Source organism: Barbus barbus (assembly GCF_936440315.1).
Source record: "Barbus barbus genome assembly, chromosome: 3".
Taxonomy (NCBI): domain Eukaryota; kingdom Metazoa; phylum Chordata; class Actinopteri; order Cypriniformes; family Cyprinidae; genus Barbus; species Barbus barbus.
Window position 1 is genome coordinate 28,337,853 of NC_136731.1, and position 72,089 is coordinate 28,409,941.

Sequence of the window (72,089 nt, forward strand, 5' to 3'; positions counted from 1 at the left end):
CTAGCCTTTGTCCGAAGATGTCGTAGTGTCTGGAGAAAGGCTAGGAAGGCCTTGGTCCAGGCCTCCAGACGGACCAAAGCAGCAGCTGATCGTCACCGGATTCCAGCACCCCGCTATGTCTGTGGTCAGAAGGTATGGCTGTCTACCAAGGACCTGCCCCTCAAGGCTGTCTCTCGCAAGTTAGCGCCTAGGTTCATTGGCCCATACCAGATCAACAAGGTCATTAATCCGGTTGCGGTGCGGCTCAAGTTACCTTCTTCTCTTGGTCGGGTAAACCCTGTTTTTCATGTATCCAGGGTTAAGCCTGTTTTCAGATCTGCTCTTAATGCCAACATTTCATCCCCTGCCCCCCCTCCCCCTCGTCTAGTGGATGGTTCTCCTGTCTATTCTGTTAGGAGATTACTAGATGTTCGTCGTCGTGGCAGGGGTTTTCAATACCTGGTGGACTGGGAGGGTTACGGTCCAGAGGAGAGGAGTTGGGTCCCGGCTCGGGACGTTCTGGATCGGTCGTTGATCGAGGACCTCTTCCGGAGACAAGGTAAACCCCCCACTTAGGTCGCCTGGTGGCGTCCCGTGGGGGGAGGGGTACTGTCAGGATCTCGGTGGGGGCTGCCTTGTTTTGTTGTCCTGGAGCACGTGGTCTTTGTTTTGACAGCTTGCCATGTGCTCCGCTGTCACGTTGTGTCGACTCCGCCCCTCTTGTTATCCTGTTTGCTAATTCTCTCTACTCACCTGCACTCTATCTTGTCCTCATTATCTCCCCTTTATCTTGCCCTCGTGTCTGTCGTTCTGTGTCAGTCCGTATGCGTGATTCTGAACGAATGCTTTTCTCGCTGCTGATTATGTATGCTGACCCTATATCGTTTTTGTTTATTTTTCTAGTCCTGTCGGTCTGGCGCTCCTGTTTTTTGCATCCTTCACTTTTTGTACTCGCCTGCATCTCTAGGACTCTGGTTTGCTCTCTGCCTTGGATATTTTCTGCCCGAATGCCCGCCTCGTCACAGTAATTCCTCCCGATTCATCTCGGTTCGCGCCCGGCGCTTACTCTGGATTTCAGCGGCGGCTGGTTGTTGCAGTCTCGCCGCCACTTTGCCCCGCTGCCTCGGCTGAAGCTGGATTGATCTTCACGTTGTGCTAACGGACTGTTTGCTGGCGGAGAACGCCGTCCGGCTGACTTTTTGGACTGAGCTCTTTCTGTTTTCTTTTTTTGCAAATAAATATTTGAGTTTATTCACCTGCTGTTGGATCCCGTTCTCGTTCCTGACAGGTTCTCAGTGGCGTGCGGTGGTGTTTTTTGTTGTAGTTGTTGTATTATTATTATTATACATTTTTATGGATCAGCTGACAGAGTTAGTGCCAAGAGTCACGATCGTTTGTCGCCGTTTATTTTTAAATGAAAGATTTGATTATGCATATTATATACCAGCAAGCAGATGCGATCAGAATATGAACCCAATAAGCTAAATTGCATAAGTATTTTGCCATAAAGAACATACACACAGATAAGGAGTGCCCAGCTGCCGCTAGCCAATACTGTATATGCACACGCGCTCGCACACACAAACATATTTTTTACAAACATATTTGTAACACTAGTTATTAACTAGTAGCTTGCATATTCCTTTATAAGCTGTTTATTAGTACTCATAAAGTACATACTAATGCCGTATTATACGTGACCATATTCTACATCTTACCCTATACCTGAACAGTAGGCTAATTAGGAGTTTGAGGCAAAAGTCAATAGTTAGTTAATAGTGAGAAATGGAGACAAATATATAGGAAGTGTGTATATATTGTTATATATATATAGCTATATATGTATATAGAAATAATCATGAGACCATTGTAATTGAGACACTCAAGTTTTTATTGATTTTGTTATTGATCATTGATTGATTTTTTATGACTTTGATGACTTATTCTTCCTCAAATCTGGAGAAGATTTTGTACTTTGATTTATCAATCATTTCTGTGCAGAACACTTCATAATCTTTTTTTTCCAAAAATACAAAAGTGAAAAATTCCACCGGAGAACTTTCATCATAGTCACCCATCCAGCTCTGCAATTTGCTTTGGCATGCAATTTGTTCCTCCTTTTCCAGTGAAAAGACACTGGGAAATTGTATTTCTCCATTCCAATTTCTGTTACCACACCAGTCAGCTGCAGTCCTGGTGTCTCTCACAAAATGTTTTCCTGCTGTGAAAGAAGAAAGTATGGTCAAAATATTTGGTGTATATACAAATGTTACAAATAATGCCTCAAACTTGTAGGCCTAGAGCATTTACAGTACATGACATAAATGATCTTTTCTAACAATGAATGTTTTCTATAAATATTATAAATACATTACTACCGTTTTCTTTGTAAAATTTAAAATTTCGTTTTCAACAAAACTTATGAAAATTACACATCGTTTTGCAACAAATAAAACGTTTTTCTGCACTCACCATAGTTTAAGCATGCTATTTGTAGTAAAACTGTGGCTATGGCCTACAAATTGTAATAAAAAACATTTCATTTCACGGTGATCCCACATTTGCCCATTTTAATTTTTAGCTTTTCAAAAATTCTATACTTAATTGAACTGCCCAATTTCCATTCATCACTTTATTAATTTGCATGCATGAAATTAGTGTAAAATAACCTGCAAAAATGTACATAACCTCAAAGCCGCAAGGATCATAATTGATACTGAATTTCTGATGTTTGTGTGTTGTACGGCTTCTGTCATCAGTCTTTGCCTGCCATCAGTCAAGGCAAGGGAGGCAGAGACTCTTTAGAGAAAAAAAAAATGGATGAGAAAATTATCGATATTACAAAAAAATCAATGCAAGTATTACAAAATATGACATTAAAAGCGTAAAAGTCACTAGTATGTATAAAGTAATTGTCCAACAGCGACACCCGCTGGTAAAGTTAAAAAGAACAGCTGAACATCAGTTGACAAAAAAAAATGTTTGTATTGTTACTACTTTTGTTATTATTTTGGAATAAATGCAAAAATACGTAAAAACACTAACTTGATGACATTTATTGGTTTTGATAAAAGAATATTACACAGTGTAAAAATACAAAATATAATTGTATTTGGCCTTTTTAGTGTAATGTTTATTTAAGGGAAATTAGATTAGATTAGATTAGATTCAACTTTATTGTCATTGCACATGTAAGGTACAGGGCAACGAAATGCAGTTAGCATCTAACCAGAAGTGCAATAAGCAGAGGTACAGGATATATAGTGTCTACAATAGTTACATATGTACAGAATATACAGATAAGGCAGTAGTACTATGGACATAATTTACAAATTTTAAATACTATCAGTATGATATACAGATGGGTGATATGAACATACTATACAGATGGATTGTACAGTAAATGTATGTACACTATGAGCAAAAACTATGAATATAATTACAAATGGATATGAATAAGCTATACATTAAGATATATAAATACTAGTGCAATGAACATTGAAAGTGCATAGAAATAAAAATTTCCAGTGCATAGTACTCAGTGTGTGGATGTTTTTTTGTTTTTGTTTTTTAACCGATTTTAATGATGGGGAGGGGTGAAGAGTTTGTGGTGGTGTGTGAGGGGGGTATCATTGGGCAGAGTTTAGTAGGGACAACATATACACATACACGAAGCCGGAGGGCTTAGAAAGTGCAAGACAGACTCATATTGAAGTAATAACTTACAAAGTACCAGGAAATCCCTAATATGGACAAAAGCATCCAGCTATCACTGTATGATCTGAATAAAAGGCAGAAACCTTTGGAAACATGAAGGCATTAAACACACGATTGCGACCATATATGGTTTATTTGTACTTTTTTTCAATCATCTCCAGGTGATTTTATGGTAAATTACCAGGTAAGTTTATGAACAATTCAGTGCTACCTGACATAGCATTTATTACAGTACAAAAACTATTGTTTTATATTTGATAAAAATGAATAAAAAAAGTGTTTGTAGTACATTAACAAATCATTTATTGGTTATTGTCCAACAGTGTATCTGATTTCTAAGCCAATTAAAAGAAAGACATAAGAGAAAAAAAATAAAGTTTCCTATATTCTTATAAACAGTATCCTATATATATATATATATATATATATATATATAAAATAAAAATTTTGTCCCACTCACTTCTGAAATGTTGGCTACGCACCTGTGTATAGTAGGTATACACGTGCATATATACTGTCGATACAGCTAAGCACTCCTTATGTGTTCTTTATGGGAAAATGCTGTTTAGCTTATTGGGTTCATATTCTGATCGCATCTGCTTGCTGGTATGTAATATGCATCATCAAATCTTTCATTTAAAAATAAAACTGTGTAGTTTACAGCAGAAACGGCGATAAACGATCGTGACTCCTGATACGAACTCTGGCAGCTGATACATAGAAATGTATTATAATAATAAAAACAATCATAATAAATAACACACCTGTGGGAACTTTGCATTATTAAAACACCATCGATCGCCACTCACACTCCATCCCAGTAGGTGGCGGAAATGCACCTTAAGCTGGTTTGCCAACCGCCATTAAACATAAATGAAGAAGAAGAAAAAGAAGAAGAAGAAGAAGAAGAAAACTCGGCGCTACATATTGAGAGCAGGTATGTGAAAAGCAGTACTTTTACGACAATATGTGTTTAATACAAACCTGTTTCGGCCAGACTACAATGTCGGTCTTTGAATGCTTGGACAAACGCACGCTTGGTTTGATGTAGCATGTCGTATTGAGGATGTTGTGCAATGTTTGTACATTGATCCGGTAACGTACTAGTTTGCATATACACTGGAAAACATTTAGTATGATTTCCTTTAAAGAAGCTAGGAAACAGTTTTCGCGCAGACATTTGTTAGAAAAGTCCTAAAAAACAAACAAACAAACAAAAAAAGCAGCAAAGTGACACATTGAATTAATCGTGAAACGTAGAAGTAAAAAGATCAAAATAGTATTTTCTTGTAAAACGTAATCCAAGAATCTGTTTATTTACAACAAAGACTTTTAATTTTACAGTTTATATGATCACAATCACTTAGTTGGGGGAAGTCGTGGCCTAATGGTTAGAGAGTCGGACTCGTAATCGAAAGGTTGCGGGTTCGAGCCCCCGGCCGGCAGGGATTGTAGGTGGGGGGAGGGAATGTCCAGCGCTCTCTCCACCCTCAATACCACAACTGAGGTGCCCTTGAGCAAGGCACCGAACCCCCAATTGCTCCCCGGGCGCCGCAGCATGGCTGCCCACTGCTCCGGGTGTGTGTGTGTGTGTGTGTGTGTGTGTGTGTGTGTGCATTTGTTCACTACTCACTGCTGTGTGTGTGCACTTGGATGGGTTAAACGCAGAGCACCAATTTCGAGTATGGGTCACCATACTTGACAATACGTCACGACTTTACTTTTTTACTTTTTTTACCCTGGCTGTATAAACCATATAAAGGCCTATCAACGTAAACATCCGGTTAAAGCTACAAGCAGGGTGATGAACCAACTGAGTTAACCAGATCTGTGCTACTATCTGTGTCCCATTCTGGTGGGAACATCATCCCTTGATTAACACCCATTGGTGGAGGATAGCACTTGATGCTAATATAACTATTGTTTAAATTGAACTTGTTAAATATTGTCTTTGTAATGCATAAGTGTTCTCCCTACAATCATTTTCAATCATATCACCATTTGCCTGCTCAGTATTGGCAAATTTGAGAAATTTATATCAAGAAATGTCTTCTCCAGCTCAAGAGGACATTAAGCAGAATGTCCCGAACAATGGGAGACAGTCACAAGCGCTTCTTGCAGAGCATAATGAGCAACGGCATCATCAGTGCATCTCAAGCCGTAGCATTACACAAACACTGCTGTGAGACCCATGGAGGTATGAAGGAAACCCACTGACTGCAATTTAGCCAAATTCTGTTGGATCGTGTGTTTATATAGTATTTATTTTGCATTAAAGATTTATTACCTCTATGTCTCAGACCTGGAAATTGTATATCAGTTGGTGTCTTATTTGAATTATGCGTCTGTCTTGGCTTTCTAGCACACTATACAGAGAGATTGGATGATTTCATTAATGTCATCAATACTCAACTTCAGCCCTTTTTCATGCACATCAGGAAAGGCATGTCTGAAGAGGATGGTCTTGAGTATTACGCCTTGGTTAGTTGAAGTCTGTTTTTATATATTATTAATTTGTTAATAGTAATAGTATTATATTATATTTACATGCTTGGTATGATATTATGTCAAAAAAGAAATGACAAATGCATCTGTTATTCAGGTAAATGTGTCGGAGACATACATAACACGAATGGCATCAGATTATGCAGATAATGAACTGGAATTATTCAGAAAAACGGTAAATGCTTATTCACAGCAAATTATATATATATATATTATACATAATGTCTTTATTGAACACATCCAATTAAACATTCATAGTGCTGTGGAAAAATTCAGTGAACTTTTTGTTTTTGTTACCTGGATGATCCACAATTTTTTTTTTTTTTGTATTATGGTGACTTTCATGAGTCTCTTGTTTGTCCTGAGAATATGAGAATTAAAATGACAATATAATTTTTTGTTTGTTTTTAGGTAAATAATATTTTGTTTTCACAATATCTCTCAACATTTTGTCTCTGCATTCAGATGGATTTGATTGTAGAGTCTGAGAGCGGTACTGCCTCCTCCACCGATATCCTAAATTGTGCCGACAGCCTCCAGACAAAGAAACTGAAGAAAAAAGAAACAGAGCTTGTCTTAAACAAATTTGTCCAGGACAAATGGTTAAAGGAGGTTGGCTATTCATTTTAAAATTGGTCTTTTCCCATATATTGGACAAAGTTATTATAAACCACTCGCTCGCTAGTCACTACCTCCAAAAGCAAATAGGTACTTTTATTTGTTCTTTTGTTTTGCTGTTTTAGAAAGACGGTGAATACACTCTAAGTGTGCGCTGCATTGTGGAGATGGAACCGTATATGCGCACAATCTACCACGACCTCATCAGAGTGTGTCATGTGTGCCACAACATTGCCCTGCAGGTAAAGACATGAACACGTGTAAAGGTTGAGAAGTTTTATTTGTTGAGGAAATCCAGGCTTTTAGATCTCCATGTAATTTGAACCACAAGAAGTAACTTTAAATGAATAACTCGGTGACCAAAAAGTCGTCAGTACTTCAGTAGATGAGTGTTTTTTTTGGCACTTATGTTACATGTATTGACATTTTATTTCTATAGAATTGACTTGGTGATAGGGGTTACCTGATAGCATTTTCAAACAGGAAACTGCAAACAAGAACTTTTATTTTACCTTTAGAGCCAGATGTGTGAAAACCCCGCCTGTGGAATCAAGATACACTTCCCGTGTGTTGCTCGATATTTTAGAGCACGTAATGATCCTCGTTGCCCGGCATGCAATGATTTCTGGCCTCATGAGATTCCAGGTGAACTTTTTCTTTAACATTGCTCCACTGATTTAAGATTTAATTTGAACTATTTGTTTACTTCAAAAGCTTTTTGATTCCAATGTTTGCATATTTATTTTTCTCATTTGCAGAAATGCAGCATTCCCAGTCACAGAGTTCACAAAATCTGCCTTCATCATCCAAAGAGAACACTGCTCCCACGCCGTCACGCCGGTCAAGGAGGTCTTAATCTCAAAGCCTACTGATTCACTGCTGCAGCTGGCCTTTTGACCATTGAGGATTTTTCAAGTGCATTCTCTTAGAAGTTTAAAAGATTTTTTTTTTTTTATACATGTATGTTCTATTAATAAAGAATTGTTATTGAATAGGTTGTTTCTCAATTACACATTATTTTTGTTGGAATTCTGATTCAAGAGCAAACTAAATTTATTTGCTCTCGTATGGAAACATTTGCTCTCTGTGTAGAATTTTAGCATTTTGTACAGCTGCTAAGATAAAAATACAAAATAAAAATTGAGAAGCGCACTGTTGAAGTGTCTTTTCAAATCTTAAAAAAAGATTACTTCAAGTTATTAGCAAAGTTCAAAGTGTTGCAACTAAATGTGGGTAACCATTTAGTTCCCTACATATTGTTCCTGTAGAAGAACTGATAAAAAAATGACGCAGCAAACCAAGACCACGAGTTCAGATCATACAGAAATACCTGTACTGTTCAATATATAGATTGAATACATTGCTGCTTAAGATAAAATATCAGAACAGATGTTAAAAAAAGTCATGCTTTTTGGCATGTTAAGATTTACACTTACATTTATTAATTTAGCAGACAAATTTAACCAAAGTGATATACAAATGATGACAGTAGAAGCAATCAAACCAACGAAAGAGCAACATTATGTAAGTGCTGTGACAAGTCCTGGTTAGTCTAATGCAGTACATGTAGCATTTTTTTTTTTTTTTTAATTAATCTAAAAATTTTAACAAATTAAATGATTTAAATATAATAAATAAGGTAAAATGGGGGATGATGCTCCCCTTTAAGAACTATGTGCATTTACATTTAAATTGTAACAAAAGCAAATATGTCAGAAATGTACATCTAATTCATGGGAATACCGAATAATAACCCCATCATTTACAGTAAGTAATACATTTATATGTGTATAAGAGCCTAAAACTCTCAAATTTGGCATTTGTACAAATAAAGCCAATACAAGACTTGACAACACAAGATGTTTTATTCTGTACAAATCAGGACCACCAAAAACTGACAGAAAAGCTGAGCTCTAGTGAGCGCACATAATGCCAGTGCTGTTGAGGGATGAAGAGGACATCTCTGGGCCGGAGAACACACTCCTGATACCAGGCTTTAGAGAAGTCTGGGAACGTCACCAGGTCTGGATTCTCCACCTCCACCTGGTGGTGGTAAAACAATCTTGTGTGATTATTTCAAAACACTTTAAGAGCAAGAATCTTGCTGTCATAAATTGGGTCTTTACCTGACTGGTGTTGTGCAGTAGCTGCGACTGATGTGTATAGAGATATTTTGTTTCATCTGGGCTGTAGAGCCTGATATATTTCCTTCCAACCACCTGACGTCCAAAAACAAAACCAGAATGCTGGTTGAAAATGAAACAGGGGGAACAAATGCCAAATGAACCATTTGTCTCTTGTTCACCTGTGCCAAAAAATTCTGTTGAGGATCCTGATGGAGAGGAGACACAGTCCCTCCAGGCCCAAACCAGGCATTAATTGTAATGTCATCCTCATCTCCTTCTCCAAGACAACAATAGTCTGGGATGCGAATATCTTCTTTCAGCTCTGGAACCTATCAGGATGAATAACAGCCAAGAGTGAGTGCTATTAGTTTTGCATGATGCTACATCCATTATTAGTATAATTGCAAATCTAAGAAGACTGCTATAGCACAAACTAAAAATTACTGAGTGCACTTTTAACCATAAAGTGAGAGAATTAAAGAAATAGTGCAGCCATAAATAAAAACTTGCTGAAGGCTGGTTTGTTTGTTTCTTCATTGGAACAGATTAGTGGACGTTTTAGCCTTACATTACTTTCTCAGTAGTGGATCCTCTGCTGTGAATGGGTGCCATCAGAATGAGAGTTTAAACAGCTGATAAAAACATCACAGTAATCCTCAAGTCATGTAGGTAATCCAAAGGTTTGTCTTTGTAATAAACTAAGTTTTAAATTAAAACAGACATTTATGGATAAAATTGATCAATCCATTATATTTATCAATGGATAATATTGATTTCTTCAGTGAAAAGTTGACTTGTCTGAATAAGGTGTGAAATATGCACACACCAAGCACTGTTTGCATGTGAAAACCAGTCCAAAAAAAAAAACTAGTGAAAGTGTTATTTTTAAACCAAAAGCAATGGTTACAAAGTTAAAAATGTAATAATTATGGATTTGTTTCTTACAAACATGCAGTTTTTGACGTCATAAGATGTTAATTGATGTACTGGAGTGTTGTGGATTACTGTGATGTTTTTATCAGCTGTTTGGTCTCTCGTTCTGACGGCACCCATTCACTACACAGGATCCATTGGTGAGCAAGTGATTTAATGCTAAATTTCTCCAAATCTTTTCTGATGAAGAAATAAATCATCTATATCTTGGATGGCCTGAGGGTGAGCACATTTTCAGCAAATTTAAATTTTTGGGGAAACTATTCCTTTAAAGATAAAGTATGTAGATTCTGGTCTTCTAGTAGCACCAAAAAGAAATGCACCTGACCTGATCAAACAACTGATGCTGAGCCAGATATCCCACTCCATCCTCTGCCTAGAAGAAAATAACCAAAAATAACAAATATAGACAGTTTACAGCTTCTCTAGACAAAAAAAATAAATAATTGGTTTTTTTTTTAGAAAAACACTGTCTTACAGTGAAATAAATGGAAATAATTCTTACTGTTCCTATAATGTAGCGGTCTATGAAGTCATTCACTGTAATGAGCTTTTGTGACCACTCTTCATCAGTGTACTTGGATCCCACTTCAATAGGTACCGTTCGGCAGCCAGCGATAGTTCGCAAGTAGTCTATGCTTAGAGAGAGTGTACAGTATGGCAGTGTGCTGATGTTTCAGAAGGTAAAATCTAATAATGCATATTTTTCAGTACCTCCATGGACGCTCTGTGAAGGCCGGCCAATGGTCAGTTATTCCCTCTATAATCACAGGCTTCTGAGGATCCAGGAAATCTGATCTGAAGCGATCCAGGGATGGACAATGAATCCTAGGCACTGCTTGTGCAGGGTTTATTACTGGCTCAGACTCACAGTCCACTTTCATTTCCTGTTTTAGAAAAGCTTAAGTGAATAATGCATAGGTGAATAGGCTATTGGAACAAGGTTTTAAAGAGCATGACATGATTTAGTAAAATATGACATGTTTCTGAATCAACAATTGTGACCCTGGACCACAAAACCAGTCATAAAGGTCAATTTTTCGAAATTGAGATTTCTACATCATCTGAAAGATTAATAATTAAGCCTTTCATTGATGTATGGTTTGTTAGGATTGGACAATATTTGTCCGAGATGAAACTATTTGAAAATCTGGAATCTGAGGGTGCAAAAAAATCAAAATACTGAGAAAATTGCCTTTAAAGTTGTCCAAATGAAGTTCTTAGCATATTACTAAAAAATGAAGTTTTAATATATTTACGGTAGGAAATTTACAAAATATCCTCATGGAACATGATCTTTACTTAATAAACTAATGATTTTTGGCATAAAAGAAAAATGGATAATTTTGACCCATACAATGTATTTTTGGCTATTGCTACAAATATACCCCAGCTGGTATATTTTTATTTTTACATACTGGTTTTGTGGTCCAGGGTCACAACTGGTATTTAAATCACAGGCCAAACCTTATTCAAAAATAAAGAAATAAAAATAAATCACATTTCTACTTGCCCTGCCAACATATTCACTCAGGGCTCGCAAAATCGCTAGCCCGACGTCCCGGGGCTATTGTGTTTTCCAGTTGGGCTACCAAAATGTATCAGTGCCCTGCCCGACGGGCTACCTTAAATACAGGGCTCCCACGCAATGCTCCCTCTAAGCTTAAGTTTTGCTTCAGTTTGTATTCTACTCTATCAGTTTAAATAGTTTGTTTTGATAATATATTATGTTAGGGCTATATTATAAACCTGATAAATAATTGACCTTGTTTTTGAGTCTTTGACTTTGAGTCTCTTGCTCATCAAGGCTGTATTCATTTAAAAAATACAGAAAAAACTTATGTAGTGAAATATTATTGCAATTTCTAATATTGGTTTCCTATTTTAATACCTATACTTTAAAATAGCATTTATCCCTGTGATCAAAGCTGAATTTTCAGCTTCATTACTCCAGTCTTCAGTGTCCCATGATCCTTCAGAAATCATTGTAATATGCTGATTTATTATCAGTGTTGAAACTGTTGTGCTGCTTCATATTTTTTTTTTTTTGGAACCTGTGTTACTTTTTTCTTTGATTAATAAAAAGTTTAAAAGAACAGCATTTATTCAAAATAGAAATATTTAATATAAGTCTATATATATAATATATAATAGAAGTCTTTACTATCAATTTGATCCATTTAACACATCCTTGCTGAATAAAGCTTATTTAACTTTCTTTAAACTTTTTAAAAGTATCTTTAAAAAAGAAAGAAAAAAATTATGACCCCAAACTTTTGAATAGTTTATATTGTAACACAAAATCTCTATTTTGACTAAACACTGTTCTTTTTAACTTTTAATTTTTTTAAAAATATCACAGGTCCCAAAAAATACAGTATACAAATAAATAAATAAAATAAAAAAGCAGTACAACTGTTTCCAACATTGATTAAAAATCAGCATATTAGAATAATTTCTAAAGGATCATGTGACTCTGAAAATACTGCTTTGCTTCACAGGAATTAATTACATTTTAAAGTATATTAAAATAGAAAACATTTATTTTAAATTGCAATATTTCACAATATTATTTTGTGAAATAATATTCAGTATTTTTTATCAAATAGATACAGCCTTGATGAACATAAGAAACTTCTTTAAAAAACTTTATTGATCCAAACTTTTGAACTGCAGTGTATTGTACAGTAAAAATGTTTTCTCAGGTAACCTAAAATGTACATCATTTAGTTACATCAAGGGTCAAATCAAATATAAATAGCACATTAAAGTTAAAAGTTACACACTTTTTTGTGTGCGTGCTGTACAGGTCTGGTATAAAGAATGCTTTTGCTCAGGTGCCAGAAATGTCCGCCCAATAGAGAAAAGTTTTGCTCAGCAAGAAAAAAAATTAGAGGGAACATTGCTCCCATGGGTCCTTAAATTTGATACAACTACATTGAAGAGTTTTTAAGGCCTTAGACAGTTTAAATGTTAAATGGTATAAGAAATAATTTTTCAAAATGCCTTAAATAGATTTTTAAGAATTCTGCAGATACCTTGTAAATAGTAAAATAAAACTCTTTCCTTGATATTCGTTGATATTTGTGTATTGAAAATGTTTTTGATTGACATTTATGGTCTTTATTTTATTTGGGCTAGTTAAATAGTTTTCAGGCTATCAAAATCTGAAGAGTACCTGCCCGAAGGGCTACCAGGGATTTAGAAATTTTGCGAGCCCTGTCACTGATTCCAACAAACACAACATTGAAGTTTTATCATTTCAAATAATAATAATATAATTTTAACATTATATTTGTAAATGTATAATTTTGTGTTAATGTGAATTATTAATCTAGTTTAATTACATTCACACATAATTTTATCAAATGTTATGTCTTTCTTTACAATGAAAATTTGCAATAATAGAGGAAAATTATGAAATTATTATAATTATACATACAAGGCAAAAATTACATTGAAGTATTAAAATTACTACAACTAAAAATTCAAAGCTAAATAGAAATAGAAAAACTATATGAATATATATATATATATATATATATATATATAAAAAAACTTACAAACACTTACATTTCATTAAAACTATAATTAAACTGAATGAAAGCTACTTCAAAATATTTACAAAAATTAATTCACAAATCCTTCATGCTCTTGTCTTTATGAGAGAAGTCTTCACCTTTGAACAGGGTTCTTCACTCGTCTCTGCTTTCTTTGAACTCTTCATTTTCACTTTATTTCTTAAGACACCAACAAGCCTTTGCAGAATGTTGTCCATGATGCCTGCTCCCATTAACAAACCCATGTCACATGTTTTAATGGCCTCTTGGATATTGTATTGAGATGGACTTCCACGACATAAACTTAAGATTTTGAATAAGCAGCCATAAGAGTAAACTCTCCTCCACTCCTTGTCCACATCTCTCCATGTGCCAGTGTTGAGCTTCTCCCAGGAGTAATCGATAATGACCTGAGCTCTTTGAGCAGAAGCTGGGCATTCACTGTACAGCTGATCTCTAGCCAGCTCAAGGACCTTCAACACACTCAATTCAATCTTCTCGCTGAAGTGAAGGGGGAATTCAGACACTGTCGAGGGCAAAACAGCTCGAACATCAGTCCAGATAGGAGCCATGAGCAGAAGAAACTTGTGCAGATCACTTGTAATTGATTTCTGGTTGATGATCTGGCGAGAAGCGACCACAGGAATGGTTTACTTGCTTGGGGACAAACACGACTACTTCTCATGGTATTGAGATACCGAACTGGTGTACAATAAACTTCATATTTGTTACAAGTGTATAATAAACACCGTTTAAAAACAAATGCAAACAGCTAGCGTTAGCTACGTAAGAAATGTGCAACTAATGCAAAAAGAAAAGTAGTTGAATATAGTGCCCGGCTTTAATGTTCGGCTGGAAACACAGAAGATAAAAAACGTTCCGCTTCTTTGCGATCGATTGGTTTACACTATATCTTTTGAAACCTTTTGTATGCAGAAATAGATAGATATGTTATATATATTCACAACTTATATGTGATGTTAAAAGACATAGTAAGTTTTCTGAAAGTTAACTTCCATATTAAGGCTTTACTTGAAAGATATCACTTGAAAACTTTTCTAAAATAAAAAAAATTAAAAATGTTTTGTTAGCTAATCAGAAGAAGCGGACAGTCCATGTATGGGAAAACAGAAGTTTAGAGCCCAACACATGAACTTGGAGTGGCTTTTGTTAGTTTGAAGGTGCAAAGTGTTCACAATTTTACATCTCTCTACAATGGCTTATACAAAGCTTCAAACATGGTTTGACCAAAGAAAGACATACAAAGATGGCCTGTCTATATTTTGACGGAGGAACGTCGCTAACACCTGTAAATTCTGAACAGTTTATTTATTAGTTGATTTAAATATGAATTTGTTTATAGAATATCTGTTTATCCTCTGAAACACCAATGAATAAATTATTCCCACTATTGCCCCAATTTGTGGAAACCTCTCGCCTTTATTGTTTACTGCTTAGGCCTACAGCTACATTGTAAAAAAATCCAAAGTTGAGAAAACTTAAAAGTTTAAGGCAACCCGCTTCAATAGATTTTTGAGTTTTCTCAAATTTTAGTTGAATAAACTGAAAGCAACAAGTTGAGAAAACTCAAAAATCTCCTGAAGCTGGTTGCCTTAAAGGGATAGTTCAACCAAAAATGAACATTTTCTCATTAATTACTCACCCTCATGTTGTTCCAAACCCGTAAGACCTTCGTTCATCTTAAGAACACGAATTAAGATATTTTTGATTAATTTTATGTTTTTGATGAGCTCTCTGACCCTCCCATAGACAGCAAGGATCCTTACATGATCAAGGTCCAGAAAGGTAGTAAGGATATAGTTAAAACAATCCATGTGCCATGAGTGTTTCAACTGTAATTTTAGGAAGCTACAAGAATGCTTTTTGTGTGCAAACAAAACAAAAAACAACGTATGCAACATATGTAAGTGGATACATTGTTTACGTTCAGATCAAAGGGTAAACAATGCATCCGCTTACATATGTTGCATACGTTGTTTTTGGTTTCTGTGCGCACAAAAAGCATTGTTGTAGCTTCGTAAAATTACAGTTGAAACCCTGATGTCACATGGACAGAGAGCTCTTAGATTTGATCAAAAATATCTTAATTTGTGTTCGAAGACAATCGAAGGTCTTACGGGTTTGGAACGACATGAGGGTGAGAATTTTCATTTTTGGGTAAACTGTCCCTTTAAGTCAAGTCAAGTCAAAGTTTGAATTTGTCTCATGATTATTAATGATGTTTTATCAACAGATAAAAGTAATTATATTATCAATTTTAGTCCTGATTGCAACTCCTTACAGCCAAGGTTGTTTATAGTATACATGGATGCAGTGTCTTCAGTGCATGTAATAGGGTTTTGTTTTGTATATTTTCTGTAAGATCTATTGTTTATTTATCTGAGGCCTAATTCCCATATGTATCACAGACATGACCTTTTGTTAACGCTGTGATGTATTATGAAAAGACAAAAAGCTACTAAATAATTCATTCCTAGTTACAGGTATGAGGAGCGCTGTGAAGGGCTAAACAATGATCTGAAACCATAAGCCTCAAGAAATATTTAAATTTCCCAAGAAAAAAAAATGATGCAGCACAATATAATGAAAACAGTGATTATCTCTGTGTTCTGCTGATGTGTTCATAACCCTCTGCTGCTGAGTCAACAAGCCTGTTTACAAACTAGGCCACTTGATTATGAGGCGCCCGCTGGACAAAAGTCAAGTCAAGTCAAGTCACCTTTATTTATATAGCGCTTTTAACAATGTAAATTGTGTCAAAGCAACTGCACAATATCAAACATATCACAATATCAATATCAAACATATCACAATATCAATATCAAACATTGGCCTCTGGCCAACAAACCAGCAGTTCAATTTAACTGCAGCAAAGTCAGATTGTAAGGTCTCAACTAGTTCCAGTGGTCATTTGGTAATTCTGTATGTTGTCTGAGCGTTGGCATCCTCTGAGGGGTTGGCATTATCTTTTCTCAGGTGTTCGGTCATCTCAGATCATTTAGGGGTTGGATCCAGACTGAAGCTTCTGTCATTCCTAATTATCCCGTGGCAGAAACAGAGACAAATAAGTCAAGCGAACACGGAGAGAGTGCGCGAGACAGAGCGACACTGCGCGGGAGAGAGCGAAAATGCGCGACAAAAAGTATAATAAAGTAAATCAAATATAATAAAGAGAGTGAGAGAGTGAGTTTTCTGTGTGAACTTCTGTGTACTACGCTACTATCTTGCAATTTTCAAGATGTTCAAGGGACATTTTATATTAAATTACATAATTTTGTTGCACATGTCAGTGCAACGATGTGCAGAGATATTTCACAGATCTAAACAGTTGCGTAGCATTTTATGAAGAAACTATGTTATCTGGAAATTTTAACAGCATGGAACATTGCGACAGATCACTGGAGGAACATTCTCGTATTTTCTCTAGAATGTTCTGTTTCTGTTCACACAGAAAATCTCACTCTATTATATTTGATTTACTTTATTATACTTTCTGTCGCGCATTTTCGCTCTCTCTCGCGCACACTCTCCGTGTTCGCTTGACTTTTGTCCAGCCCCGCGCCTCATACTTGATTGGATGCTGCACATGAATCCGTGTATCATTCGTCCTTTCCATTTTCAATTGATAATCTCATTGGTAAGATTCTACAAAAATAAGAATGTAGAAAACATTTTGACAGAATTAGGAGGAATAACAGTTATATTGCTGTGGAAATTATCCTTCTTAGTCCCACTTATTCCACAGATATTTTTCTCAGCTTTTCACCTGTCAGACCCTCCCTGACCTCTGACCTGGCTGTGTTTATTGTAGCAATAAATATTTCTTTCAAATATGTGAAAAGCAGCAGTAAAGTTCTGTACAGAAATGTAAAAAAAAATGGGTTTATTCATAGCATGAACTAACTAGCAAGGGATGTGTCGTAGCTAAAATTAGTGCTGTTAATCAGTTTAATATAATGTATTGACATGTATTACTTACTAGTCATCCTACCTGACGCCGGAATTCATGGTATGGCTGATGGAGCTCCTTCAGGAATCTTCCGACCCGACCTTCTCCTGCATGAAGCCACATTGATGCCAGATATATCTATATCTATAGCTATAGCCAGTCATGAACTTCCGGCCATACGATGGTCCAGTCTGTCACGGAATTGTCACATTATTAATGGAAATATTTGCTAACTAAGCTGTGGGAATCGAAATATACACTTACTTCGTAAATCGACCCAGCCAAAATCCTCTCTAATGCTGCGTCTGACAAAAGTCGTTTTCTCTTTAGGTCGTGTCCAGCACAAAATCTTCTGATTCTTTCCGAGCAGTCTACGATATTCATATGCTTCAGTGTGCAGGAAATTTCAGCGTGTGTCATAGCGGTTTTGAACAACTCCATGATTAATGTGGAGTGTGGCTCCAGCGCTGCCATAGTGTCGCTAACTTTTTTTCTTTTTTTAACCTTTATTAACAATTATAGCGTAATACAATAACAGAAAAACTGCCAGGGGGTACACAAGCCCGCCTATTTGCTCGCAGAAAAATTTCCGGGTGACGCACAACCCAGCAATTAAATATTAAAAACAGTTTCTGTTGTGTGAACCCTTTTCAATTTTGTATTTTTGATCCAAAACGAAATTTTTAAATATGAAATACAAGACAATTTTCATTCTTCGTTTCTGATTCAAAATCAAATAACAAAAAAAACAATCAGATTTTCATTTTTTGATTTTCATTTATCAATTGAAAATGGAAAGGACGAATGATACACGGATTAAGTGTATATTATGGAATGATATTCCGGACATTATTCAAACGGAATTGCAAATTGTATTTTTTTCTGTTGCTGTTAATATGTTTATTATTGAAATGTTGTTATATGCATGTGTCAATTTTATTTAATTTCTTTATTTTCTTAAATATGTGGGTATATAGTATTTATAGAGTTGTAACTTTTAGTTTTAGTTACTTTTTTCTTATTTGTAAGTCGCTTTGGACAAAAGCGTCTGCTAAATGACAAAAGTAAAAGTAATACAGCTGTATCTTTTGGGTTAGCATCGCTGCCGAAGTATTAGAGGAGATAATATGAAGCAAATATTGACCGCTAGAATTGGGAAGGACACTCATTGATGCGTAAATATGTTTTGTGTGTTACTTAAATGACAGCATTTGTTTGGTTTTTAATTTACCCTTTATTTATCCCATGGCTATTGAGCAGACTGTTCAGTGGAAAAGAGCCAGCTGTTGAAGAATCAGATGTTTGCACAACTAGATGATCTGTGAAGGAGTGTGTTAAGGGGGCACAGTGAGTGTTTTACATGAGACTTTAATGGTGGTGAACACTGCAGTTGTTACCTTGTGTGTGTGTGTGTGTTATGCATACACTGAATAAAATGAATGCTGAGAAACACTCAACATATTTCACACATTTAACAATGCAGCATGTCATGTCATGTTCAGGGCAGATTTTTTGAGCAATGTTGCTTGGGCACTTTCCCATTGAGAATTGGCAACACATTTCTGTCTGGATATTTTAGAACAGTCGTGGGCCCTGTCTCTCACCTGCTTGCCTGTTGATCGCGACATTGCTTAAAAAGTTACCCCGTGTATCATCACCATCATACAGTTGTGGTCAGAATTATTGGAACCCTTGGTAAATATGATCAAAGAAGACTGTGAAAATTAACCTGCTTTGTTAATCCTTTTGATCTTTTATTTAAAAAATTCACAAAAAGCTAACCTTTCATTGGATAATAAAAATTTAAAATGGGGGGAAATATCATTATGAAATAAATGTTTTTCTCAAACACGTTGGACACAATTATTGGCACCTTTTTATTCAATACTTTTTGAAACCTCCATTTGTCAGTTTAACAGCTCTAAATCTTCTCCTAATACAACATTCAGATCACTTTCATAAGCTGGTATAAATCATAATAGAAAGGCAAATAAATTGGGCTTATCCGTAGGCCTGTGCATGGTGTTCACGTATGAATGTTCATGGTGTTTTGTCTTACTAAAATGTGCTTACCTAACTGGAGAAATAGTAAAATAAGTAAACAAATATGTAACATCCTAATTCTTTTATCTGTAATGAAAACGACATTTAGTACATACAATTATTATCTTCATAGATTATTTTTATTAAGTTGCAGTAGCAAAAACACACATAATGAATCATACTGCACAAGTCAAATTTTCAATATGTTCTGTTTATTTACTTAAAACTTGTTTCTGTCGTGATGACACCCTTTCAAAATATTACATACATCTTAAAGGTTTATTAAAACATAAACCAACATAGTAATAAAAAAAGAATCACTTCTAATGAAAATTGTTAAGTGTAATTGCATTGATTGGTTAGTATTAGAAATAACGAGTCACACTGGTGTTGGGTATGGTCCCATGTCCCTATGGATATATAAAAACAATACTTATTACATTGAACCTTTACTCACTTTCGTTGCTCATTGTGCTCAATTTCATACAACAATAACGGCATTTCTATAGCATCCAGTTCGTCTGCAATAAAGCAAGCAAACGCCACGTGATCTGCCATGACTGAGGTAGATGCAGCAAACTACGAGAGTCCCGAAGTGTCCGATTTGACGACTCCGTTTTCAACTCCGCCCCTGACTGCAAGCGGCTACTCTCATTGACCACCGTCTGTAGCCGTACGTGCTTCAAGTCGAACGCACCTATTAAGTTATCTCGCTGTAATCAAAATGCGTGTGAAAGGTGGGATAACATATTAACGCGATGTTTTGGTACGTGTCTTACACAACTGCGCGTTACTTAACGTTTTTAATAAGTTTTAATATAAAAGGTAATAGTCTGTTAACAAAGACGCTTTTATTATGAAATCGCACAAAGAACCACTGAAGTACGCACTGTTTGTTAACACGGAATTAATCGAAATAATAACCTACTACGAGCTTTATTTACAGCATGCTGAATGTAATACAGTTAAACAGAAACATTACAACATTTCAAACTTGTTAAACAACAGCTTCAATACATTCCTCTTATGAAAACTGTTAAAATCGAATACCGTCAAACAGAACGTTTCTGCAAGTTCCCACCGTGTAAATTACCAACAAGTTCTCAAAGAGAAACATGCTTATGCCGAGCTTGAAAATATGTTCAAAACACATAAATAACCATCACGCATATAGCCTAGTCTGTGCGTCGATCTAACGCATTCTGTACATTCAATCAAAAACACGACCGACAGACAGACAAAGAGAGAGAGCAAGCGCAAATGCTGGCAGTGGCAGGTCGTAGCGCCACTTCCGGTGGCATCGCCAAATGCCACCGGCAGCTGCCAGATTTCTCGTGGCAGGTGCCAGACGTGCCATGGTTTTTCTCGCTGTTTTTGCTGTTTGCTCGGTAAAAACTACACCGTTCTGTCAGGATCTCGGTGGGGGCTGCCTTGTTTTGTTGTCCTGGAGCACGTGGTCTTTGTTTTGACAGCTTGCCATGTGCTCCGCTGTCACGTTGTGTCGACTCCGCCCCTCTTGTTATCCTGTTTGCTAATTCTCTCTACTCACATGCACTCTATCTTGTCCTCATTATCTCCCCTTTATCTTGCCCTCGTGTCTGTCGTTCTGTGTCAGTCCGTATGTGTGATTCTGAACGAATGCTTTTCTCGCTGCTGATTATGTATGCTGACCCTATATCGTTTTTGTTTATTTTTCTAGTCCTGTCGGTCTGGCGCTCCTGTTTTTTGCATCCTTCACTTTTTGTACTCGCCTGAATCTCTAGGACTCTGGTTTGCTCTCTGCCTTGGATATTTTCTGCCCGAATGCCCGCCTCGTCACAGTAATTCCTCCCGATTCATCTCGGTTCGCGCCCGGCGCTTACTCTGGATTTCAGCGGCGGCTGGTTGTTGCAGTCTCGCCGCCACTTTGCCCCGCTGCCTCGGCTGAAGCTGGATTGATCTTCACGTTGTGCTAACGGACTGTTTGCTGGCGGAGAACGCCGTCCGGCTGACTTTTTGGACTGAGCTCTTTCTGTTTTCTTTTTTTGCAAATAAATATTTGAGTTTATTCACCTGCTGTTGGATCCCGTTCTCGTTCCTGACAGTACGGACTGACCAATATGGATCCAGCGGGTGAGGAGTTTGTTCGATCAGCCATTGCTCATCAAGGAGCTCTCCTCGGCCACCAAGCCAGCCAACTCTCGTCCACAGCTCAGGAGGTCGAAACCCTCACAGTCCAGGTGGCGGAATTAAGCGGCCGCCTCCGTGAACTCCAACAAAACGTTCAGTCGTCCTCCGCTTCATCGGCCCCTTTAACTCTTTCTCACCGCGAGCCCGAGCCACACGCCAACAACCCGCCCTTATATGACGGAGATCCGAATTCATGTCGGGCGTTTTTATCTCAATGTTCACTGGTTTTTGCGCTGCAACCCCGGCGATATGCTACAGAACGGTTAAAAGTTGCTTACGTCATTACTCTGTTGACGGGTAGGGCTCGCGAGTGGGGGACTTCCGTATGGGACGCAGGAGCTTTTTTCTGCAATGATTTTGAGGATTTTCGCGGTGAGATGACAAGGCTTTTTGACCGTTCTGTAAGAGGAGATGAGGCTGCATCCAAACTAGTACGGCTCCGTCAAGGAGGCCGTTCCGTTACTGAGTATGCCATCCAATTTAAAACGCTAGCTGCTTCCTGCGATTGGAATGAGGGGGCGCTGCGAGCTACGTTTCGGGAGGGGCTTAACTACGAGATCCAGCATGAAATAGCCACCCACGAGCAACCACAGGACTTAGAGGGCTTTATCAATTTGGCCATTCGGGTCGAAGGTCATCTGCACCTGCGACAGCGTCGCTTGGCTCCCCGCTTGTCCTGGGGGCTGGAGGAGACCCAGCCTTTCAAGGGCCACCCACCACCTCAGTCACCCCAGCCTGATCCTGAGCCCATGCAGTTGGGGGGTCTTCGACTGTCTGCCCGAGAGAGACAACAAAGGCTGGTTCAGGGTCTTTGCCTCTACTGCGGGAAGCCGGGTCACTTTGCTATATCTTGCCCTTTAAAAGCCAAGGCCCACTAGTTAACCGGGGAGTCCTGGTGGGCGTTTCTCCTCTAATCCTCCCTCAATCTCGCACCCAGCTCTCTGCCACCATCACCTATCAGAACTCCATCCACTCCTGCAAGGCTCTTATTGATTCGGGCGCTGAAGCCAGCTTTCTGGACTGTAGCACGGCTAAGAGCTGGGGCATTCCTGCCATTCCCCTTTCCTCACCTGTCACTGTCTGGGGCCTCTCTGGCCAGCCTGTAGCCACGATCACCCACACCACCCCCCGTGTAAGTCTTGTTGTGTCGGGCAATCACCACGAGTCGGTTGTGCTGTTCCTCATGGAGTCCCCTAATGCTAGTCTGGTTCCGGGGCATCCTTGGTTGGTTCAGCACAGCCCTCAGGTGGATTGGTCCCGTAGTCAGATTTTGTCTTGGAGTCAGTCTTGTCATGCTTGCTGTCTAGGTGTTGCCTCTCCTCCTGTGTCTGTGTGTCCTGTGTTGCAGGTTGAAGCGGCTGACCTCACCGGGGTTCCGGAGGAGTACCTTGATCTGCGGCTGGTTTTCAGCAGGTCCCGAGCCACCTCGCTTCCTCCCCACCGGCCATTCGACTGTGCCATCGATCTCCTTCCTGGCACTTCTCCGCCCCGGGGTCGTCTCTTTTCCCTGTCGGGTCCTGAACGAGAGGCTATGGACAAATACATTCAGGAATCTGTAAAAGCCGGACTCATTCGCCACTCGTCTTCCCCTGCGGGCGCTGGGTTCTTCTTCGTTAAGAAGAAGGACGGCTCTCTGCGTCCTTGCATTGATTACCGGGGGCTGAATGACATTACCGTAAAGAACAGGTACCCCTTGCCTTTAATGTCGTCAGCCTTTGAACTCTTGCAGGGAGCCAAGGTCTTCACTAAGTTAGACCTCCGCAACGCCTATCATCTTGTCCGCATTCGCGAGGGCGATGAGTGGAAGACAGCCTTCAATACCCCCACGGGACACTATGAATACCTGGTCCTTCCGTTCGGGCTCACTAATGCCCCTGCTGTCTTCCAGGACATGGTCAATAGCGTGCTGGGAGACATGATTAACCGGTTTGTCTTTGTGTACCTCGATGATATTCTCATCTTTTCCCCTTCCCTTCAGGTACACACTCAGCACGTGCGCCAAGTCCTCCAACGGTTGCTGGAGAACCAGCTGTTTGTCAAGGCGGAGAAGTGCGAGTTCCATGCCAAGTCAGTTTCTTTCCTGGGCTTTATTGTATCAGCTGGGGAGATAAAGCCGGATCCGGCCAAGGTCGAGGCTGTCGCCAAGTGGCCTGTTCCCGACACTAGGAAGGCTCTGCAGCGGTTCTTGGGGTTTGCCAACTTCTACCGGCGATTCATCAGGAACTTTGGCCAGGTAGCTGCACCCTTAACGGCACTCACCTCCATTAAGGTACCGTTCACCTGGAGTGCTCAGGCTCAGGAGGCCTTTGATAATTTAAAGTCCCGGTTTATCTCTGCTCCTGTTCTCTCCATTCCAGATCCCGAACGGCAATTTATCGTTGAGGTGGACGCCTCTGATGTCGGGGTAGGCGCAGTCTTGTCCCAGCGTTCTCCTAGTGATGGGAAGGTGCACCCCTGTGCATATTTCTCCCATCGTCTCAGCCCGGTTGAGCGTAATTACGACATTGGCAACCGGGAGCTGCTGGCGGTTAGGTTGGCCTTGGGTGAGTGGCGTCACTGGTTGGAGGGGTCGGCGCAACCCTTCTTGGTCTGGACGGATCATAAGAACTTAGAATATATCCGTTCGGCCAAGAGGCTGAGCCCGCGCCAGGCTCGCTGGGCACTCTTCTTTGACCGATTTAACTTCACCCTTTCGTACCGGCCCGGGTCCAAAAACGTTAAGCCCGATACTCTATCCCGCCAGTTCGAGCGCCCGGGAGAGGAGGCCCCGGCCTATGCCATACTCTCGGAAGGAGTAGTGGTTGGGGCTCTCTCCTGGGACGTCGAGCGGAGGGTGGAGGAGGCCGGACGAGGGGTGGAAGTTCCAGTGGAGTGTCCTGCGAGTCGGTTGTTCGTGCCGGAGGCGCTGCGCCGTGAGGTCCTTCAGTGGGGTCATGAGTCTAGGGTTTCCTGCCATCCAGGAGTCAGGAGGTCGCTGGCTGCCATCCGCCAGCGATTCTGGTGGCCCTCCATCGGCCAGGACGTCAGGCAGTTTGTATTGGCTTGCTCAGTTTGTGCCCAGAACAAGGTCTCTAACCGGCCCTCCGTTGGTCTGCTCCAGCCCCTGCCCATCCCCTCTCGTCCCTGGTCACACATAGCCTTAGATTTTGTCTCTGGCTTACCCCCTTCGAGAGGTTACACCGTGATTCTCACGGTGGTGGATCGCTTCTCTAAAGCGGTTCATTTCGTGCCCCTCCCCAAACTCCCCTCTGCCAAGGAGACGTCCCAACTGGTCATTGACCACGTCTTCCGGATCCATGGTCTTCCGGTTGATGTTGTCTCTGATAGGTGTCCCCAGTTTGTCTCCCGTTTTTGGCAGGAATTCTGTAGACAGATCGGGGCCTCTACGAGTCTGTCGTCAGGTTTTCATCCCCAGTCCAACGGTCAGTGTGAGCGAGCCAATCAGGATCTCGAACGGGCTCTCCGCTGCCTGGCGTCCCGCAATCCTGCCTCCTGGAGTCAACAGCTCACTTGGGTTGAGTATTCCCACAATACTCTCCCTGTAGCCTCCACAGGTATGTCCCCGTTTGAATGTTCTGTTGGCTATCAACCTCCCTTGTTTCCCTCTCAGGAACCCGAGGCTGCGGTACCGTCTGCCCTAGCCTTTGTCCGAAGATGTCGTAGTGTCTGGAGAAAGGCTAGGAAGGCCTTGGTCCAGGCCTCCAGACGGACCAAAGCAGCAGCTGATCGTCACCGGATTCCAGCACCCCGCTATGTCTGTGGTCAGAAGGTATGGCTGTCTACCAAGGACCTGCCCCTCAAGGCTGTCTCTCGCAAGTTAGCGCCTAGGTTCATTGGCCCATACCAGATCAACAAGGTCATTAATCCGGTTGCGGTGCGGCTCAAGTTACCTTCTTCTCTTGGTCGGGTAAACCCTGTTTTTCATGTATCCAGGGTTAAGCCTGTTTTCAGATCTGCTCTTAATGCCAACATTTCATCCCCTGCCCCCCCTCCCCCTCGTCTAGTGGATGGTTCTCCTGTCTATTCTGTTAGGAGATTACTAGATGTTCGTCGTCGTGGCAGGGGTTTTCAATACCTGGTGGACTGGGAGGGTTACGGTCCAGAGGAGAGGAGTTGGGTCCCGGCTCGGGACGTTCTGGATCGGTCGTTGATCGAGGACCTCTTCCGGAGACAAGGTAAACCCCCCACTTAGGTCGCCTGGTGGCGTCCCGTGGGGGGAGGGGTACTGTCAGGATCTCGGTGGGGGCTGCCTTGTTTTGTTGTCCTGGAGCACGTGGTCTTTGTTTTGACAGCTTGCCATGTGCTCCGCTGTCACGTTGTGTCGACTCCGCCCCTCTTGTTATCCTGTTTGCTAATTCTCTCTACTCACCTGCACTCTATCTTGTCCTCATTATCTCCCCTTTATCTTGCCCTCGTGTCTGTCGTTCTGTGTCAGTCCGTATGCGTGATTCTGAACGAATGCTTTTCTCGCTGCTGATTATGTATGCTGACCCTATATCGTTTTTGTTTATTTTTCTAGTCCTGTCGGTCTGGCGCTCCTGTTTTTTGCATCCTTCACTTTTTGTACTCGCCTGCATCTCTAGGACTCTGGTTTGCTCTCTGCCTTGGATATTTTCTGCCCGAATGCCCGCCTCGTCACAGTAATTCCTCCCGATTCATCTCGGTTCGCGCCCGGCGCTTACTCTGGATTTCAGCGGCGGCTGGTTGTTGCAGTCTCGCCGCCACTTTGCCCCGCTGCCTCGGCTGAAGCTGGATTGATCTTCACGTTGTGCTAACGGACTGTTTGCTGGCGGAGAACGCCGTCCGGCTGACTTTTTGGACTGAGCTCTTTCTGTTTTCTTTTTTTGCAAATAAATATTTGAGTTTATTCACCTGCTGTTGGATCCCGTTCTCGTTCCTGACAGGTTCTCAGTGGCGTGCGGTGGTGTTTTTTGTTGTAGTTGTTGTATTATTATTATTATACATTTTTATGGATCAGCTGACAGAGTTAGTGCCAAGAGTCACGATCGTTTGTCGCCGTTTATTTTTAAATGAAAGATTTGATTATGCATATTATATACCAGCAAGCAGATGCGATCAGAATATGAACCCAATAAGCTAAATTGCATAAGTATTTTGCCATAAAGAACATACACACAGATAAGGAGTGCCCAGCTGCCGCTAGCCAATACTGTATATGCACACGCGCTCGCACACACAAACATATTTTTTACAAACATATTTGTAACACTAGTTATTAACTAGTAGCTTGCATATTCCTTTATAAGCTGTTTATTAGTACTCATAAAGTACATACTAATGCCGTATTATACGTGACCATATTCTACATCTTACCCTATACCTGAACAGTAGGCTAATTAGGAGTTTGAGGCAAAAGTCAATAGTTAGTTAATAGTGAGAAATGGAGACAAATATATAGGAAGTGTGTATATATTGTTATATATATATAGCTATATATGTATATAGAAATAATCATGAGACCATTGTAATTGAGACACTCAAGTTTTTATTGATTTTGTTATTGATCATTGATTGATTTTTTATGACTTTGATGACTTATTCTTCCTCAAATCTGGAGAAGATTTTGTACTTTGATTTATCAATCATTTCTGTGCAGAACACTTCATAATCTTTTTTTTCCAAAAATACAAAAGTGAAAAATTCCACCGGAGAACTTTCATCATAGTCACCCATCCAGCTCTGCAATTTGCTTTGGCATGCAATTTGTTCCTCCTTTTCCAGTGAAAAGACACTGGGAAATTGTATTTCTCCATTCCAATTTCTGTTACCACACCAGTCAGCTGCAGTCCTGGTGTCTCTCACAAAATGTTTTCCTGCTGTGAAAGAAGAAAGTATGGTCAAAATATTTGGTGTATATACAAATGTTACAAATAATGCCTCAAACTTGTAGGCCTAGAGCATTTACAGTACATGACATAAATGATCTTTTCTAACAATGAATGTTTTCTATAAATATTATAAATACATTACTACCGTTTTCTTTGTAAAATTTAAAATTTCGTTTTCAACAAAACTTATGAAAATTACACATCGTTTTGCAACAAATAAAACGTTTTTCTGCACTCACCATAGTTTAAGCATGCTATTTGTAGTAAAACTGTGGCTATGGCCTACAAATTGTAATAAAAAACATTTCATTTCACGGTGATCCCACATTTGCCCATTTTAATTTTTAGCTTTTCAAAAATTCTATACTTAATTGAACTGCCCAATTTCCATTCATCACTTTATTAATTTGCATGCATGAAATTAGTGTAAAATAACCTGCAAAAATGTACATAACCTCAAAGCCGCAAGGATCATAATTGATACTGAATTTCTGATGTTTGTGTGTTGTACGGCTTCTGTCATCAGTCTTTGCCTGCCATCAGTCAAGGCAAGGGAGGCAGAGACTCTTTAGAGAAAAAAAAAATGGATGAGAAAATTATCGATATTACAAAAAAATCAATGCAAGTATTACAAAATATGACATTAAAAGCGTAAAAGTCACTAGTATGTATAAAGTAATTGTCCAACAGCGACACCCGCTGGTAAAGTTAAAAAGAACAGCTGAACATCAGTTGACAAAAAAAAATGTTTGTATTGTTACTACTTTTGTTATTATTTTGGAATAAATGCAAAAATACGTAAAAACACTAACTTGATGACATTTATTGGTTTTGATAAAAGAATATTACACAGTGTAAAAATACAAAATATAATTGTATTTGGCCTTTTTAGTGTAATGTTTATTTAAGGGAAATTAGATTAGATTAGATTAGATTCAACTTTATTGTCATTGCACATGTAAGGTACAGGGCAACGAAATGCAGTTAGCATCTAACCAGAAGTGCAATAAGCAGAGGTACAGGATATATAGTGTCTACAATAGTTACATATGTACAGAATATACAGATAAGGCAGTAGTACTATGGACATAATTTACAAATTTTAAATACTATCAGTATGATATACAGATGGGTGATATGAACATACTATACAGATGGATTGTACAGTAAATGTATGTACACTATGAGCAAAAACTATGAATATAATTACAAATGGATATGAATAAGCTATACATTAAGATATATAAATACTAGTGCAATGAACATTGAAAGTGCATAGAAATAAAAATTTCCAGTGCATAGTACTCAGTGTGTGGATGTTTTTTTGTTTTTGTTTTTTAACCGATTTTAATGATGGGGAGGGGTGAAGAGTTTGTGGTGGTGTGTGAGGGGGGTATCATTGGGCAGAGTTTAGTAGGGACAACATATACACATACACGAAGCCGGAGGGCTTAGAAAGTGCAAGACAGACTCATATTGAAGTAATAACTTACAAAGTACCAGGAAATCCCTAATATGGACAAAAGCATCCAGCTATCACTGTATGATCTGAATAAAAGGCAGAAACCTTTGGAAACATGAAGGCATTAAACACACGATTGCGACCATATATGGTTTATTTGTACTTTTTTTCAATCATCTCCAGGTGATTTTATGGTAAATTACCAGGTAAGTTTATGAACAATTCAGTGCTACCTGACATAGCATTTATTACAGTACAAAAACTATTGTTTTATATTTGATAAAAATGAATAAAAAAAGTGTTTGTAGTACATTAACAAATCATTTATTGGTTATTGTCCAACAGTGTATCTGATTTCTAAGCCAATTAAAAGAAAGACATAAGAGAAAAAAAATAAAGTTTCCTATATTCTTATAAACAGTATCCTATATATATATATATATATATATATATATATAAAATAAAAATTTTGTCCCACTCACTTCTGAAATGTTGGCTACGCACCTGTGTATAGTAGGTATACACGTGCATATATACTGTCGATACAGCTAAGCACTCCTTATGTGTTCTTTATGGGAAAATGCTGTTTAGCTTATTGGGTTCATATTCTGATCGCATCTGCTTGCTGGTATGTAATATGCATCATCAAATCTTTCATTTAAAAATAAAACTGTGTAGTTTACAGCAGAAACGGCGATAAACGATCGTGACTCCTGATACGAACTCTGGCAGCTGATACATAGAAATGTATTATAATAATAAAAACAATCATAATAAATAACACACCTGTGGGAACTTTGCATTATTAAAACACCATCGATCGCCACTCACACTCCATCCCAGTAGGTGGCGGAAATGCACCTTAAGCTGGTTTGCCAACCGCCATTAAACATAAATGAAGAAGAAGAAAAAGAAGAAGAAGAAGAAGAAGAAAACTCGGCGCTACATATTGAGAGCAGGTATGTGAAAAGCAGTACTTTTACGACAATATGTGTTTAATACAAACCTGTTTCGGCCAGACTACAATGTCGGTCTTTGAATGCTTGGACAAACGCACGCTTGGTTTGATGTAGCATGTCGTATTGAGGATGTTGTGCAATGTTTGTACATTGATCCGGTAACGTACTAGTTTGCATATACACTGGAAAACATTTAGTATGATTTCCTTTAAAGAAGCTAGGAAACAGTTTTCGCGCAGACATTTGTTAGAAAAGTCCTAAAAAACAAACAAACAAACAAAAAAAGCAGCAAAGTGACACATTGAATTAATCGTGAAACGTAGAAGTAAAAAGATCAAAATAGTATTTTCTTGTAAAACGTAATCCAAGAATCTGTTTATTTACAACAAAGACTTTTAATTTTACAGTTTATATGATCACAATCACTTAGTTGGGGGAAGTCGTGGCCTAATGGTTAGAGAGTCGGACTCGTAATCGAAAGGTTGCGGGTTCGAGCCCCCGGCCGGCAGGGATTGTAGGTGGGGGGAGGGAATGTCCAGCGCTCTCTCCACCCTCAATACCACAACTGAGGTGCCCTTGAGCAAGGCACCGAACCCCCAATTGCTCCCCGGGCGCCGCAGCATGGCTGCCCACTGCTCCGGGTGTGTGTGTGTGTGTGTGTGTGTGTGTGTGTGTGTGCATTTGTTCACTACTCACTGCTGTGTGTGTGCACTTGGATGGGTTAAACGCAGAGCACCAATTTCGAGTATGGGTCACCATACTTGACAATACGTCACGACTTTACTTTTTTACTTTTTTTACCCTGGCTGTATAAACCATATAAAGGCCTATCAACGTAAACATCCGGTTAAAGCTACAAGCAGGGTGATGAACCAACTGAGTTAACCAGATCTGTGCTACTATCTGTGTCCCATTCTGGTGGGAACATCATCCCTTGATTAACACCCATTGGTGGAGGATAGCACTTGATGCTAATATAACTATTGTTTAAATTGAACTTGTTAAATATTGTCTTTGTAATGCATAAGTGTTCTCCCTACAATCATTTTCAATCATATCACCATTTGCCTGCTCAGTATTGGCAAATTTGAGAAATTTATATCAAGAAATGTCTTCTCCAGCTCAAGAGGACATTAAGCAGAATGTCCCGAACAATGGGAGACAGTCACAAGCGCTTCTTGCAGAGCATAATGAGCAACGGCATCATCAGTGCATCTCAAGCCGTAGCATTACACAAACACTGCTGTGAGACCCATGGAGGTATGAAGGAAACCCACTGACTGCAATTTAGCCAAATTCTGTTGGATCGTGTGTTTATATAGTATTTATTTTGCATTAAAGATTTATTACCTCTATGTCTCAGACCTGGAAATTGTATATCAGTTGGTGTCTTATTTGAATTATGCGTCTGTCTTGGCTTTCTAGCACACTATACAGAGAGATTGGATGATTTCATTAATGTCATCAATACTCAACTTCAGCCCTTTTTCATGCACATCAGGAAAGGCATGTCTGAAGAGGATGGTCTTGAGTATTACGCCTTGGTTAGTTGAAGTCTGTTTTTATATATTATTAATTTGTTAATAGTAATAGTATTATATTATATTTACATGCTTGGTATGATATTATGTCAAAAAAGAAATGACAAATGCATCTGTTATTCAGGTAAATGTGTCGGAGACATACATAACACGAATGGCATCAGATTATGCAGATAATGAACTGGAATTATTCAGAAAAACGGTAAATGCTTATTCACAGCAAATATATATATATATATATATATATATATATATATATATATATATATATATATATATATATATATATATATATATATATATATATATATATATATATATATATTATACATAATGTCTTTATTGAACACATCCAATTAAACATTCATAGTGCTGTGGAAAAATTCAGTGAACTTTTTGTTTTTGTTACCTGGATGATCCACAATTTCTTTTTTTTTTGTATTATGGTGACTTTCATGAGTCTCTTGTTTGTCCTGAGAATATGAGAATTAAAATGACAATATAATTTTTTGTTTGTTTTTAGGTAAATATTTTGTTTTCACAATATCTCTCAACATTTTGTCTCTGCATTCAGATGGATTTGATTGTAGAGTCTGAGAGCGGTACTGCCTCCTCCACCGATATCCTAAATTGTGCCGACAGCCTCCAGACAAAGAAACTGAAGAAAAAAGAAACAGAGCTTGTCTTAAACAAATTTGTCCAGGACAAATGGTTAAAGGAGGTTGGCTATTCATTTTAAAATTGGTCTTTTCCCATATATTGGACAAAGTTATTATAAACCACTCGCTCGCTAGTCACTACCTCCAAAAGCAAATAGGTACTTTTATTTGTTCTTTTGTTTTGCTGCTTTAGAAAGACGGTGAATACACTCTAAGTGTGCGCTGCATTGTGGAGATGGAACCGTATATGCGCACAATCTACCAAGACCTCATCAGAGTGTGTCATGTGTGCCACAACATTGCCCTGCAGGTAAAGACATGAACACGTGTAAAGGTTGAGAAGTTTTATTTGTTGAGGAAATCCAGGCTTTTAGATCTCCATGTAATTTGAACCACAAGAAGTAACTTTAAATGAATAACTCGGTGACCAAAAAGTCGTCAGTACTTCAGTAGATGAGTGTTTTTTTTGGCACTTATGTTACATGTATTGACATTTTATTTCTATAGAATTGACTTGGTGATAGGGGTTACCTGATAGCATTTTCAAACAGGAAACTGCAAACAAGAACTTTTATTTTACCTTTAGAGCCAGATGTGTGAAAACCCCGCCTGTGGAATCAAGATACACTTCCCGTGTGTTGCTCGATATTTTAGAGCACGCAATGATCCTCGTTGCCCGGCATGCAATGATTTCTGGCCTCATGAGATTCCAGGTGAACTTTTTCTTTAACATTGCTCCACTGATTTAAGATTTAATTTGAACTATTTGTTTACTTCAAAAGCTTTTTGATTCCAATGTTTGCATATTTATTTTTCTCATTTGCAGAAATGCAGCATTCCCAGTCACAGAGTTCACAAAATCTGCCTTCATCATCCAAAGAGAACACTGCTCCCACGCCGTCACGCCGGTCAAGGAGGTCTTAATCTCAAAGCCTACTGATTCACTGCTGCAGCTGGCCTTTTGACCATTGAGGATTTTTCAAGTGCATTCTCTTAGAAGTTTAAAAGATTTGTTTTTTTTTTTATACATGTATGTTCTATTAATAAAGAATTGTTATTGAATAGGTTGTTTCTCAATTACACATTATTTTTGTTGGAATTCTGATTCAAGAGCAAACTAAATTTATTTGCTCTCGTATGGAAACATTTGCTCTCTCTGTAGAATTTTAGCATTTTGTACAGCTGCTAAGATAAAAATACAAAATAAAAATTGAGAAGCGCACTGTTGAAGTGTTTTGTCTTTTCAAATCTTAAAAAAAGATTACTTCAAGTTATTAGCAAAGTTCAAAGTGTTGCAACTAAATGTGGGTAACCATTTAGTTCCCTACATATTGTTCCTGTAGAAGAACTGGTAAAAAAATGACGCAGCAAACCAAGACCACGAGTTCAGATCATACAGAAATACCTGTACTGTTCAATATATAGATTGAATACATTGCTGCTTAAGATAAAATATCAGAACAGATGTTAAAAAAGTCATGCTTTTTGGCATGTTAAGATTTACACTTACATTTATTAATTTAGCAGACAAATTTAACCAAAGTGATATACAAATGATGACAGTAGAAGCAATCAAACCAACGAAAGAGCAACATTATGTAAGTGCTGGTTAGTCTAATGCAGTACAAGTAGCATTTGTTTTTTTTTTTTAATTAATTTAAAAGATTTAAATATAAGAAATAGGGTAAAATGGGGGATGATGTTCCCCTTTAAGAACTATGTGCATTTACATTTAAATTGTAACAAAAGCAAATATGTCAGAAATGTACATCTAATTCATGGGAATACTGAATAATAACCCCATCATTTACAGTAAGTAATACATTTATATGTGTATAAGAGCCTAAAACTCTCAAATTTGGCATTTGTACAAATAAAGCCAATACAAGACTTGACAACACAAGATGTTTTATTCTGTACAAATCAGGACCACCAAAAACTGACAGAAAAGCTGAGCTCTAGAGAGCGCACATAATGCCAGTGCTGTTGAGGGATGAAGAGGACATCTCTGGGCCGGAGAACACACTCCTGATACGAGGCTTTAGAGAAGTCTGGGAACGTCACCAGGTCTGGATTCTCCACCTCCACCTGGTGGTGGTAAAACAATCTTGCGTGATTATTTCAAAACACTTTAAGAGCAAGAATCTTGCTGTCATAAATTGGGTCTTTACCTGACTGGTGTTGTGCAGTAGCTGCGACTGATGTGTATAGAGATATTTTGTTTCATCTGGGCTGTAGAGCCTGATATATTTCCTTCCAACCACCTGACGTCCAAAAACAAAACCAGAATGCTGGTTGAAAATGAAACAGGGGGAACAAATGCCAAATGAACCATTTGTCTCTTGTTCACCTGTGTCAAAAAATTCTGTTGAGGATCCTGATGGAGAGGAGACACAGTCCCTCCAGGCCCAAACCAGGCATTAATTGTAATGTCATCCTCATCTCCTTCTCCAAGACAACAATAGTCTGGGATGCGAATATCTTCTTTCAGCTCTGGAACCTATCAGGATGAATAACAGCCAAGAGTGAGTGCTATTAGTTTTGCATGATGCTACATCCATTATTAGTATAATTGCAAATCTAAGAAGACTGCTATAGCACAAACTAAAAATTACTGAGTGCACTTTTAACCATAAAGTGAGAGAATTAAAGAAATAGTGCAGCCATAAATAAAAACTTGCTGAAGGCTGGTTTGTTTGTTTCTTCATTGGAACAGATTAGTGGACGTTTTAGCCTTACATTACTTTCTCAGTAGTGGATCCTCTGCTGTGAATGGGTGCCATCAGAATGAGAGTTTAAACAGCTGATAAAAACATCACAGTAATCCTCAAGTCATGTAGGTAATCCAAAGGTTTGTCTTTGTAATAAACTAAGTTTTAAATTAAAACAGACATTTATGGATAAAATTGATCAATCCATTATATTTATCAATGGATAATATTGATTTCTTCAGTGAAAAGTTGACTTGTCTGAATAAGGTGTGAAATATGCACACACCAAGCACTGTTTGCATGTGAAAACCAGTCCAAAAAAAAAACTAGTGAAAGTGTTATTTTTAAACCAAAAGCAATGGTTACAAAGTTAAAAATGTAATAATTATGGATTTGTTTCTTACAAACATGCAGTTTTTGACGTCATAAGATGTTAATTGATGTACTGGAGTGTTGTGGATTACTGTGATGTTTTTATCAGCTGTTTGGTCTCTCGTTCTGACGGCACCCATTCACTACACAGGATCCATTGGTGAGCAAGTGATTTAATGCTAAATTTCTCCAAATCTTTTCTGATGAAGAAATAAATCATCTATATCTTGGATGGCCTGAGGGTGAGCACATTTTCAGCAAATTTAAATTTTTGGGGAAACTATTCCTTTAAAGATAAAGTATGTAGATTCTGGTCTTCTAGTAGCACCAAAAAGAAATGCACCTGACCTGATCAAACAACTGATGCTGAGCCAGATATCCCACTCCATCCTCTGCCTAGAAGAAAATAACCAAAAATAACAAATATAGACAGTTTACAGCTTCTCTAGACAAAAAAAATAAATAATTGTTTTTTTTTTAGAAAAACACTGTCTTACAGTGAAATAAATGGAAATAATTCTTACTGTTCCTATAATGTAGCGGTCTATGAAGTCATTCACTGTAATGAGCTTTTGTGACCACTCTTCATCAGTGTACTTGGATCCCACTTCAATAGGTACCGTTCGGCAGCCAGCGATAGTTCGCAAGTAGTCTATGCTTAGAGAGAGTGTACAGTATGGCAGTGTGCTGATGTTTCAGAAGGTAAAATCTAATAATGCATATTTTTCAGTACCTCCATGGATGCTCTGTGAAGGCCGGCCAATGGTCAGTTATTCCCTCTATAATCACAGGCTTCTGAGGATCCAGGAAATCTGATCTGAAGCGATCCAGGGATGGACAATGAATCCTAGGCACTGCTTGTGCAGGGTTTATTACTGGCTCAGACTCACAGTCCACTTTCATTTCCTGTTTTAGAAAAGCTTAAGTGAATAATGCATAGGTGAATAGGCTATTGGAACAAGGTTTTAAAGAGCATGACATGATTTAGTAAAATATGACATGTTTCTGAATCAACAATTGTGACCCTGGACCACAAAACCAGTCATAAAGGTCAATTTTTCGAAATTGAGATTTCTACATCATCTGAAAGATTAATAATTAAGCTTTTCATTGATGTATGGTTTGTTAGGCTAGGACAATATTTGTCCGAGATGCAACTATTTGAAACTATTTGCAAAAAAATAAAAATACTGAGAAAATTGCCTTTAAAGTTGTCCAAATGAAGTTCTTAGCATATTACTAAACAAAAATGAAGTTTTAATATATTTACAGTAGGAAATTTACAAAATATCCTCATGGAACATGATCTTTACTTAATAAACTAATGATTTTTGGCATAAAAGAAAAATGGATAATTTTGACCCATACAATGTATTTTTGGCTATTGCTACAAATATACCCCAGCTGGTATATTTTTATTTTTACATACTGGTTTTGTGGTCCAGGGTCACAACTGGTATTTAAATCACAGGCCAAACCTTATTCAAAAATAAAGAAATAAAAATAAATCACATTTCTACTTGCCCTGCCAACATATTCACTCAGGGCTCGCAAAATCGCTAGCCCGACGTCCCGGGGCTATTGTGTTTTCCAGTTGGGCTACCAAAATGTATCAGTGCCCTGCCCGACGGGCTACCTTAAATACAGGGCTCCCACGCAATGCTCCCTCTAAGCTTAAGTTTTGCTTCAGTTTGTATTCTACTCTATCAGTTTAAATAGTTTGTTTTGATAATATATTATGTTAGGGCTATATTATAAACCTGATAAATAATTGACCTTGTTTTTGAGTCTTTGACTTTGAGTCTCTTGCTCATCAAGGCTGTATTCATTTAAAAAATACAGAAAAAACTTATGTAGTGAAATATTATTGCAATTTCTAATATTGGTTTCCTATTTTAATACCTATACTTTAAAATAGCATTTATCCCTGTGATCAAAGCTGAATTTTCAGCTTCATTACTCCAGTCTTCAGTGTCCCATGATCCTTCAGAAATCATTGTAATATGCTGATTTATTATCAGTGTTGAAACTGTTGTGCTGCTTCATATTTTTTTTTTTTTGGAACCTGTGTTACTTTTTTCTTTGATTAATAAAAAGTTTAAAAGAACAGCATTTATTCAAAATAGAAATATTTTCTAACAATAGAAGTCTTTACTATCAATTTGATCCATTTAACACATCCTTGCTGAATAAAGCTTATTTAACTTTCTTTAAACTTTTTAAAAGTATCTTTAAAAAAGAAAGAAAAAAATTATGACCCCAAACTTTTGAATAGTTTATATTGTAACACAAAATCTCTATTTTGACTAAACACTGTTCTTTTTAACTTTTAATTTTTTTAAAAATATCACAGGTCCCAAAAAATACAGTATAAAAATAAATAAATAAAATAAAAAAGCAGTACAACTGTTTCCAACATTGATTAAAAATCAGCATATTAGAATAATTTCTAAAGGATCATGTGACTCTGAAAATACTGCTTTGCTTCACAGGAATTAATTACATTTTAAAGTATATTAAAATAGAAAACATTTATTTTAAATTGCAATATTTCACAATATTATTTTGTGAAATAATATTCAGTATTTTTTATCAAATAGATACAGCCTTGATGAACATAAGAAACTTCTTTAAAAAACTTTATTGATCCAAACTTTTGAACTGCAGTGTATTGTACAGTAAAAATGTTTTCTCAGGTAACCTAAAATGTACATCATTTAGTTACATCAAGGGTCAAATCAAATATAAATAGCACATTAAAGTTAAAAGTTACACACTTTTTTGTGTGCGTGCTGTACAGGTCTGGTATAAAGAATGCTTTTGCTCAGGTGCCAGAAATGTCCGCCCAATAGAGAAAAGTTTTGCTCAGCAAGAAACAAAATTAGAGGGAACATTGCTCCCACGGGTCCTTAAATTTGATACAACTACATTGAAGAGTTTTTAAGGCCTTAGACAGTTTAAATGTTAAATGGTATAAGAAATAATTTTTCAAAATGCCTTAAATAGATTTTTAAGAATTCTGCAGATACCATGTAAATAATAAAATAAAACTCTTTCCTTGATATTCGTTGATATTTGCGTATTGAAAATGTTTTTGATTGACATTTATGGTCTTTATTTTATTTGGGCTAGTTAAATAATTTTCGGGCTACCAAAATCTGAAGAGTACCTGCCCGAAGGGCTACCAGGGATTTAGACATTTTGCGAGCCCTGTCACTGATTCCAACAAACACAACATTGAAGTTTTATCATTTCAAATAATAATAATATAATTTTAACATTATATTTGTAAATGTATAATGTTGTGTTAATGTGAATTATTAATCTAGTTTAATTACATTCACACATAATTTTATCAAATGTTATGTCTTTCTTTACAATGAAAATTTGCAATAATAGAGGAAAATTATGAAATTATTATAATTATACATACAAGGCAAAAATTACATTGAAGTATTAAAATTACTACAACTAAAAATTCAAAGCTAAATAGAAATAGAAAAACTATATGAATATATATATATATATATATATATATATAAAAACTTACAAACACTTACATTTCATTAAAACTATAATTAAACTGAATGAAAGCTACTTCAAAATATTTACAAAAATTAATTCACAAATCCTTCATGCTCTTGTCTTTATGAGAGAAGTCTTCACCTTTGAACAGGGTTCTTCACTCGTCTCTGCTTTCTTTGAACTCTTCATTTTCACTTTATTTCTTAAGACACCAACAAGCCTTTGCAGAATGTTGTCCATGATGCCTGCTCCCATTAACAAACCCATGTCACATGTTTTAATGGCCTCTTGGATATTGTATTGAGATGGACTTCCACGACATAAACTTAAGATTTTGAATAAGCAGCCATACGAGTAAACTCTCCTCCACTCCTTGTCCACATCTCTCCATGTGCCAGTGTTGAGCTTCTCCCAGGAGTAATCGATAACGACCTGAGCTCTTTGAGCAGAAGCTGGGCATTCACTGTACAGCTGATCTCTAGCCAGCTCAAGGACCTTCAACACACTCAATTCAATCTTCTCGCTGAAGTGAAGGGGGAATTCAGACACTGTCGAGGGCAAAACAGCTCGAACATCAGTCCAGATAGGAGCCATGAGCAGAAGAAACTTGTGCAGATCACTTGTAATTGATTTCTGGTTGATGATCTGGCGAGAAGCGACCACAGGAATGGTTTACTTGCTTGGGGACAAACACGACTACTTCTCATGGTATTGAGATACCGAACTGGTGTACAATAAACTTCATATTTGTTACAAGTGTATAATAAACACCGTTTAAAAACAAATGCAAACAGCTAGCGTTAGCTACGTAAGAAATGTGCAACTAATGCAAAAAGAAAAGTAGTTGAATATAGTGCCCGGCTTTAATGTTCGGCTGGAAACACAGAAGATAAAAAACGTTCCGCTTCTTTGCGATCGATTGGTTTACACTATATCTTTTGAAACCTTTTGTATGCAGAAATAGATAGATATGTTATATATATTCACAACTTATATGTGATGTTAAAAGACATAGTAAGTTTTCTGAAAGTTAACTTCCATATTAAGGCTTTACTTGAAAGATATCACTTGAAAACTTTTCTAAAATAAAAAAAATTTAAAATGTTTTGTTAGCTAATCAGAAGAAGCGGACAGTCCATGTATGGGAAAACAGAAGTTTAGAGCCCAACACATGAACTTGGAGCGGCTTTTGTTAGTTTGAAGGTGCAAAGTGTTCACAATTTTACATCTCTCTACAATGGCTTATACAAAGCTTCCTACATCATCAGGAAGACGGAGGAAACAAGACCAGAAAGCACTTGACAGGTAAAAAAACAACATGGTTTGACCAAAGAAAGACATACAAAGATGGCCTGTCTATATTTTGATGGAGGAACGTCGCTAACACCTGTAAATTCTGAACAGTTTATTTATTAGTTGATTTAAATATGAATTTGTTTATAGAATATCTGTTTATCCTCTGAAACACCAATGAATAAATTATTCCCACTATTGCCCCAATTTGTGGAAACCTCTCGCCTTTATTGTTTACTGCTTAGGCCTACAGCTACATTGTAAAAAAATCCAAAGTTGAGAAAACTTAAAAGTTTAAGGCAACCCGCTTCAATAGATTTTTGAGTTTTCTCAAATTTTAGTTGAATAAACTGAAAGCAACAAGTTGAGAAAACTCAAAAATCTCCTGAAGCTGGTTGCCTTAAAGGGATAGTTCAACCAAAAATGAACATTTTCTCATTAATTACTCACCCTCATGTTGTTCCAAACCCGTAAGACCTTCGTTCATCTTAAGAACACGAATTAAGATATTTTTGATTAATTTTATGTTTTTGATGAGCTCTCTGACCCTCCCATAGACAGCAAGGATCCTTACATGATCAAGGTCCAGAAAGGTAGTAAGGATATAGTTAAAACAATCCATGTGCCATGAGTGTTTCAACTGTAATTTTAGGAAGCTACAAGAATGCTTTTTGTGTGCAAACAAAACAAAAAACAACGTATGCAACATATGTAAGTGGATACATTGTTTACGTTCAGATCAAAGGGTAAACAATGTATCCGCTTACATATGTTGCATACGTTGTTTTTGGTTTCTGTGCGCACAAAAAGCATTGTTGTAGCTTCGTAAAATTACAGTTGAAACCCTGATGTCACATGGACAGAGAGCTCTTAGATTTGATCAAAAATATCTTAATTTGTGTTCGAAGACAATCGAAGGTCTTACGGGTTTGGAACGACATGAGGGTGAGAATTTTCATTTTTGGGTAAACTGTCCCTTTAAGTCAAGTCAAGTCAAAGTTTGAATTTGTCTCATGATTATTAATGATGTTTTATCAACAGATAAAAGTAATTATATTATCAATTTTAGTCCTGATTGCAACTCCTTACAGCCAAGGTTGTTTATAGTATACATGGATGCAGTGTCTTCAGTGCATGTAATAGGGTTTTGTTTTGTATATTTTCTGTAAGATCTATTGTTTATTTATCTGAGGCCTAATTCCCATATGTATCACAGACATGACCTTTTGTTAACACTGTGATGTATTATGAAAAGACAAAAAGCTACTAAATAATTCATTCCTAGTTACAGGTATGAGGAGCGCTGTGAAGGGCTAAACAATGATCTGAAACCATAAGCCTCAAGAAATATTTAAATTTCCCAAGAAAAAAAAATGATGCAGCACAATATAATGAAAACAGTGATTATCTCTGTGTTATGAAAACAGTGATTATCTCTGTGTTCTGCTGATGTGTTCATAACCCTCTGCTGCTGAGTCAACAAGCCTGTTTACAAACTAGGCCACTTGATTATGAGGCGCCCGCTGGACAAAAGTCAAGTCAAGTCAAGTCACCTTTATTTATATAGCGCTTTTAACAATGTAAATTGTGTCAAAGCAACTGCACAATATCAATATCAAACATATCACAATATCAATATCAAACATTGGCCTCTGGCCAACAAACCAGCAGTTCAATTTAACTGCAGCAAAGTCAGATTGTAAGGTCTCAACTAGTTCCAGTGGTCATTTGGTAATTCTGTATGTTGTCTGAGCGTTGGCATCCTCTGAGGGGTTGGCATTATCTTTTCTCAGGTGTTCGGTCATCTCAGATCATTTAGGGGTTGGATCCAGACTGAAGCTTCTGTCATTCCTAATTACCACGGGATGTTAATCCCGTGGCAGAAACAGAGACAAATAAGTCAAGCGAACACGGAGAGAGTGCGCGAGACAGAGCGACACTGCGCGGGAGAGAGCGAAAATGCGCGACAGAAAGTATAATAAAGTAAATCAAATATAATAAAGAGAGTGAGAGAGTGAGTTTTCTGTGTGAACTTCTGTGTACTACGCTACTATCTTGCAATTTTCAAGATGTTCAAGGGACATTTTATATTAAATTACATAATTTTGTTGCACATGTCAGTGCAACGATGTGCAGAGATATTTCACAGATCTAAACAGTTGCGTAGTATTTTATGAAGAAACTATGTTATCTGGAAATTTTAACAGCACGGAACATTGCGACAGATCACTGGAGGAACATTCTCGTATTTTCTCTAGAATGTTCTGTTTCTGTTCACACAGAAAATCTCACTCTATTATATTTGATTTACTTTATTATACTTTCTGTCGCGCATTTTCGCTCTCTCTCGCGCACACTCTCCGTGTTCGCTTGACTTTTGTCCAGCCCCGCGCCTCATACTTGATTGGATGCTGCACATGAATCCGTGTATCATTCGTCCTTTCCATTTTCAATTGATAATCTCATTGGTAAGATTCTACAAAAATAAGAATGTAGAAAACATTTTGACAGAATTAGGAGGAATAACAGTTATATTGCTGTGGAAATTATCCTTCTTAGTCCCACTTATTCCACAGATATTTTTCTCAGCTTTTCACCTGTCAGACCCTCCCTGACCTCTGACCTGGCTGTGTTTATTGTAGCAATAAATATTTCTTTCAAATATGTGAAAAGCAGCAGTAAAGTTCTGTACAGAAATGTAAAAAAAAATGGGTTTATTCATAGCATGAACTAACTAGCAAGGGATGTGTCGTAGCTAAAATTAGTGCTGTTAATCAGTTTAATATTATGTATTGACATGTATTACTTACTAGTCATCCTACCTGACGCCGGAATTCATGGTATGGCTGATGGAGCTCCTTCAGGAATCTTCCGACCCGACCTTCTCCTGCATGAAGCCACATTGATGCCAGATATATCTATATCTATAGCTATAGCCAGTCATGAACTTCCGGCCATACGATGGTCCAGTCTGTCACGGAATTGTCACATTATTAATGGAAATATTTGCTAACTAAGCTGTGGGAATCGAAATATACACTTACTTCGTAAATCGACCCAGCCAAAATCCTCTCTAATGCTGCGTCTGACAAAAGTCGTTTTCTCTTTAGGTCGTGTCCAGCACAAAATCTTCTGATTCTTTCCGAGCAGTCTACGATATTCATATGCTTCAGTGTGCAGGAAATTTCAGCGTGTGTCATAGCGGTTTTGAACAACTCCATGATTAATGTGGAGTGTGGCTCCAGCGCTGCCATAGTGTCGCTAACTTTTTTTCTTTTTTTAACCTTTATTAACAATTATAGCGTAATACAATAACAGAAAAACTGCCAGGGGGTACACAAGCCCGCCTATTTGCTCGCAGAAAAATTTCCGGGTGACGCACAACCCAGCAATTAAATATTAAAAACAGTTTCTGTTGTGTGAACCCTTTTCAATTTTGTATTTTTGATCCAAAACGAAATTTTTAAATATGAAATACAAGACAATTTTCATTCTTCGTTTCTGATTCAAAATCAAATAACAAAAAAAACAATCAGATTTTCATTTTTTGATTTTCATTTATCAATTGAAAATGGAAAGGACGAATGATACACGGATTAAGTGTATATTATGGAATGATATTCCGGACATTATTCAAACGGAATTGCAAATTGTATTTTTTTCTGTTGCTGTTAATATGTTTATTATTGAAATGTTGTTATATGCATGTGTCAATTTTATTTAATTTCTTTATTTTCTTAAATATGTGGGTATATAGTATTTATAGAGTTGTAACTTTTAGTTTTAGTTACTTTTTTCTTATTTGTAAGTCGCTTTGGACAAAAGCGTCTGCTAAATGACAAAAGTAAAAGTAAAGTACAAAAAAAAAAAAAAAGTAATACAGCTGTATCTTTTGGGTTAGCATCGCTGCCGAAGTATTAGAGGAGATAATATGAAGCAAATATTGACCGCTAGAATTGGGAAGGACACTCATTGATGCGTAAATATGTTTTGTGTGTTACTTAAATGACAGCATTTGTTTGGTTTTTAATTTACCCTTTATTTATCCCATGGCTATTGAGCAGACTGTTCAGTGGAAAAGAGCCAGCTGTTGAAGAATCAGATGTTTGCACAGCTAGATGATCTGTGAAGGAGTGTGTTAAGGGGGCACAGTGAGTGTTTTACATGAGACTTTAATGGTGGTGAACACTGCAGTTGTTACCTTGTGTGTGTGTGTGTGTGTTATGCATACACTGAATAAAATGAATGCTGAGAAACACTCAACATATTTCACACATTTAACAATGCAGCATGTCATGTCATGTTCAGGGCAGCTTTTTTGAGCAATGTTGCTTGGGCACTTTCCCATTGAGAATTGGCAACACATTTCTGTCTGGATATTTTAGAACAGTCGTGGGCCCTGTCTCTCACCTGCTTGCCTGTTGATCGCGACATTGCTTAAAAAGTTACCCCGTGTATCATCACCATCATACAGTTGTGGTCAGAATTATTGGAACCCTTGGTAAATATGATCAAAGAAGACTGTGAAAATTAACCTGCTTTGTTAATCCTTTTGATCTTTTATTTAAAAAATTCACAAAAAGCTAACCTTTCATTGGATAATAAAAATTTAAAATGGGGGGAAATATCATTATGAAATAAATGTTTTTCTCAAACACGTTGGACACAATTATTGGCACCCCTAGAAATTCTTAAGAGTAAAATATCTCTGAAGTATACTCCCATTCATATTCACAATTTTGAGCACTCTAGGGTGATTATGAACATGAAATTATCCAGCCATGGCTTCCTGTTTCACAGAAATATAAATAGGAGGGAAAACAAAGCCCAAATTCCCTTAATCATCCATCACAATGAGAAAAAACAAAGAATATATTTCTGATGTGCAGCAAAAGATAATTGAGCTTCACAAATTAGTGAAGTGGCTTTAAGAAAAGAGCTAGAGCAGTGAAAATCCCCATTTCCACCATCAGGGCAATAATTAAGAATTTCCAATCAACAGAAAATGTAATGAAACTGCCTGGAAGAGGACGTGTGTCTATATCGTCCTAATGCACGGTGAGAAGGAGAGTTTGAGTGGCTAAAGACTCTTCAAGGATCACAGCTGGAGAATTGCAGAAAATAGTTGAGTCTCGGGGTCAGAAAACCTTAAAAAAAATTTGTCAAACAGCCCCTACATCACCACATGTTGTTTGGGAGGATTTCAAGAAAAATTATCCTAGCTCATCCAAAAACTCCAGCATATTCAGTTATCAGACAGGACTGGCACTTCAAATGGGACTGGCTTCTATGGTCAGATGAAACTAAAAAATGAGCTTTTTAGCAGCAAACACTCAAGATGGGTTTGGTGAACACAGGGATAAAAAGTACCCCATGTGTACAATGAAATATACTGCTGTATTTGTGATGTTGTGGGCCTATATTTCTGCTGGAGGTCCTGGACATCTTGTTCAGACACATGGCATCATGGATTCTATCAAATACCAACAGATAAAAAATCAATAAGTGACTGATTCTATTAGAAATCTTATAATGGGCCATGTTTGGATCTTCCAACCGTACAATAATCCAAACACAAACCTCAAAAACAACACAAAAATGGGTCACTGAGCACAAAACCAAGCTTCTGCTGGCCATTCCAGTCCTCTGACCTGAACCCTGTAGAAAATGAGTGAGGTGAACTGAAGAGAAGAAGCACCGTCATGGAGCTGTGAATCTAAAGGATCTGGAGTGATTCTGGATGAAGGAATGGTCTCTGATCTCTTGTCAGGTGTTCTCTAACCTCATCAGGCATTATAGGAGAAGATTTAGAGCTGTTAAACTGACAAATGGAGGTTTCAAAAAGTATTGAATAAAAAGGTGCCAATAATTGTGTCCAACGTGTGTTTGAGAAAAACATTTATTTCATAATGATATTTCCCCCCATTTTAAATTCTTATTATCCAATGAAAGGTTAGCTTTTTGTGATTTTTTTAAATAAAAGATCAAAAGGATTAACAAAGCAGGTTAATTTTCACAGTCTTCTTTGATCATATTTACCAAGGGTTCCAATAATTCTGACCACAACTGTAGGTGAGATCCCTATTGATACCTTTATTAGTCCCAGTCCAATCATATTAAATAATTTTTCTTAACATTCTAAATGGAATTAACGAAAACAAAAATATTACACATTAATGCCTTTTTGCTGAATATGAATTTTGTAAAGCTTGCCCTATAATTCTGTGAATGAAACAAAGACTTTAATGACATTCCCAGTAATACATCAAAAATTTGGGATCTATGGCAATTGATGCATTTAAGGAAAATTATATCATTATTTAAAAGAGAAATGTAAATATATGACCTTCAGATTTTATGTGACCAGAACACTTTACCTTTACATAAATGTTTATTCATTTAGCAGAAGCTTTTGTCCAAAGTCACTTAAAAATGAGGAATAAGCGATTTATCTTCATAAATAAGCAATAAATACAAGAAGTGATATTAATGCAATGTTTCCAACATCATTCAGAAAAGTACAAGCTAGAACAGGGAGTTATTAAGAAAAAGTGAAAGCATAAGAGGAATTGTTTTTCTGCTGGCATTCAAGACTGGGGTGGGAGGATCATTCCACCAGCGAGGAACAGTGAGTGAAAACTTTCTGGAATGTTATTTTGTGCATTTTTGAGATTGTTGCTCACTTTCTGGCCTCAGGCTTCTGGAGAGAATGTAAACTTGTAAGAGGGTGAGAAAGTACAGTCAGGTCCATAAATATTGGGACATCGACACAATTCTAACATTTTTTGGCTCTATACACCACCAGAATGGATTTCAAATGAAACGAACAAGATGTGCTTTAACTGCAGACTGTCAGCTTTAATTTGAGGGTATATTTATATGTTTATAATGTCCCTTAACAAGTGGGAGGCACATGCAAACTGTTGTAATTCCTACACCGTTCACCTGATTTGGATGTAAATACCCTCAAATTAAAGCTGACAGTCTGCAGTTAAAGCACATCTTGTTCGTTTCATTTGAAATCCATTGTGGTGGTGTATAGAGCCAAAAATGTTAGAATTGTGTCGATGTCCCAATATTTATGGACCTGACTGTAGGTGAGTGTGGAGCATGTGTTTGTTCTGTATGCAAGCATTAAGGTCTTGAACTTGATGTGAGCTGCAACCTGTAGCCAGTGCAGAGAGAGATAAAGAGAAGTGTAATGTGGGCTCTCTTGAGCTTGTTAAAGGCCTGCTGCTGTATTCTGAATCATTTGTAGAAGTATCATTGCATTTCACTTAAGTACAAGCAGAACAGCACTTCAGTGGTCCAGGCTAGAAATGACAAGGGCCTAGATGTGAAGTTGTGCAGCATGCTCCGTTAGGAAGGGCTTGATATCCCTGATGTTGTGCAGTACAAATCTGTATGATTGTGCTGTCTTTGCAGTCTGGTCTTTGAAGGTCAGCTGGTTATCAAAGATTATTCCAAGATTTCTGACCAAGCTTGATGGGAAAATTGTTTATGAATCTAGCTGGATGGTGGTGAAATTGTGTTGTACAGTCAGTCAGAGTGGCGGGGAAGATGAGAAGCTCTGTCTTTGCTAAGTTGAGCTTTGTCATGGTGTCACGTTCCCTCTCGGGATACAAGGAGCGAGGAGACGTAGGAGTTCCAATAAGCACATTTATTATCAACCAGCAGACAAACAGGGATCATGGGGAGAGACGAACACATCTGACGTGATGACCGGACACAGGGGCTAGGACACACAGGGCTTATAAACACTAGGAAAACAAGGAACAGGTGTGGACTAATCAAACACAGGGCTAGGGACTAATTAAACTAATGAGGAAAGGAACGAGGATGGCCAAATAGGGACACGAGAGGAGGGGAAACACAAGACAAGGACTGACATGTAACATATCGCCCCCCTCCCGGAAGGTGCGTCCCGCACCGTAACATACACATCACGGGCGGGGGGGGGCGGGCGCTCTGGAGGCTGGAGCAGGGCCCGGACAGGGAGGAGACCAGGGAAGCCTCCAGGGCGGATCAGGGGCCTTGGGAGGCCATGGCAGGACTGGAGATTCGGGAGGCCATGGCGGATCTGGAGCCTTGGGAGGCCATGGCAGGACTGGAGATTCGGGAGGCCATGGCGGATCTGGAGCCTTGGGAGGCCATGGCAGGACTGGAGATTCGGGAGGCCATGGCGGATCTGGAGCCTTGGGAGGCCATGGCAGGACTGGAGATTCGGGAGGCCATGGCGGATCTGGAGCCTTGGGAGGCCATGGCGGATCTGGAGCCTTGGGAGGCCATGGCAGGACTGGAGATTCGGGAGGCCATGGCGGATCTGGAGCCTTGGGAGGCCATGGCAGGACTGGAGATTCGGGAGGCCATGGCGGATCTGGAGCCTTGGGAGGCCTTGGTGGATCGGGGTCCTTTGTGGCCTTGGCCTTTGGCCTGGCCACACAGACTGGGACTATATGGCCCCCCCCCCAAAATTTCTTTGGGAAAGTTCCCCTCTGGGGGCCACATTGGAGGAGAGGGCTCTTGGGGGCGCTCGGGAGGAGCGGTAACCTGAGGGCGCTCTGGAGGAGCGGGCACTTGAGGGCGCTCTGGAGGAGCGGGCCCTAGAGGGCGCTCTGGAGGAGCGGGCACTTGGGGGCGCTCTGGAGGAGCGGGCACTGGGGGGCGCTCTGGAGGAGCGGGCACTGGGGGGCGCTCTGGAGGAGCGGGCACTGGGGGGCGCACGGGAGGCGCGGAGCTGGACGGAACCAGCGGAGACGAAGGAGAGCTGGACGGGACCAGCGTAGATGCAGGAGGGCGCTCTTGCAGCGCGGACTCCTGAGGGCGCTCTTGCAGCGCAGACACTTGAGGGCGCACGGGAGGCGCGAAGCTGGATAGAACCAGCGGAGACGAAGGAGCGCTGGACGGGACCAGCGGAGACGCAGGAGGGCGCTCTTGCGGCGTGGACTCTTGAGGGCGCTCTTGCGGCGCGGACATTAGAGGGCGCACGGGAGGCGCTGGGCTGGACGGGAACCAGCGGGAACTCAGGAGGGCTGGACGGAACCAGCGGGAACTCAGGAGGGCTGGACGGAACCAGCGGGAACTCAGGAGGGCACGTGCGTGGAGCCGGCACTGGAGGGCACGTGCGTGGAGCCGGCACTGGAGGGCACGTGCGTGGAGCCGGCACTGGAGGGCACGTGCGTGGAGCCGGCACTGGAGGGCACGTGCGTGGGGCCGGCACTGGAGGGCACGTGCGTGGGGCCGGCACTGGAGGGCACGTGCGTGGGGCCGGCACTGGAGGGCACGTGCGTGGGGCCGGCACTGGAGGGCACGTGCGTGGAGCCGGCGCGGGAGGGCACGTGCGTGGAGCCGGCGCGGGAGGGCGCTCGGGAAGCGCGGGGTCGCGGGGGCGCTCTGGAAGCGCGAGTTCGCGGGGGCGCTCTGGAAGCGCGAGTTCGCGGGGGCGCTCTGGAAGCGCGAGTTCGCGGGGGCGCTCTGGAAGCGCGAGTTCGCGGGGGCGCTCTGGAAGCGCGAGTTCGCGGGGGCGCTCTGGAAGCGCGAGTTCGCGGGGGCGCTCTGGAAGCGCGAGTTCGCGGGGGCGCTCTGGAAGCGCGAGCGGCGGCGGGCTCGGGGGAGCCGCTGACGACGGCGGGCTAGCTTCGACTCGGGCCCGGAAGTCTCCCAGACACCGGTATATCCCCAGCCTCCAGGTCAATCCCGTGGTGTCTGGGAGGTTCATGGGGCGGTGGTGACAGGCCCCGAGCCGGAAGAGCTGGAGGATGACCGCGTCGTGCAGCTCCGCCTTCCCGGCCAGCTCGCAGAACTCCTCCGTGTACTCCACGAAGGGGAGATCGCGGAGTATCAGGGCGCGGAGGCGGGCGGCGAACTCCATCGCCATGGAGGGAGCGGGAAAAAAGGAGCAAACAAAAAAACTTTCAAAAACGGAAAACAAAATGGGGGAAAAGGAGCGCCGCTTACTTTGTAGGTCCGGTCATCTGTCACGTTCCCTCTCGGGATACAAGGAGCGAGGAGACGTAGGAGTTCCAATAAGCACATTTATTATCAACCAGCAGACAAACAGGGATCATGGGGAGAGACGAACACATCTGACGTGATGACCGGACACAGGGGCTAGGACACACAGGGCTTATAAACACTAGGAAAACAAGGAACAGGTGTGGACTAATCAAACACAGGGCTAGGGACTAATTAAACTAATGAGGAAAGGAACGAGGATGGCCAAATAGGGACACGAGAGGAGGGGAAACACAAGACAAGGACTGACATGTAACACATGGTTTCTGTAGGAAGGTATTTTTTTATTTTTTTGGTTGTGGCACTGTCCTTATTTTGCTGATGCCATTAATTTTTTTAAAATATATAATTCCAATACAATACATATTTAGATTTCTGATCACAACTTTTTTAAAAATTCAGTTGTTCTTATGCTAATATTCAGTTGCTTAAATATACTTAACACTACTTGGCTTATAAACGGGCCTGGTTTTAGTGACTTGGTACAGTTATGTTTGGAATTGGATCTTTTCATTCAAAACAATACCTCTCAAAAATAGTAATAGTAAATTATGAAGTATTCTGAATCATTATTACTATCTGGAATAACTTTTTTTTTTTTTTTTTTTTGAATTTTGTATTCATATATTTCAAAATTCAAATTTTGACTGTGATGGCAAAACCCCATCATCTTCAGCAGTATCCATTACTCCAGGTTACTAGAAAACCTTTTCACTCATTCTAATATGCTAATTTGGTTCTGGAGAAACCTTTTTTCTATTACTTACTTACTTACTTACTTTTGTCATTTAGCAGACGCTTTTGTCCAAAGCGACTTACAAATAAGAAAAAGTAACTAAAACTAAAAGTTACAACACTATAAATACTATATACCCACATATTTAAGAAAATAAAGAAATTAAATAAAATTGACACATGCATATAACAACATTTCAATAATAAACATATAAATGAATAAACTCAAATAAAAAGCGACACTTCTATCCCTTGCCGTTGTCCCTGCCCGGTGGAGTCGTACGGTAGAGTTGATGGTCTTTACACTCTTCGGTCTTCACACTAAGAGGGCTTCACACGACGACTGCCGCGACCTAATTCTATTATTAGCACAGTTGAAAATGTGGCTTAATGAAGCATGGAAATTGCAGTACAATGTGTTTTTTTCAGCTGCTGAAGTATTGAGTTTTTTACCAGTCACTTGCAAGTCAAATTTTGGTTTAAAAAATGACTAAAAAGAAACACGTTTCTTTAGAAACTCATCAGTCTATTGTTCTATTGAGAGATGAAGGTTGTTCCATACAAGAGGAACACAATCTTGATTTAACCAGCACAGAAATAAATATGGTCAGCCTAGATGCACAACAAGAGAATGAATATATAAGAATCTGTAGTTTGAAAGACAGACCGCTCACTGCTGCTTTGAACAGCAAACACTAAACACCAGCTTCATCCGCATCAGAGAATGTTCTCAGACACTGGCCCTTTACATGGAGTTTAAAAGAAAAAGCCACATCTGACTCTCAAAGATGAAAAGAAAGGGGTAGATGGAAAAATAACGAACTTAAAAAGAAAAAAACAGCGTTATGGATGGATGAATCCATATTTAAAGCATTGTTAGGAAGTTGGATTGTTGAAAGTGCTGCTATATCACAATATTACGGTTTTTACTGTATTTTAGATTAAAAAAAAAATAATACTAGAAAATTCCTTCAAAAACAATAAAAAAACTTTTTGAATGGTTACACATGTCCTAAAACATGGTGTCACCCTGGTGTGATGTAATTTGGCAAACTTGTGTTGTATCAATAATAAATGTATATATTTCTGTGGCTGCAGTTTCTTATGACAAAAATTATGATTTAAAGGTCCACATGTGGAAGAAGGTCTGTCACATTGCAGATGTAAGCCAGTATCTGCTCATTGAAACACTTCAAAAAATGTTAAATAGCAGGGAGGAGGCCTTAGGCCAGACTGCAGAAGTACTTTTGTGGCCACTGTGTCCTTTTGTTAGACAAAAAGCCTTTGCTTCTGAGTAAGAGCTACAAAGCTTGAGCTCAGTCCTATACTTATAAAGTTCAAATACTGAGTCATCATGTCACATCACATGATCATGGCTTTCTCTTCCTCGCTATTTTGGTGACATTGCTTATATGCATACATTTTTGTATTAAAATCAGGGTATTCATATTTTTCATATTTAAATTTGTTCAAATATATAGATAATTATTGATTGTTTTTCCTCTTATGCAATAATTAAGTGGCTTGTCTAAATTTGAATAATTCATGCAGCATGAATAGAGCTGCTTTTGGAATCAATCAAACAACCTTGAGGTTTGTCTCTTGAAGATCGATTCTGTGATTGTAAACAAGGTCAGGGTGTGACATGAATTATGTGTGATAATATATACTAAAATGTAAATCAGAATAAATTATTGATCGTTGGTTTAACACTGCTGTACAAAACAACATTTGGTTTGAGGCATGGTGATTTATGGGTGATGTTTTTATGCTTTGTTGTTACTACAGCTTTCATATACTCAAGATAAAGTGAAACAATTCTTGATTCTGTAGATCTGTGGACTGCGTTTAAAACATTCTAGTCATTCTTAACATTTGTGTCAACCACTTGTGCAACTAGTTTACATTTCCATTGTATGTGTTTGCCAGATTGCAAAAATAATGTTACAGCATTCAATCTGTAATAGGAAGTGTGCAGCATTTGGCAATGGCAAGTGATGAAATTCTCATGGTCAACATTACTGAGAAAAATGCATTTGCTGACACACGTGACCTCGTTTGTGCTTGGTGTAGGGGTCTGTAGTAAACATGAATGATACCGTGGAGCAGACACTGTACTTGTTTAGCCCTGGTTAGGATGAGGCTGGATTGTCTCTGCTGGAGAGGAGGATGCATTATTCAAATGTGGCGCACACTGTGGGGAGGAAGGGGAAGGGGAGGGTTGTGTTGAAGGTCGAGGGCCTGATGATGATGATGATGATGATGATGCCCGTCCGTAGGCTGGCAGCACTCACATCACCTGCTGGCTGTTTTCCCAAGCACACTTCAGCACTTCACCTTCCTCTGCTTCAGCCTCATCCAGCAGGGCAGGCCAGAGTTCGGCCTCCCGGAGTGGTGAGGTTGGCTCCAAATTTTTGCTGAAGATGAACATATTTAATAAAAAGAGGGTTTTGCAATGAGTTTAAAGAGGTTATTAATGGAATGGATACTGGAGACATTATTAACCAATTACCACTTCATATGCAGCATGCAGTGCGATGAAAAATATGTGTGCTGTTATAAATTCAAGGCTCTTATGTTGTAATTTATCATTTGTATATACGAGTATGAAATATTGCTGCACTGAATTTTGTAGAGATACATGTATGCGGTACACTAGCAATCAAGAGCATACGGGGATTGCATCTTATTTAATGTATTTGTATTGCACCTAACCTTAACCTTAGTCATAACAGCATCAAAAATGTATTATTCTTTCAGGGGAAACATACTTGCTAGATGGGGAATGTTGGGTATTGCATAGTGGGTAGTTGCAGGGGACAAAGGAAAACTAAAAGAGGAAAATAGGCCTATGTATAAAAACAGTTGTAGCTAAGGGTTTGTATGGATCAGGGTTGGGTGATGCACGTTAGTGTTTTTGTGGTATTAGAATAAATCAGTATTGTGAGCATGCATGATTTTAATGGGTTTTTTTTTCTATTTAATGCCGTTTTCAGGAGGTCAAAGTTTTTTTTTTTTTATGATTCATGATAGTTTTAGCATTTATTCAAAACTTTTAATAACATATATAGGTAATAATAAAAAAAAAAATGGTATGGGATTTACTGTGTAATTGTTTGTGAAATATATTAACAATTTCGGAATTTCAAAGACCTGGCATGTAACATTTAATTAAACTGGAAATTTTGAAGTACAAAGACTGAAATATAATTTTCTTGTAAAACATACCTCAGTAATCTTTATTTTATTTGCAACTTTTTTTTTTTACAGCGTTCTTATTAGCATGCTTTGCTTAATTTTTCCACTTACTTTTACATTAGTTTATTTCTTGTTTTAAATATTACAAATCAAATTGGGGCTTCTTAAAAAATCACTTTACATATTAAATATCAAAATATCACTCAGCCCTTATCCTTGAATAACAATAGTGTGTATTCTCCATAAATTGGTGTTGATTTGTACGCGGTGTCCTAAGCATGTCAGTCAGCCAGCAGATGATCTTTGTGGTGGTAATCAATTTAAGGTTAATCCCAGCATGACACTTAGTTGGCCTCCGCACTGCCAATGTAGCAGCCGACAGCATTAGAAGCATTAGCAATGCTGCCAGGCTCTTTTCCAGGGCATCAGGGCAATGTGAAGTGTGACCGTAAACAGCACTTTCCCAGGGGCTCACAATGCCAAGTCACCAAGCCACCGGAGAGGAGGGGAGTAATCGCCTCCATTATGCTCTATGTGCTCTGGAAAAAAAGCAAACGGGGAAAAAAGGCATAGAGCCCTGCAGTTGTGTTGTCGTGGAACAGAATCCAATTAAACACGGTTTAGTTCTACATAAGCCGCCAGTCATAGCCTGTTGACGCATGAAATTAATGCATTATTGTGTCACAAAAGAAACCAGTGCACTAGAATGCACAGCATTTCCTCAGGCTGCATTTCAGACAAATTGACATAGCGTACATACCTGACAGATGTTAACACCAAAGTGCACACTCAATGACAAAACAACACTAGGGCATCGATAATCCTAATCACGTGCCAGAATTGACTTTTTAAATTTTTTTATCTAGTCCTCTACAAAAGAAGGTCAATATGCTTACGTTTTTTTTATTTAGATGTTTGATGGAATCCATTCCTCTATATTTGGATGCATCCTGGTGCTGCTTCCACGCTGCGGCCTGTCAATGTAAATAATGACCACTGCAGTGCCCCTGTGCATCTTGAAGACAATTTATGAATGCGTAAAAACTATTAAGGGTTAAGGGTTGCAAACTTCTAGTGTTGTTTCTAATGGACGTGGGAGATGCCCTGCAGAGGTAACAAATGAAGGTCCTAAAGTTAAACGCACTGTGAAATCACAAAAAGGAAAGCTTTAAATGAGTAAAAAGCATTCATGAACCTAGTCTACTTAACACTAGCTGATAAACTTGCAATGTAAGTCCTATATTTGAGTAAAACCACAGATGCTACAAAACCACATGAAACCAAAATGAAAACAATGAGTATACTTTTACATGTAGTTTTTTTACACTAAAGATTTTTACTTTTCACTATCCATTTTCCCCTTTTTTTGTCTTTTTATCACTAGCTATATTTACATGCACCCAAATGATCTGTTAGTAATCAGATTGATGGCTTAAAGCAGTGGTCTCAAACTCAATTCCTGGAGGGCCACAGGTCTGCACAGTTTACAGCTCCAAATCACACCTGCTCAGAAGTTTCAAGTGATCCTGAAGAGCTTGATTAGCTGGATCAGGTATGTTTGATTAGGGTTGGAGCAAAACTGTGCAGAGCTGTGGCCCTCCAGGAATTGAGTTTGAGACCAATGGCTTAAAAGGATTGGAAATTCTTCATGTAAACACCTCGGTCAGTCCGACTGACATTACACTAACTTTCTCTGTTTTAAATGTGATTTTGTTTGGAATGGCCTACATTTAATACACAAGTAAATTAAAATATGAATCGAATGTAATGCAAAGTTTAGGGTTCATACAAACAAAGTCATATTTGATTAATTCAAAATGACGAAAATAATGTGTTAAAGTGATAGTTCATCCAAAAATGAAAAATTTGTCATCATTTACTACTCTCAAGCTGCTCCAGACCTTTATGAATTTCTTCTGCTGAACACAAAAGATGAAATTTTGAAGAATGTTGGCAACCAAACAGTTGCCAGTCTCCATTGACTTCCATAGTGTGGATATAAAAATACAATGGGAGTCAGTGGGAACCAGAAACTTCAGCAGAACAAAGAAATTCATACAGGTTTGGAACAAATGAGTAAAGGATTGCAGTATTATCATATTTTGCTGAACTATCTCTTTAACATAACTAATGACTTGTTTTAAATAATATAATAACAATGTCTTTGAACCAATACCATGCAGGTCTCCTGTTGCTCATGCTTAGCAACCACCACTGAGATGAATGGGAATGTTAACTTCCATTGAGATAAATGGGAATGATAGCTCTCTCCAGACCTTCATGGTTTCTCAAACAGGTTTCTTCTCCCCCATACCTCACTAAACATAGTCCCAGTGGTCAGTGTTAGGATAGAGGCCCTTTTTCCTGTTTCATGAGGCACTTTTGCATCTCCAGCTAAGCAGGTGTTCAGTAATATTTGTTGAGTGTCTGAATGCCTCACCAGAGCACAGGCAGCCTTGTCTGAACCACTTTGGATCAAATTAATTCAACCAGGTGTGCCCCCACACTGCTGGGGTGCAGGTGACACCTGCAACATTCCTTTAATTAGAGGTAAAACAGCTGTTTCTGGATATTCCTATGCAATAAACCCCCACTGCCCATGCTCCCATCAGAGCATCTCCTTCGAATCAAGATGCAACGAGTACGAGTGACTTTTGACTCTCAGGGCCATCGACAGAAGGACACAACGCAGGATGCATAAAGAGAAAATGTCTTGAATGTTTCCAAGAGATAAAGCTTTTCATCATTCAAAAGAGTCTAAATATTGTCTCAGATGTTTGAAAATACTTCAGTGAAAGACAATGATTCAGATAATTTGACTCTGAATATGCATTTGGAGGTGAGATTGAGAGTGATAGTTTGACAGTATGTTCAAGATTCAAGATTCAAGATTTTTTATTTGTCACATACACAATTATACAGGGTATAACCAGTAGTGAAATGTAGGTCAGGTCCGCTCCACGGACAGTGCAATTATAAAGTATACAAATATTAAGAAAGAGAAAAGTAGAAAAAATAATAGAATAAAATAATAATCCTGATTGGAGCTGTTTCCATACCACACTGAGATGCACTGAGTCAATACACTTTCTATGGTCCCTGAATATAAAGTTTTCAGGATTGCTGGTGAGACCCTGAATTTCCTCAGCTGTCGCAGATGGTACAGTCTTTGCCTGGCTTTCTTAACCTGTGTTTGGATGTGTGTAGTCCAAGTCAGGTTCTCGGAGATGTTTACACCGAGGTACTTGAAGCTACTCACCCTCTCCACAGGGGTCCCACTGATCGTAAGAGGAGTGTAGGGCCGCTGCTGTCTCCTCCTAAAGTCCATGATCAGCTCTTTAGTTTTGCTCACATTCAGAGAGAGACAGTTGTCCTGGCACCATGATGTGAGTCTCTCTACCTCATCCAAGTATGCAGTCTCATCGTTGTTGGAGATGAGGCCCAGGGCCCGGTTGCATGAAAACCCTTAAGTAAGGGTATTCCTGAAGGGGAAAAGATCCCGAGGCAAGGGATTTCCTTAAGAGAGTTGCAGCAAACGTCTTAACCGTCACCCTTACCTAAGTGTTTATATTAAGCGTTTCACTGTAGTTTCTGGCAGCGCACGGCAACGGGAGCTGCGGTTGCCATATCGCACTATAAACATAACGGACCGCAAAAATAACCTTACAACTACAGCTATAAAATATTTTAATTTTTTTTACAAAATATTATTTTTTTGACAAATTGATCTTCATATAGGTGTGGGGCTTGAATTCGCACATGTGTTCCATCTATCACTCCGCAAACGCGTGGGAAACCAGCAACTGCAAAAAAACGCTCCGCTAATACGTTCTGCTCATCTCTGGAAGGAAATTTGACATATGTGTCAATTCGGCGACACAGGGCTAAGGCCACTCGATGGACAGCTCTGCAGACAGTGGATTTGTGTACTCTGAAAACGTCGCCAATGACAGACTGAAAAGTACCGCAAGCGAAAAACCTTAAAGCAATCAAAACTTGAAGCAGTGCTGGGAGTGCACGACTTCGTCGCTTTTGGTGTTGGTGGCTCAAGCGTTGCGGTGAGATGAAGGATTGACTGACGATCAAACCTATATTCTCTCAATAACTGCGCATCATTCATAGTCTCCAATGGATTATTTCGATCATTAAAAATGTGCCTAGGTACTTGTTCCTCTTCTATGAACATGAAATCAGCCATCGTGCTAGAGTAAAAGATGACTTAAGGGAGCTATTTTGGTCCCTTAATTTTTTAAGGTGAAACGGTTACTAAGGACTTTGTAGCAACGCATAACAGAATTTAAGGGAACACTTAAGCAATTAAGGGAAATACTTAAGTGACAGCCTTAACTTCCCTTAAGTAAGCCCTTAGGTTTTTTTCTTGCAACCCATGTTTCACTAAGGGTACCCTTAACCTTATAATTAAGGGTTTTCTTATCTTAAGGGTTTTCATGCAACCGGGCCCAGAACCACAGTATCATCAGCGAATTTGATAATAGATGTGGAGCTGTGAGAGGACACGCAGTCATGTGTCTAGAGAGAGTAGAGCAGGGGACTCAGGACACAGCCCTGTGGGGCTCCTACGTTGAGGGTGATGGAGTTTGAGGTGAACTGGCCAACTTTCACCACTTGAGGTCTGCCGGTGAGGAAGTCTTGAATCCAGTCACAGAGTGAGGAGTTTAGGCCGAGGTCTGTGAGTTTAGAAGCCAGCTTGATGGGGACTATAGTGTTGAAAGCTGAGCTATAGTCAATGAATAGCAGCCTTACATAATTCCCATTGTTGCTGTCCAAGTGTGTGAGGGAAGAGTGGAGGATGTGAGCGATGGCATCGTCCGTAGATCTGTTTGGGCGATAGGCAAACTGAAGAGGGTCCAAAGTATCAGGGATGGAGGAGCAGATGTGGCTCTTTACAAGTCTCTCAAAAACCTTCATGACTATAGATGTGAGGGCAACTGGGCGATAGTCATTCATGCAAGAGGGTTTATTGTTCTTTGGCGCAGGGATAATGACAGATTTTTTAAATGCGGGTGGGCACCACGGAGGTAGCAAGGGACTCATTAAAGATGGAAGTGAACAAACCAGCGAGCTGATCGGTGCAGGACCTCAGAACACGGCCGGTTATCCCATCAGGTCCGGCTGCTTTCCTGACGTTCACTTTCTTTAGCGCCCTCCGAACCTCATCCTCCGACACGGTGATTACAGGATCATCGCTGCTCTGCCTGCTGTTTCCTGACGCGCTGGGCGGCAGAGACGCGCCGCCACCGTTGCAATCGAAGCGGCCGAAGAAGGTGTTTAACTCGTCGGCCAGCAACAGATCTGCTCTCACCTCCGCGGAGGATTTGTTTCCAAAGGCACAGATGGTCCTCAGTCCTTGCCACATCCGTCGAGAGTCATTGAGCTGGAAATGAGACTCAATTCTCTCTCTGTATCTGTGTTTAGCGGCTCTTACTGCGCGTCGGAGAGCATAGCACGATGCTTTGTACTCGCTCATATTCCCGGTCAGAAGAGCCTCATTGTAAGCGGCAGTGCGTGTGTTAACCGCAGCACAGATTGATCTGTCCACCTACGGTTTCTGGTTGGAGAATGTCCTTATTGTTATTGTTTCTGTAGCTTGCTCGTTTAGCGTGTTTACAAAGCTCAATGCTACATCCGTGAACTCGCTGACGTCAGATGAACTCGCCCGAACATGTCCCAGTCGACGTCATCAAGAGCCACCTGCAGCATAGCCTCTGAGTGGGAGGACCAGTGCGTCACTACTCTCTGCACCGGAGGTTCCTGAACGAGCCTTTGTTTGTATTCCGGTGTTAGAAAAATGGCGGCATGGTCCGATTTGCCAAAAGCCGGTAGTGAGCGGGCTTTGTAGGCACTTTTGAACTGAGTGTAGCAATGATCCAGTGTGTGGTCCTCTAGTTGGACAGGATACATGTTGATGAAAGTTCGGCATGACCTGTTTGAGGTTGGCTTTGTTAAAGTCCCCCGCGATGATAAAGGCAGCGTCAGGATGTTTGTTAATGTAGCCCCTGAGCACATCGTGAAGTTTAGACAAAGCCAAGCCGGTGATAAAATTGGCGGCAAATAATGGAAAGATGTTCCAGATGAGGCGAGCAGGAACGCGACAGAATGGAGATATTCCTGGGATCACACCATTTCTTGTTTATCATGAAACACACACCTCCACCCCTGGATTTATCGGCCTCTGCTGTTCTGTCCGTCTGAAAAACAGAGAAGTTCTCACTTGGCATTACAGCAGTGTCCGGGACCGAGGACGAAAGCCACGTTTCGGACAAACAAAGGATGTTGCAGTCCCTTATGTCCCGTTGGAAACTAATCCTGGCTCTAAAATCGTCCATCTTATTCTCCAAGGATTGGACATTTGCTAGCAGAATGCTCGGGAGAGGAGGACAGTGAGCCCTTTTCCTGAGTCTCTCTCGAATCCCAGCGCGTTTCCCGTTGTGTTTCTTGATCCGGCGCCTCGGGGGGGATATTGTTCGTCTCCGCGTTCTGAAGAAACTCCAGAGGCCATGAAGGATTCCTGGATAAAGTGTCCTGGAACAGGTTAGTGTAGCGGTTTCCAATGTCCAAAGGTGTTTCTATGTTGTAGGTGATCAGTGCCGACGTGAAATGTGTAAAAAGAGAAAGTAAAAGTAAGTAAAAAAGTAAGTTAAAGCAAAATCTCAGCGGAGCGGCCCGAACGGCGTCCGAACACAGTGGCGCCATTTTGTTTATTAGCAGTTGCTCATTGCATAGAGAAAGTCATGAATTGCCCACTCACTCAGATTGACTGGACTGTGGCCAGTCATAATGGCAGAGAAGCAGGGGGATTTCATTCACACTCAGAGTAATAGCAGGGAAAATCCCATGAGACACTGGGGGGAAGGAACGGTTTAAGAGAGCTTTGATGGTGCTTCACAGTGACAGAGTGCTCTCTGTATAGTCCAGGTGCCTCATGTTGGGTCAGCAAGCTTTAATAGGTGAGTTAAGGCCTGTTCTCACCAAGACGAATGTTTGCCGCAAAAATTCAGGGGGATAAACATTTTGACTGCATCTGAAATCGCATGCTTCCCTTCTAGTTGAAAAACAGTATGTGAACAGTGGTATGTCCAAATATTTATAAAACAAAAGAACCCGGATTTTGAAGTGCACTTCCAGTGGACACTTTACAATCCCATAAGGCCATGGGAGAGGATTTGTGAAAGGCACTGAATCTAAGCAATTGACACTGGTTGGTGACATGACAATGACAACATGGAGAATGTTTTAGATCTACATTACATTCATACTACACACATTCGTATGAAATTGAACATACGTTTTTTTTAACGGTTGTGGAGTAATTTATTAACAAGAAGCTATTTTGGGTGCAAGCATTTAATTTGTTAATAAATGTTTAGGTTGTTAATACACTAATGTTCTAGCCCAATTTCTTTTCCATCACACTGTGAATAAAGCTGGTCAACGTTTGGTCACATGCCCAGAGCCGCTGCTGTTACATAAAACTATGACTTAGTGGCGCTCTTGAACACTGAGCTAAGTGGCAGTGAATATCAGAGGAAGTGGCTCTCGTCTCTGTACTCGTATTTTATGGTGTTTAGTAAACACCACAGTGATTACAAAAATGCAAATGGCAGATGAACTGAACGAAAACAAATTCAACCTTTGACAGTAGGTGGTGCTTAAAAGCATAAATACCCCTGTATTTGAAAACATGTAAATACTGTTTGTCTTCCTTTCTTCTTTTTTTCAAGTGTCAGAAATGGAAGGTGTACTGTATTTAGCCCATCTGCTGTTTTTGCTCATTGGTCTGAATGGACAAATGTTATGCAAAAATCTGTCCAAATTCTTGTTAAACATTTGCGTTGATGTGAACAAGCCTATTGACTGCAGAATTGAGTATATGTCATAACTGAGCTCTTACGTTCCCTTATTGTGGTTTTCCCTTATTGTAGTTTTTATCATTGAATTATTTTTCTTGTATCAAAACTAAGTTGTGGGTAAAAACCCAATAGATGCAATAAATGCATCTCAAAATTAATTGTCTTCAGCTGCACAGCTACACACACAGTTATTTCCTAGCAGTGAGAACTGTGAGTCATTACAATATAGCTTGTTTCTAATAAGTCAGTTCTTTCTCTTGTTTTCAATTTTGTTGGAAATGTAATGATCCGCTTTCATTTTCATTGTGGTAAATTAACTGATTCTTTGCTATGGTATGCAAGATGATATCAATAATGAGAAACAAGCTGTTCTGATTTTTTTTTTTTTCTTCAAAGGGTGGATTTAGGACAAAACCGTTAATGGAGTTTGGTGCAACTCTTAGCATGATACACACACGTGACCAGCAGAGGGCAGTAGTGTGGCAGCAATGTCACCAGACCCTGTGGCTCATCACTGCATTTGCAAATGTGAGCAGAATTGAAAAGGATCCCATTTTACCCACATGTTCATGGCTGATGGCTCCTTATCATGTACATGTATGAAGTCTGTCACACTGAGTCCAGTAATAGTGAACATCATCCTCTGATTTATAATAGCGCTAAGAACAAATACAAAATGGTATATGAGGTTGAAAGTATTCAATAAGCTTCATTCGTTCAGACATAAAGTGAATTTCAGAAAGAACATAAAATAAAATGTGTAGTGATCTGAAAACATTAGAAACTTAATTTCTGGCTGGATGTGTAACATCTAAGAATGTCAGTACTGTTAACATGTTGCTCCATGTATTTCCAAGCTGACACTGACTTATCGTAAAGGTTGGATATAGTGCACAATACATTATAACACGGAACTAAATTATGTGCTCTTTGCTATTGCTTCTATCTGCATTGTGAGCACAAACATCTGTCTATCTGGGTCCACGTGCAACACAATCTCAGTCACGTTTTTCATGTTTCATTTTTCCATCTACATGATCAGAACATATACATGAAGTCGGCAGACGGATCACATGATCCTCCACTCTCTTCCCTCCGATAGTTGAGTTCCTGCATTGAGTTGATCCATATTTGCATAACATTTTAATGTTTGCATAAACTTTGGTCGCCAAAAATTGTGTTTAGGTCACACTTTATAGTTGTAAGCTGGGCTAGACATAACGTAATTTAACATTTTAAAAAAACGATACACATGACAGCTAAGGCCCATTCACACCAACAACGGTAACTATAACGATAGCTAGCAAACAACGCACAATAACATACTGTTTTTTTTTTTTTATAAGCAAGCAATGCAGTTAGGTTGAGGATTCCAATAATAATTCTGAAAGTGATTCTAACGATATTTAGAATTATTATTTTTTTTTTTTTCTTTTTCAAACTATATTGTTACTGTCCTTGGTGGGAACGGGCCTTAACACCGAGCATGATTAATGCATCAGTGAAAGAGCGATGATAGCGTAGTGCGTCACGCTGTTGTTCCACTTCAGTTCAACAGAATTCACAAATAACGCCAACATTCATTATACGCGCGTATGTCCCACAAGACTTTATGTAACTCTGACTGAGCCAGCAGTTGCCTACATTCCCTCCCGGAGAACTCCCTTTCTAGTACACACCTGGCATAAGGACTGCAAAAGATAGCTTGTGGCAGTTTGCGAACAAACAAAACCTTTTGGATGTGTGGGCGTATGACCTTGGTACACATGCCCATTTTCCAACTGGGTCAGCAGTTACCTTCACAGAGCCTGTGCTCTTCTCCAGCGCAAGAATCTCATGCCCGGGGTGGATGCCTTTCCCGTCTTCAGGCTGCACGTGGGAGGGGAAGCGTTTGTGCTTGTTTGCCGTGGGAGTGAGAGATTGATAATTCTTCTGGCACCTGTGACCTGCCTCACTTTCTGCCGCTGCCAGCTGCCTGGTCACATCACGGCCACATGAGGAAGATGCCCTGTGACAGAACAGCCAAGTTTTACAGCAAACACTGTTCTAGGCCACTTATTCTACTCAGTGCTTCTGAAAAGCTCTTCAGCCGTGCAACGTTATTGTGTACGTAGGTGCAATTCTGGCTGTCATGAGTTCTGTCGGATGAAGCCAAGTCTCGTTTGGACTCCGAGCGCAGTTGAATCTTATTAGCTGTGCTTGACTCATGTGTCAGTAGACTGCTGGAGTAATGGCGTTGAATCCCACCAGATCATTTAAACGCAGCTCCTAGTGTTATATACGTCCAAGTATGCCTCTCCAGGTGTCATGTTCTCATGTTCACTGAAACGTTTAAAATTATGTAGATTTATTTGAGATCAATGCAAAGGGACGGGACAAGATACATTTGAGTATAAGAAACAAATATTGGTTGGTTGGTTGGTTGACTGATTGCACACAGTGGTTTAAATAGTTGTTTGAATCAGATAGGCTTTGTATTGTGGATAATTTTAGTGTTTAACTTTTACACAAACATTTAAGTTGGGTTTAGTTGATCTATGATTATTGTAGTTCTTTTTAGAATGGGGAAGCTTGTACTATACTGCACATTTTTGAAGTTGTTATTGGGGTACGTTTTATAAGTAAGTACTATTTTAATCTTTTTACTTTAAAATTTCATGTTTGATTCAATATGGTACTTGGATTTTTTTTTTTTTTTCTCTGATGAAGTGGATTGTGTAAGGCTAGGACTAGTTCACACTAAGAACAATACCTATAATAAAGATAACTATTATAATAACTATTTTTGTCCACACTAATGAATGATAACACGGTTATAAGTGCAGGCTGCAGCTTTGTCATTTGCTATTTTTAAAGTTGCATGGATACTGATTGGTTGTAAATGTTTTTCATCATTCATCAGCTGAAAAAAGAAATCTTCCTGAAAGTGATTCCAATTATGTTGTTTCGCTTTATAGTTGTGATGTAGACTCAAAGAATTACAATGATTATGAGAACTTAATAGTTATAGCCAGGGTTCGAATTACGGGGGAGCTAAGGGGAGCTCGGCTCCCCTGAAAAGGACCTGGGCTCCCCTGAAAGCCTACTTTGAGACATTTAGGGGGAGCTCTAAAACACTGTCCATTTTTTGTGTCGCATATAGATTTTGATTTTCTGTACATTAAGGTTCCTGAAATAAATGATGATATTAAAAATGTGTCAATGTTGTGTGTTTATGCGCTCATTACATTACTATTTCCGAACATGTTTTGTTTTGTTTTTTTTCTATTTCCGAACATCTGTCTCCACTAATAAATGCAATGCTGTGTCTCCTGCTGTGACCATCCATGCGTGGCGGCGCTGCACTGAAATTACTACGTTTACGTCACCACTTGAACTTCTCACTGAGTTGGTATTTGAATGTTAGCTTAACTTCAAGTTCAAAACATACTTTATTCGTTTTTTGGAACACTCTGTGCATACTAATAAGAATGTCAAAAAGAAAGCAGCCAAACCTCAGTCAATTTGGATTTACAAAACAAACGAAGAGGAGTGATGACAGCGTTATGTGTTATGTGAGTTATTCTGTTTTTATCATGATTTGCATGATGTAGGCCTAAGCGCGGTTGATTCAGAACCGTGGACAGAGCTGTTTGCCCTAACACTGACAACACTGACTGACGCTTGCGTTTTGAAGTAAACGGTTAAGTAAACAATAGGTTTACTGTAAACCTATTGTTTTAAATGCCCGAACATGCACCAAAAGCGTTAAAGTCAGTCAGGGAGGATCGGAAAATAGGGCTCCCCCGAAAGCCACTTTGTAATTCGAACCCTGGTTATAGCTATCATTACAGTTATTGTCCTTGGTGTAACTGGGCCTTTAAAGTTAAAATGTAAAAAAAATAACTGGCAGTCAAGTCCTGAAGTCCTGACTCCAGCTTTAGTTTGTTTTACTATACAAATACCATATTTATTTTGCAAGTAAACTGTTGCACCATTCTTATATTTTTGTACTGACAAACAGCTGCAGTTTTGATTGGTTAAATTAAAGTAAAATTAAATGTTAGATAAATCGTTTCTGGGGCAAGTTTTGAACCAATTCTCTTGCATTTTGTGAAGCGAATAGAGTAGGTAAATCAAAAAGCTCAGCCCTCCTAAGGCTCAACCCCTGGAATCGCTCTGCATATAGCTTCCAGAAGTTTGTTTATTGAATGTGTATCTCTTCATTCAAAAATATGAACACAGAGTTGCATTATGTTGTTAGCAATGTTCCCTGTATTAGCTGCCCATAGGCTGCACATTACCTGAGGAAAATCTGTAAACTGTACCTCTGTGATGATTTCAGAAGTCATAAGCTACCTGTAATTAGTGATCAATGAAACAAGAAAAGAAAAAGGTAATGAAATCTGTTGAAAATAATAACTAGCTGGATAGATTTAAGATGAAAATAATAAATATGAGTAGTAAACAGTGAGTTATTTTGATTGTAGTTCAGCTTTGATGATGATGCACCGACATCATTCATTTAGAGACATGACTTGAGTTTGAAAGTCTTTTCTTCTTCATCAAAGTAGATGACTTGTACCCTTATGGTGAGCTAATTCTAGAAAATGATTCACTTTGATAACTTCAAATAGATTTAGTCTACACAAGTTAGAGGGCTGTTTGTTATAAATGTCCGGAATGATCTGTATCAGTGTGCATATATAACTAAATAAATAAATAAATAATAATAAAAATAAATAAATAAAAAAAATCAATCAATCAATCATTATTCAGTGTTCAGTTTTGCATTCGTTTGTTCTCACATTTAGATTTAGGAGACTTATTTACACACCAAGAGACATATTGCAGATTCAAGATAATGAATAAATCTGTTTTTATAATTATTAATATTTCACCTTAAAGTGAAATTTTGAATAGTAATAAAATTAAACAGTGGGGTCAGTAGATTATCTAAACGAGCCTGAAGGTGCAAGTTATTAATTATGATGATTTTAGTCAATGATTATTATAATAACAACTATTTTTGTGTATTTAAATGTGTGCTTTTAATTTTATGTTAGTTACATGCTAATGTATGCATTAAATGTTAATAATGCAAGCTTTGCACACTAACACTTACATTCGACACTTTTTTTTACTTTATGAATAAACAGATTTTGAATCGCACCAGCAAAATGCCGATAATTTATTCTCGCTAACATTCCTGCACACTAGATGTCTTGTTTGAAGTCCACTGCAAGCAGTCATACTGTTCTACCTCTTTCTCCACGAGACTTACGATTACTATTGTGTTTGGAGGTTATTCTTATTCCAAATGGGAATAAGGGAAAGTCAGAAATGAAGCTGAAGAACTATAAGTGAACTGGCTGAAGGATCACATTTTCCCCTAAGCTCCTTATACTAGCCCCAACCTCACAGCTTGGCTCTTTAATTGTTTTCTGTTATCTGCTGAGGAACGTTCCCATGGGCACTGTGTGCTGTCAGTCTATGAAATAGTTTAGCTGATTGATTCTTTGACACCAGTGGAGCGACAGATTTGTACTTTATTTTATGTTAATAGTTTTGTTTTATGATCTAAAACGATGGCATTGCTCAAGTTTGAGCTATTTTGGAATAAATATTTTGAAAATGTCAATTTTTCTCTGAGTGCATTAACCTGGAAACACTGGAATGGTCTTAAATGTCATCTAATACATGATTCAGACCAGTTTAGGTGATCTCAATAGGTGGCTCTATGTGGTTATACCACATACCTTTTCATACATTTGCATAGACTCTGATGTTAATGGCTCATATAATTAGGATTAGGTTCATATAATAAAAAAATATGTTCAATAACAGTTATGTATAGGAGTTAAGCAGTTAATTTGTAGTAATTTTTATTCTGTTCTGTGTGATTTCTGGTTTTCAATTAATTTCAAGCAATTGCATCACTTTTAAAGACTTTAATTAATTTTTACTTTAAAATTTTGAATCAGTTAATAATTACTCAGTTGTGTATGTTAAGTATATATTTTCTCAAAAATGTCTATACGGTAGCGGTAATGAAACCATACAATATTTTTGTAATTTAAATATAATAGAATTCATTAAGATTTTGATATTTATTAAGTTGCACATTTATAATTACTTTTAGATGCGGTTAGTATGTCCATATTTTACATTATAGCAATTGTATACATAGACTTTACATATGAATACTAATAAGATCATGTTGCAATGACTTGTCTTGATCTATTGTAATAATGATAAATTATATGAGAGTTAAAAACATAATGGTTTGTGTATATGAAAAACAATCTATTATTATTCTCATACAAATCATCTGGATGTATCATACAGGGTTCTTAATGTTAACTAAAACTAAAACCATAAAAAATTTTATTACTTGAAATAAAATATCAAAAACTTAAACTTATATTTTTTCCATCTAGTTGCCAAAGTAACACTTTTAATTTGTGTTTAGTCTAAACTGAAAGTACTGAAATAACTAAAACTAAATAAACTAAAACTACTTAATAAACCACTACTTAATAAAAATTATGTAGACATATTGACCTACCACGTCATCTCAGGTGAACCTATTTTTGATGATGCATAAACCTTGTCATTTATCCCATTGTAAATATATTGTTTAACCTTAAGGAACTCTGTCATGATCAAACACCTCCAGTTATTCTGAATGCAGACGATGTCTTTTTTTTCTTTCGACAGACACAGAAAACAAAACCTCTGTGTTTTACAATGCTTGACTTGGACAGTTTGCCATCACTTAAATCTACAGTGGCCATCTCAGTACGTGCCAAAGACTATTGTCTTTAAACCTCGACGACAGCACATCTCAAAAAGAAACATGACTCCATTCTGTCTTTGCAAGCACATCAAAGACGCTTATCAAAGGCACTCTCGTACACCTCCTCAGAGAAACAATGGAAATTAGGCAACAGGCACCATGAGAATTACAGCGATTGCTTAAGAATCTGTGTCAGTGTTTTTTTCCCCTGAAAATAGAAGAGGAAGCAATTAAATTGCAAATCTTCTTTTGTTAATACAACCTCAATTCAGTTCCCTCAAAGGCACAAATAATGGTATATTATTGATACATTAATAACTCCTGTTCGCAGTGAAGTGAATTTGGCTTGTCCAATGTTTTTCTGTACAGTAATGCTGCATTAAACAAATTCAATTCCACAGTGGAAGAACTCCATGTTCCTATTTCACACCCTGTTTGACTGTCTTAATGGCAAAATAGGTTTCCTGAGCTTTGTGTACTATCACAGCCTGTCCTCAGCCTCAGGCATCAGAAATGCCATCACACACTCAGGGGTGCGATAACCGCCCTACCTGCGCAATAGAGACGCTTCCTTAGTGGCTGACGCTCCCTTCTTGCCTTCATTAAAGCACAGTCATACATCTTCCACGCGCATCTGTGGTGTACAGGGAGCTATGCCTTCATCCAGAGAAGCTCTCTGACATACACACTGTATCATCTGTAGCAACCTATCAGCACTGGGCTAACCTTTCTAATGCTGATTTAGAGGGGGATCTAATGGGCTGGGGAAAGGTGTGGATGATACGCTTCCCCCCCGCTGAACAAAAGAGCCCGTTGAGATATCTTGTACTCTGTGAGTTGCACTATAAACCGTCAATGACAAGACTCTTGCTCCCTCCCTGCACTGTTGCTGTAAGAAATCCACCAACTAAGGGCCTTGATCAATTAGTCAATTTCTCAACTGTGGCCTGCAATTAGTGGTGTCAGTCTCTATGCCACCACTAACTATCAGGATATACTTCTGTTATTATTTAAAAAGTTGGAATGAAGAGCGTAGTTTTGGTTTTAAGCAGCACCACAAATATGCGTCATGGTACTCTCATGAACATGCGACTGACACGGAATAGAAGAAATTGTCGAATTACGTTTTTTTTTTTTTTTTTTCTCTTGGCGAAAGAAAAAGTATTCTCGTAGCTTCATAACATTAGTTGAACCACTGATGTCACATGGATTATTTTAATGATGTTCTTACTACCTTTCTGGGACTTGAATGTGGTAGTTTTGTTGCTGCCTATGGAGGGTCAGAAAGCGCTCGGATTTAATGAGAAATATCTTGATTTGTGTTCCGAAGATCAACGAAGGTCTTCTGGGTTTCAAACGACAATTTGATTTGGAATTTGGAATGATTTGTTGCTAAAAAAAAACATTTCTTATTAATATAAAAGTTGAAAACAGTTGTGCTGCTTAATATTTCTCTGGAAACCGTGATACTTTCCCCCTCAGAATTATTTGATGAATAAAATGTAGAAAAGAAAAACATTTATTTGAAAATATAAATTTTGATCAGTTTAGTGCATTCAACAAAATACACAATTAAAGTGTTCAAACTGGAATTCACTGGAATTTTATATATGTGACCCTGGACCACAAAACTGGAATTTGAGGGTGCAAAAAAAATCTAACTATTGAGAAAATCACATTTAAAGTTGTCCAAATGAAGTTCTTAGCAATGCATAATACTAATCAGAAATGAAGTTTTATTTACGGTAGGACATTTACAAAATATCTTCATGGAACATGATCTTTACTTAATATCCTAATGATTTTTGGCATAAAGGAACCTCTATAATTTTGACCCATACAATGTATTTTTAGCTATTGTTACAAATATACCCCAGCGACTTAAGACTGGTTTTGTGGTCCAGGGTCACATATAAAAAAAGTCCAGAAAACACTTATTTTAGTTATTACAAGTTATTTTTAATGCAACAGACTATTAATATTCTGAGGCTGTAAAACATAAACTATAGACAGCAGACTTTTACTAGTACTATAGAAATATTTGGTAGGGTTAACTCAGTGACTCATGAAATTTGATCAATACTCAAATGTACATCCATGATAGTTATAGACAGCCACAGCTCTCCAAGCCAGTCTACAGGGTGTGGCGGGAGGAGCCAACGACAGACACAGTGGGCGTGGCGTCAAGCCTCGGAGAGGTTTTTATTAAACAATATATCAAAATAAAGTGTCCAAAGGGGGAAAAGTGTCCAAAATAAACAGGGATCTGGTGTCCTCGTTGTGCTGCGGGGCTCGTGAAGGAGGGCAGTGTTCAGGAGGGAAGGGTCCAGGTAAGGGGCGGAGTCCGGCGGCCGCACGCGCTCCCGTCTGGAGGTCCCGGGGCGCGGGTGACGGCGGCTTCTGTGGCGGCTTCGTCCAACTCCTTCATCCCCGGGTGCTCGACGGGATTCCACGGCCCGGCGTCCTTGCCCGACGGCCGTATCGCGGGTGCAGTGTCGGCCGGACTGCGGGTCCGGCCGCTCGCGTCTCTGACGGCGGCAGGTAGTTCCCTCTACGCTCCCTTTCCTGGACCCACGAGGACACCAGCGTGCATGCACGGGAAGAGACCGGTCTCCCGAGGAGAGGCGCGCTCGGAGTTTAAACGGCGGCGGTGATGAGGCTCCATTCACGTCAGGTGCGCCTCATCACACGCCGCCAGCCCTGCGTGTTCAGCGCCCCTCCTCTCTCACACACCCACTCCCGTCGGGAGCCTGGTGAAGGGCGGCGAATAAGGGACGGGGTGGTGATGATGGACAGGGGGGAGGCAGCCGACTCGTCACAAGGGATATACTGTATGTTCAGGCATCCATTCCATGCCTATAAATTGAAAATGAGAACATGTTTACGTTTAGAGAGCAAGTGAAAACCACACAAATCAGTGCTTATGGACAGATATTTGATCTAAGGAAAATCCGAGATAGTTGGTGGATGCTAGTTTGGAGAGATCTCTGGGTTCAAACAGAATATAGATTCGTGAAAGCATTGGCCCCCAGTTCTCTAGTGCCACATGTTGCTTCCCAAATCCCTTTCTAGCGCGTGGATGCAGCCGGTGTCAGGGGGGACTTCAGTACGTGAGGATTGTGGTAATTGAAACAATCTGTTCCCACGGCCTGCAATGGAAGGCGGTTCCAAGGCTTGCCAGTGTCTTTGAGGTCAGAACCCAGGTAGGATGTCTTCTGTTTCTTTGAGCCCTATTAGGGAACTGCAGGCCTCCGTCTGATGAGCTGAAGCCCTGGTCTGGTCGACTCCAGGCCTACTTGTCTGAGTGGGTCCTTAGGAGATTCCACTGCTATCATTATCATCTCTCTTGAACCGACACTGCTCCTTCAGCATTTCTTAGAAATGAAGTCATATAGACCCAAAACTCTCTGTCAGTGGTTGGATTATGAATCAAGTGAGTACCTTTGATGGATTTTCTAGCAATGCCATGTCATTAAGTCAAAACCATCTTGATGCAGGAAAA

The 72,089-nt window shown here is 39.1% G+C and overlaps 4 protein-coding genes across 4 annotated transcripts; 2 read left to right on the top strand and 2 right to left on the bottom strand.

Annotated features, from left to right (window-relative positions):
• Positions 1-4,555: 4,555 nt before the first annotated feature.
• On the top strand, positions 4,556-7,996 carry LOC306857536 (non-structural maintenance of chromosomes element 1 homolog). The gene is made up of 8 exons (XM_079397519.1): positions 4,556-4,633; positions 5,755-5,893; positions 6,059-6,177; positions 6,299-6,376; positions 6,667-6,813; positions 6,945-7,061; positions 7,338-7,464; positions 7,578-7,996. The coding sequence occupies exons 2-8, from the start codon at positions 5,776-5,778 to the stop codon at positions 7,673-7,675; spliced, it is 804 nt and encodes a 267-aa protein (XP_079253645.1). The 5' UTR covers positions 4,556-4,633; positions 5,755-5,775; the 3' UTR covers positions 7,676-7,996.
• Positions 7,997-8,667: 671 nt separating this feature from the next.
• Positions 8,668-14,298, bottom strand: LOC306849029 (lysine-specific demethylase 8-like). The gene is made up of 7 exons (XM_079383880.1): positions 13,558-14,298; positions 10,593-10,765; positions 10,384-10,516; positions 10,207-10,254; positions 9,125-9,274; positions 8,946-9,038; positions 8,668-8,862 (listed from the first exon to the last, which is right to left on the bottom strand). The coding sequence occupies exons 1-7, from the start codon at positions 14,008-14,010 to the stop codon at positions 8,698-8,700; spliced, it is 1,215 nt and encodes a 404-aa protein (XP_079240006.1). The 5' UTR covers positions 14,011-14,298; the 3' UTR covers positions 8,668-8,697.
• Positions 14,299-29,790: 15,492 nt separating this feature from the next.
• On the top strand, positions 29,791-33,984 carry LOC306850289 (non-structural maintenance of chromosomes element 1 homolog). The gene is made up of 8 exons (XM_079385846.1): positions 29,791-29,890; positions 31,012-31,150; positions 31,316-31,434; positions 31,556-31,633; positions 32,006-32,152; positions 32,284-32,400; positions 32,677-32,803; positions 32,917-33,984. The coding sequence occupies exons 2-8, from the start codon at positions 31,033-31,035 to the stop codon at positions 33,012-33,014; spliced, it is 804 nt and encodes a 267-aa protein (XP_079241972.1). The 5' UTR covers positions 29,791-29,890; positions 31,012-31,032; the 3' UTR covers positions 33,015-33,984.
• Positions 33,984-39,566, bottom strand: LOC306850281 (lysine-specific demethylase 8-like). Its single transcript, XM_079385831.1, has 7 exons — positions 38,840-39,566; positions 35,907-36,079; positions 35,698-35,830; positions 35,522-35,569; positions 34,441-34,590; positions 34,262-34,354; positions 33,984-34,178 (listed from the first exon to the last, which is right to left on the bottom strand). Exons 1-7 carry the CDS (start codon positions 39,290-39,292, stop codon positions 34,014-34,016), a joined length of 1,215 nt encoding a protein of 404 aa, XP_079241957.1. The 5' UTR covers positions 39,293-39,566; the 3' UTR covers positions 33,984-34,013.
• Positions 39,567-72,089: the final 32,523 nt, after the last annotated feature.

Bases quoted from the DNA above. Each gene is read 5' to 3' on its own strand.
- LOC306857536 (XM_079397519.1), top strand. From the start codon at position 5,776: ATGTCCCGAACAATGGGAGACAGTCACAAGCGCTTCTTGCAGAGCATA. The intron at 5,894-6,058 runs GTATGAAGGAAA...TTGGCTTTCTAG, and splicing joins CTGCTGTGAGACCCATGGAG to CACACTATACAGAGAGATTG. The intron at 6,377-6,666 runs GTAAATGCTTAT...CTCTGCATTCAG, and splicing joins TGGAATTATTCAGAAAAACG to ATGGATTTGATTGTAGAGTC.
- LOC306849029 (XM_079383880.1), bottom strand. From the start codon at position 14,010: ATGGCTCCTATCTGGACTGATGTTCGAGCTGTTTTGCCCTCGACAGTG. The intron at 10,766-13,557 runs GTGAAGACTTCT...TTTCTAAAACAG, and splicing joins GTGAAGAACCCTGTTCAAAG to GAAATGAAAGTGGACTGTGA. The intron at 8,863-8,945 runs GTAAAGACCCAA...TACCACCACCAG, and splicing joins TACTGCACAACACCAGTCAG to GTGGAGGTGGAGAATCCAGA.
- LOC306850289 (XM_079385846.1), top strand. From the start codon at position 31,033: ATGTCCCGAACAATGGGAGACAGTCACAAGCGCTTCTTGCAGAGCATA. The intron at 31,435-31,555 runs GTTAGTTGAAGT...TCTGTTATTCAG, and splicing joins GTCTTGAGTATTACGCCTTG to GTAAATGTGTCGGAGACATA. The intron at 32,804-32,916 runs GTGAACTTTTTC...TCTCATTTGCAG, and splicing joins CTGGCCTCATGAGATTCCAG to AAATGCAGCATTCCCAGTCA.
- LOC306850281 (XM_079385831.1), bottom strand. From the start codon at position 39,292: ATGGCTCCTATCTGGACTGATGTTCGAGCTGTTTTGCCCTCGACAGTG. The intron at 34,591-35,521 runs GTCAGGTGCATT...TCATCCTGATAG, and splicing joins AGCATCAGTTGTTTGATCAG to GTTCCAGAGCTGAAAGAAGA. The intron at 34,355-34,440 runs GTGAACAAGAGA...TTTGGACGTCAG, and splicing joins AACAGAATTTTTTGACACAG to GTGGTTGGAAGGAAATATAT.